The sequence below is a fragment of the Myzus persicae genome, unplaced genomic scaffold (genome assembly GCF_001856785.1).
Source record: "Myzus persicae strain clone G006 unplaced genomic scaffold, MPER_G0061.0, whole genome shotgun sequence".
NCBI lineage: Eukaryota > Metazoa > Arthropoda > Insecta > Hemiptera > Aphididae > Myzus > Myzus persicae.
The window spans coordinates 99112-171200 of NW_019101601.1; the positions used below are offsets into that span (position 1 = coordinate 99112).

The following is a 72089-nucleotide window of genomic DNA, read 5'->3' on the forward strand; positions in this document are numbered from 1 at the left end:
ATATATATATATATGAATCAGGATATCAGGTCATAGGTGGACATTTTTTTGAATTTGTAGAGAATAGTAGAATTTGTAGAATAATCCAATAATCATTCAAATAGTTTTAATTTTGGGGTCTATTGAAATTTCTAGGGGGCTAAGATGTCCCAGGAGTGGATGTCCACCTATGCATCAGGTATAAGTTCTAAAACTATAATATGACTGTTAGACGTTAGTAAATCAATACATATAATATAGAAGTTTAATAAAACAGCATAAAAAAAATAGACATTAAAACAACGATATTAAAAAATGTTCAACGTAAATAATGTAGAAAGACTAAACATATACCTAAGTATATAACTATAGTGTACTGTACGTGTTCGCATTCGCCTCTCCTATTCATTACAACGATACATTCATACGATGACATCAGCTCAGCTGGCAACATGCCACTTGTTATTTTTATTACTGTTTAACAACTATGAAGGAAGTGGCAGAAAGTATATAGCTTATAGATTTAAATGATTTAATATTACTTTGTTTTCGTTAAATTAAAACAATATTTACAGTTTACCCAACCAGTGACCATGAATTAATGAACTAATGTCTATATAGTATGTCCCTCAAGTCCCGTATCACCCTATAAGTATTTCAGAGAGAGTGTGAGACCACGACACAGCAATATATTTAAATTCTGCTTTTTAACAGTAATCCATGAACAAATTCCAACTTAATGATGTACATTTCTTTTCGATACGAGACTTTTAGGAGTTACGTCTACCTCTACCTGTAAGTATAATCTTACATGTATAAAAAATATTAATATAAATAAGAATTTACAATTTTAATACATAGGTACTAATTTCAAAAATTACACTGTAAAATATTATTTACAATGAGAATATGAGCTGAAAAAAAATTAACATTCTATGACCTACATGAAAAATTAAGTTACACTGCTACTTGGTTACACTTTATGTCTTTTGATTGAATTCCAAAAATGAAAGCTTAAACATTGGTTTTTGATGTTGTGTATAGTTTGTGCCTTATGGTAAAAAGGAGGGGAGTAAAACAGTTCGCAAACATATTTAAAAAAATGTATTTTTGATTCTCATATCGATTAGAAGATACTAACAAGACATAAAACACAAATGTTATTTTAATAGATTTCTACACTAGTCTCTATAAAATAGAGGCTTACAGAAATGATCAATCGTTTTTGTGAGAAATACATAAGAATAATATAATATACATTTAAAACAGTAAAATTAACTACCTATTAAACATTATGAACAATATAAATTGTTACTATGCTTACGAATGAAATGTATTAAACCTTTATATTCTGTATACTGTATATACTGCATAGGTAGGTACTTAAAGTTTAAATTAAAGAAAATTTGATACTTAAATTATATAAGTACTAAACGTTAGGTACATATTTTTTATCCTCTTAATTTCTATCGATACACTTTGTAAGTTGAGGTTTTTGTTTACTGTTGGCTTAAAATGTTAATAAAAGAAGGGTTACTTGCTAACTAAAATCGAATTAGTCACGGTGGTTTTTTAATCATCGTTAAGTAGGTAAGCATTAGCAATATGTCAATATAATATAATATTATAAACTACGGAAACACTAGAAAAAAATGCTTCATTCAGAATCAAGTTAACTTGAAGTTACTTCAAGTTAAAATATTATTTAGAATTCATTTAAAATTTAAAAAATAAATGGATAGGTAACAAAAGTCTATTGAGTAGGTTAGGTAAGTATTTTTCACTGAAAAAAGTAGAGATAAGTGAACTATACAATTTTACTTCAATATTTTAAATTAGAATAATAATATATATTCGTAAAAAATATTAACTCGTATAATAAAGTTGAATGCGGTTTTAGTAACAACTACTAATTGTGTTATCTTGTTTGCGTTTTTTAAAATAATATTTATGGTATAGGTACCATTATTATTATAGCCAATAGATTGTATAGTGAATAATACGGTTCTTGGGTTGTATATTACTACCACGGGTCACGCGTACTTCGAATAATCTGTTTGACCATCAAACATATTAAAGTGTAATTTTGAATAAAATATTACGAAATTATTATGTATTGTACTATATTATTATGACCGTGCACGGTCGTATTATTGTCATTACTCATTATGTGTAGAAGTTATTGTTTCACTCAAACATTGAGATCGGAATTCGGATGACTCTTGAAAACGACAACAACATAATAATATAATGTCGATGAAACAATAATATAAATATACAATATGCCATACACCATTACTGTGACATTATAAAGTAATGCCAACAATATATAATTATCAGTCGTAGGTATATATAATAAAATATTATACATTAAAAAAAAAAATACGGATTAACCATAATCATTGTTGTAATAATATAAAAACTGAAGAAAATATAAAATAATGTTGTTGCCATTTTCACTATAGTATAAGTCATATTCATATATACAGACTTTCAGAATATAATATTTCCTATCCGTACAAATGTACAAAAATAAAAAAAAAATTACAACGTCAGACTTCGTGTTCTATTGTATTACCTAATATACTAATAAATATTGTTCCGTCTTTCGGAGATAATAAGTTCAAAGTTGATCATTTAATTAATTAAGTGCGCGATGGCTTTACGCGTCGTCATGAATCATAATACCTAGGTATTATATTATTAACAAAATACGAGTATGATCGCACTCTAATATAGGCACACAGCTACACTAAAAGAAACAGTGCCTCATTATGCCCTCTCCATCCTCATACATAATTACTCGTGTTGTGGGTATTTTAATATAAGACATTATTATTATGTATGGGTAGGCACATATAGAAAAAAAATACGCTCATAATAAAAACACGAATTTGTCATCGTAGCAGTCACTATAACGAAGTACATATAGGAGATTTATAACCGGGAATTGAGAGGAACCCTGTATGGAATACTGTTTGATCGGGCATGGTGTTCGCCGTTAGCATCAGGAGTTTTTCCGCCGCCAGTGGATGCCAAATACCAAATGTACACGTCACGTCGACTTTTTCGTGATAGTAATGACATCGGTGTGTCATTCTTTCAGACGGTATGAACTCAAACATGTTAACGACCGTGCATCGCGGCAACAGCATTGCTAATCCTATTAATCAAAATCGAAAATAATATAATATAGGTACATAATAATAATATACAACACACATTTCATGTAGGTATAGATTAGTAGAGTAAGTGTAACAATACGCCACCGCGTACATGTCTGCAGCACTATAATGTAGGTACCTAATACCAGCCATCCGCTATCGGTAATTACCGTAACGGTTCGCAAGTGTTTATTACTATATCATATATGTATATTGTATACACAAAATATAAATATATTATACATATATATATATATAGGGTGTAACTGGAGTAGGTATTTGATGATTTTGTACTGAAATTACGTATAAATATACCTATCATATCTTCCGCATATACCCCGTATACAATATAATATGCACAGTGCCTGTGTCTTAATTAACTATTGTGTTTTCATAGTAAACCTGTTATTATTTTGCCCACGTGAGCCATCATAAGTTTAAATATATATTTTTTCGTAATACATACGTTACATCAGTCTATTCATTATCGCGGTAGTCGTTTACTGGTATCACCATTACCCACACCTCGGTATAGGGGGGGCTTTTATCCCAATACCCCCAGATCTAACATGACGTGTAGGTATAGCCGTATAGGTATACCATATGCCAAAGTCTCAATCCAAAGTATTGTATTGTATAGTATAGTATATGTATAACTATTTATAGCTCAACAAAAAAAATAAATTGCTGTGACCAAAAAATAATAATATGCCTAGCTACATATTTTTATAGTGTTATTATTATTTGGATGTGTTTTATGATTTGTTACAGATATTTGTAAGAATTTAAATGAACCAAATAATTTTATATTTTATGTATTATATGAATATTGGAAATACCTACCTACATTGAGAATATTCATATTGGAAAATATACTAAGGAACACATATTCTAAAAATAATTTAAATATATTATTAACTTGTCATATTTGGTTGGAAATTTGGTTCATTTCAGGAAATTAATTAATAATTATACTTCTTTAAATATATAAAAAAAAAATACTCTACAGAGAACGTATTTCCTATCGTTTTTGTTATTAATGATTAATCACAGTAAAATATAAAACAAATTGTACATAATAGGTACAAGTATTATTTCTGCATAATACTATACATAGTTTACATGCTTGAAATATAGTTTAACTATGTCATCTCCATACAAGTCATACCACATAAGTGAATTTGACCACATAATGTGTAAAATACAAATGCATTAGCTTATTATATTTTACCTAAAAATCCCGAAGATGGAGGATTGCGTCTTATATGAGCTGTAGTATGATCTTGTATGTAATCCCATAGACGCCACAGATATTGTGGATGAACGACATGAAAGTTTGATCTTGGATTAGATTTTCTAAATGATATGTAGTTGTCAATAAAGTTATGTTCAGGGTTCGTAATCCACTAAAAGTAAACAAATAAAAATTATAATCAATGAATAAATCGATTAAACTAACTAATCATAATATTATATTGTAGTTGATATGTGATTGATTACTTCGTTAATTGACGATGTGTAATTTGATGGATCCCACATCAACAGTTTGAGCCGTTTGTATAATGGAGAAGATACAAATTGGAATTGTGGTTTAGTGACAACTTGTGAGTTTAAAATACGTATTGTTGTCTTTGAGCCCACATCTTTTTCATATCCTTTAGTTGGAGCATTGTTGAACCGTAATACTAAGTCATGTTGGTCTAAAAACACGAAAAGTAAACTTTTATATACTTTATATACGTTACATTATACTGTGCATATTATATGATACTAGTTATTGACTAATTAAAAAACTATGTTGAAAGGTAAGAAAATTATAAATAATATAATAATATAATATATTATTAAAATATTTCTTATAATCTGTCTATTCTGTCATGTTATGATGCTTGAGTTAAATTTTAAAAATGTTTTCAAGAACTCCAATGATCGAGTTTAGATTTCAAATAAAAAAATTATTGAACAATAAGTAAAATTTAAATCGTCATATTATAAGTTATTTAACTGTAATATTGTTCTTAGGTATATTTCGATAAAAGTATTTCGGAGTACTGCAGCATACATATTAAGGTTTAATTATTTCGTAAGTTTATAATTGTTTTTCCATAGGTATCTTTTTGAATAATGTTTATTATATAATGGCATAATGCAATAAAAATACACAAATTATTTTATTATTTTATTTTATGATTTCATGCGGATACTTTCAACATAATAAGATATTAAATATAATGTATTATTATATTAATATTCTTATCTATATTGGTATTCATTACACAATACACTTGATTGTTATTCATTCATTCAGACGAGTGTGAATACAAATTATTAATGACATAACAAATTCGACAACCTATCTATTATACTCAATATCTATATGTATGGGCGTATGGCTCAATCAAAAATGTGTTGAATTTTTCACCTATGAAGTATCCGAGATTTGAATTGCGAAGAGTAGCAGCATTGGATATGATTGCACAAGTGCCGAATACTTCATTATCGTCAAATAGTGGTACATCCGGAATATTTTTTGTCAATAAATGATCAATGTCATTTTTTTCTAATGTTCTAAATTTCTCCACGCTGGAAGCCATATCACACGTCCAGTCGCTTTTTACGTTATTCGGTGCTTGCGGTCTATACGGAACATTGTAAGGGTTCTCGTTTTTGACGGACCCATAATTGCTATTCTCCTTCATTATCACTTGCCTAAGACGGGCAATGATTTTATTTTTGAAATTAGATAACCTGGAATTATATATACATATTATTATTACATTAAGTCAGTCATTTATATGGATATAAACGCATGCCATAAATTGTATTGTAGTGCAATAGACGTTTAATTACCTACCTACTTACGCACGCGATGTTTGAAAATATATCATATTTTTTATATTATCGTCTAGACTCAAGAGTATATTATTGTATTCGACTATTATATTAGATTTAACCTATTGTTTGTAGGTAGTCAGAGTTATTGTTTGACAATTAATGTAATGACGTATAAATAATGAGTTTAGCTGTTCTAATTACTTTAAAAATAACTGTTTACATTAGACGAAAATTTAAATAAAATATAATTATCTAAATAAGGAATACTCATATATTATCTTACAATCATATCTAATACCTATTGTCCCAATTATCTAATGGTTATCTTACATATGAAATTGTCTTATCTAGATTTACATCTATGGATTTTATTTAAGCCGCTATCAGTAAAATATTAATTTCTCATCAACAAGATTTTTTTATTTTGCTACCATAAGACAATAGGCATGTGCGTACCTGCCTATCTACCCATTTAATACTATCCAACTATATAGTTATAGTTGATAATTTTGAGATATAATTTCAAGACTTTTGAACTTTTTCGATATATGTGTAATATGTATAGTTTACCATACATAGGTTTACCTACCTATGGAAAAATTAGGTGCCAAATTAGTTAAAAACGGTAAAATCACGATTTTGTCCAATTCGAGTTTTGTTAGTTCTTTGAAATAATGATTCTGATAAGTTCGAAAATTTACACTTAAATACGATTAACTTTAGTATCTATATTCTGTACATGTACTGGCGATGATAGATTTTTTAAATTATTTTGGGCACTTTATTGACATTTTAGATTATAAGGTTTCGGTTCTAAAATAGATAATTTAGGATTTCATTATTTTAAGGCCTAGTAAGTCACTCTAAATACATTAAAATTTCAAATCCTCAAAAACGTGTACTTGTTGTAAAAGACCAATAGGTACCTACGTCTCACATATATTTCGTCTAGAAATACGAGAATTGAGTAAATAGCCTCATACTTAAAACCAAACCAATAAATATTTACCCACCAAATTTAGAAAAAACTAACTTGAATTTTACTTCGTTTAATAGTTTATTTGATAATATTCTAAGGTAACTATACTAATTCTGTCCAGTAATTTTTTCATATTTTTAATGGTAATAATTATTATTCTATGTCACAGTTGAATGTTCACAAAAAACTCGTAATACAATTTATATGAGAACTTAAACTATTTAAAATTTAAATAATTAAAAATTTAAAACAATCCTAGTTGGTAAAAGTTTTTAAATTTATTTTTATAAAACTGCATATTACGCTTCCCATCTATTACCGCATTCTGCAATATGTAAATACTGGAAGTCCATGCGAATAGATATATATAATTACATTCGTTTAGAATAGTTAATTTTGTTACGTTAATGCTGCGCCCATTTAATTAAAAACTATAATTTAAATTCACACATTTAAATGTTTATTTAATTGAAAACGTGTTAAAATGTATTACCATTTACCGCTTTCGTAGTTCGTTTAATATATTTCGATTAAATTTCAAATTATCACCTACACGAGCAATTTCATATTTCAGTAAATTCGATTTATTTTAATAATAAATATAGTATATAATAATGTGTACCTATAATACAGCTTTTGCTTTATTGTTTTCTCGTGCATCATAATAATCATTAATCACCATATGATATATTTTCTGTCATTCACGTGTATAATATAAACACTGAACTAACACATTAGATATCATGTATATATTATGTATTTGGGTAGTATACATAGCCGAGGCCATGCAAGCAAATTTAAATTTACACATGACGTCTTTTTAGTTTTTTTTATACAATGGGGATATTGTTTTTATATCTGTATATTTCACAAACAATTATTCCTTGACAGATCTGCGAAATAGATAGTTCTAACTTCTAAATACACGTCTATGTATACCATAATATTTCATACATAATTTATGTTACCTGCCTGATTCTTTCCGTCTTGTCTAGGAGCGCTTCACTAATTCGCATTAATGGATTTCCATTTCTCTGATGAGCAGTTGTGAAATCGCCTTCGTCATAATACTCGACGTAGGGCTGCTGTTGTGTGTAAGTCAATTCTTGAGTTTGTTGGTTTTTGACACTTATGTGACGCCAATATTGTAGCCAAAGTAGATAAATGTATCCGCACATGCCCAATAGTACGACGTTTAAAAAAAACCATACTGTCAGTGCAACCGAACGCATTTCGATCAAATATTAGGATTGCGTTTATCTGAAAATGTAATTGAAAAATTCATAATTAATATATTGATTAGTAGATAGAGACTGATTAAGTGAGAATATCTGAGGAGGGGGCCATACATTTAAATGTACACAACGTCTTAAAACAAATATTTCTCTTGTACATTTTTAAATATAATATGGGTAAGTATCAAATCCATTACTTGCACTTGTTGTTGAGTTATCATTTAGAAACAGTGAAATATACAAAAACGAATATACAATAAACAACCAAAAAAATAAGGGGAAAGTAGGTAACCGCTCTTCTGTGTAGTTGGAGTCGAGTGTACCTCGTCAATGAGTAGGTCACTGTAATGGATGTATTAAATATGAATTCAATAATAAATCATTGCATACGAAAAACGGCTACCGTGAGCGGAAACAGTCTGTCAGACGTTAGCCTACTATAACATAAATATACTGCTATTAATAATATTATAGTCATTTTTTTCACTATTTGAAATACAGTATAAATTATAAGCAGGGAATAGCATACAATGAATCTAAATATATTGAAAATGTCATTGTGGATATAAAGTTTTAAAATATAATAATATTTTAAACGTAAAACTGTAAAGGTTTCAAATCTCTACGAAAAGTATTTTTGAATTAGGTACTAAAAATATCTTAATATCTTTGTATAACCATATAATTATCTAATTTCGTTGAAAATTTGAACTTCAAATGTCTATATAATAAAGTGATAATTTTAAAAATGTTTTACAGTTTAAACTGCCCAATTATGAGAAACTCTGAATTACATTTTTAAACTTTAATAACTGATAAAGAGTTGAATACTTAATACATTTTAAAGTACAAAATAATCTTCATGTTTTCGTGATTTTCATTAAATTTGTCAAAATTTGAACTTCAAATAAGTAATAACTTAACAAATAATATACTTAAAAAAAAAATAGTGCTTATTCATATTTATTTTGAAAAATTATGGGAATTTTAAAATTTGATTTTTCAAATAAACCTACTGGTTACTAGATCTAATTTTGTATCAGAAATCATTCTCGAAGATTAATACATTTTTTCTACTAAAGTATATCGTATAAAAAAAGACAAACATCATTGTAAAGTCAATGTACATCACCCTCCACTCTGAACCTTTAAACTAATAAATATAATAAATCACCATATTTTTTAATTTGCCTTGTACTTACAATATTCATTAAAAATGCTGAGGATTCAAGTGCAATAAATTCTTGAATATAGATTTTATAATTTTTTCATACATTGATTTATGAATATTTATTTGTTTTACAAATAATGTGTTTTTTATTATTATTTTTTTTTTATGGCACGGGGGTGGGGTTAAAGACACTTTCTAGTAGACTCTGACCTCACACATTGAAGAAGGTTTCTGGTAGAAAATTAGATCAAGTGTGGATACTTTTAGTGGTCAAAATTAGAAATCTACCAATGCTTTTTAAAATAATATGTGTGTGTGTGTGTGTGTGTGTGTGTGTGGTGAGAGGGGGGAGAAATCACTAACATTTCTAAAATAAATATTATTATTAAAATAATTGTTTGGTATTCATGGTTACTAAAAAGCTAACTTAACCTTTTCCACACAGAATCATTTTTCATCGTACCTATACAATGATATATTATTGAATTTAAATATTCAAATTTAACACACCCATTAAAGTTACATACTTGATACACGCTTGACTGCACCTTTACAACATAGTGAATAGGTACCTACTTTCCCGTTTTTTAAAAATATTTATTTTAAAATTAGTTATACATATAATTAAATTATTAGTTTAAATATTTCCATAAAAACACTTAGAATTATTTATGTGTTCAATATGAAATCTGGAGGGGGTTAAGCTAGTAGACAGTAGCCACACTTCCGTTCGTCCCTGTTATTGTCACACTATTTTGTGTGCTCTTTAAAATAACAAATTGTGTTATAGCCTATAGATATCACATGTGGTATATTGTTTCATTTTGTCTTCATTCTCATTGTACCAATTATTGGTTAATGTCTCAATTAGTTAATATTACCATAGTAATAGTATAGGTAATTAAAATAATTAAATATATAATGAGTTATAGATTATAATATATAATTTAGCATAAATACACGTTTATTACGTGACGTCGTAATAATATAGTTGTGTACTTATACCTGTACTTACTACAATTTATTTTCTACAACTACTTATTTATAATAATATCTAATATAATATGTATATATGTTCTAAGTAATAATAATTTTTTGAGAAAAATGTTTTTTTAAGAAAATATTTATTAAATACTGAAATCGGTAAAAGTATACATCCTTGCCTTTAATTAGGATACAAAAAAATAAACCTTACAAACTAAAAAATTCATACAATACGCTTTAAATAGTTATTTAATTCATATAATGGCTAGCTATTCATTGATCTTGTATACGTATAATAGTTTATGCTATGTGTATAAAATACAATAATGTTTATCGCATACCTATTAATTATTATAATTATAGGTACAGTACTACAGTGGGTATGAGTTGCCTTGGTATTGCAATATCAATTACATTTTCGATTGATCATATTTTTGTAGAAATAGTTTACGAACATTTAGTTAACTCATAATAACAATAATTTAACGAAAATAAAACATGTACCTAAATAGAAAAAAATTGCAACATACCAATTATAAGCATGTAACAAAATATAAATGTAAAGGTACCTACAAAGAAAAATGTTCTTTTAATGAAATCATGCTGCTTGCTTGGCTGTAGTTAACTTATTATAAAAATCGTGGTTTTAGTGTAATATTAAATGACATATTATACTTATCTGGGCACCTAGCTACCTTTTTTTAATGACTATACGAGATAGAACACTAGAGTATATTATTAACTCAAGACCGGAAATGAATTATTTGAAATCTATAAATTATTGCTTTTCAATCGATGGACATTTTAAATTTAAGTTTATCAATATTTCTCAATGTATAATATATTATAAAATAAATAGATAGCGGGAATCGATACATGTTTTTTAAACGTATTTTATAGGGCACATTCAAAGTTTTGAGACGAACCACGATTTTACAAGACATAATTATACTTAAAGTCACACAAAATAAACCTAGCATTCCAATTAGTTTGTCTTATTAAATTTATCACAGGGCGCCACGCTTGTGCATAATAATTATATTATAATCTCCTGGATATTAATATTATCGGCAAGTATTAATAGTTTAATTACACCTACCTCCTGTACCATGCACATCAATGTAGGCACATATAAATCACACGCGAATTAATTGGCAATTAATCGCTAATGAATAACGTATACTGACGACGTGACTGTAATATTATCGAATTCACACATTTTTATTCGATGTCAAATAATAATTCCACTTCGGCATGTTTATGCGATACTTAACCACTGTACTCGGATGCTGTAGTCGTTCGTATGATAAGCCGAAAAACACTTTTCATCGTGGTAAGGTTGCAGCACAGCATCGTCGCATAGTGTACGCAGGATCAATAAACCGTACTTGCGCCATCCGAAACGCGCATCTGACATTACATGCAATAGTGGCCTGAAAGCACACACTCTGTGGTACATTATATCATATAGGGGAGAAGAAATAATAAATGAATTTATTAGTTATTCATGTCACAGTGACGACGCCATTATAAATAATATATGCATATACCTTATACCTATTATACTACCACCAGTAGAGTATACTGTCACCACGTATTTAATATATTTATATATTATACGCTTATTCTGCACTGTACAAAAATATGAAGTAAGTATACGGTACCTACACCTACGCCAAAATCGTTTAAAACTTACTGATGAAAAACAACAATCAACACAACTGCCATTTCAACCAAAACAATGATAACTTTTATTATTATATTTTTAGATGCGTTTGAAATTGTTTGATAGCAAAATAAATCGTTTTCAAAATAATAATAATATCAACCCACCAGCCTATTATTTTTCCTTTTATCATACTAACATGTTTTTTTGTATGGACACTAATCAAAATTTATGTTTTTGATTTTTCTAAATTAATACTTTTACATATTTGTATAGATATTGTAAAAATACTATGTTCAATTTTAACTACTATAGGACATAGATCTATAAATAATAATAATTTATATTTATTATATAAATAATAAATCATTGAACATTATTAATAGGTACGTAAAAAATAAGTCAATCTGCATCATTATAATATATGGACTTAACTACGTAGTTAAATCGTATGTGTAGATTCAAATTTTAAAAAACTATAATTTTTTCTTCATATTATATATATAGTTATATTTTAAGTAACATTTTGGAGTAAGAAAAGTTTGTTATTATACATTCAAAGTTATTATACATATATGGTTAAATTAGGCACACGAATTTGTCTAAGATGGTTCGTTAGTTAAAATTTAAACTAAGCATACAGAGCATATATTGAAACAGGAAATTAAAGTGAATTATTTTAGAACGCAATTAATAAGTGAATCTGTATTAATGGTTCAAATGTATATTTTAAATAGCTACATAGATACATTTAGTTTTTTTTACAAATTATTGACATTGTAAAGTTTTGAAGGTGATGAAAAAATTCATAAATACGCGAAGTCGAAGTTGATATGAACTTTGACAAGCTGATTGGAGAAAAAAAAGATGTCGCTCGAGAACAAAATACTAAGAATTATCTGGGGCTGTTGTGATGTGAGTATAAAATATAACAATACACTGTGGTGTTGGAATAAAAGAAAAACAAAAAGATCGTGGTGACGACAGGAGCACCAAGGACAACCAATTTTTTGAAAGCACAAAATAAATAGTCTATATAGTCAGATAGTTCTGATTTGTGATGAGGCTGGACAGATTCAGCGAACTTATTAATAGCATCAATCGAGTTGAAACCATCTGAGATATAAACCACAAGAACATCCAGTGGCGTATGTCAAAATTAAAATTGGTGGTGTTCAAAGAATTTAAGGTGATCTGCTTTTATAATATTGTTGTGCCCAACAATAAATCGTTCTATTTTTCTTCTATCGATACCCACCCATATTTAAGGTGAACATTACACGGAGTGAAGGAAAAGTTAGGGATATTATAATTTGGAAAGAGAAAGAACGCTGTACCGAGGAGTGGAATTATGGGGAAGACAAAGGTGGCAAAAACTTTTGAATAGTGGTTTCAGGAAGAAAGAAAAGAAATGTGATTGTATACATATATATTGGTCAACACACCCCATACTTAAACAATAGTGTAGTGTATACTATGGTAAAGTGATACATTTTGATATGTAAGTTTTAGTAGAAGACTATAGTGTAATAATTGCTTATTTGCTTGTACCTATTACCTATATGGCCACTGACAAGTGACAACATTTGTAAATTATATGATATTATAAAAATTACTATTAACCAAGTTAAAATAAAAAAAAGTTTAAAAAGCGGTGGTCTGGTGCTGGACTATACACGATGGCACACTAACTCTATCGAAATTGTATTTTTAATGACAAATCAATGTTACATTTTCATTTACCTACCTAATACAGTAATAAATATATTTTTATGAGTTATAATTCTGCACTAAAGTGGTGTAGGTACTTAATATTAATGTAATACCACACATTTTATGTGCGTGTTTTTTAATCGTATGTAAAAATAATTTTTTTACTTAGAATATACATATTTTATTATTACCAGTTATCAGGTACATAATATTTTACATGAATAGTGTATTTCTATACACCCGACTGCTGTTATAATCAGTATGACTCGCAACTGAATTAATTGCAACTACTCCTATAATTTTTTTTGAGTGAAAAACGGAAGTTGAAAGGACATTGGGACAGGCGGAACAAGTGTCTTTAAATTTAAATTAAGTTTTTGACTGAGCTCGTTTTATACTATACTGAAATAATGAAAATACCTAATTAATAATTAACCTAGTTCACTAAATTACCTCTATTCATGCCACAGTTATTACCAAACGCATTAATGCATCATAAATATCACCTGCACCATGATCTGAGTAGATGTAAACTTTATTCTTTTCTTAGTGATACTGCACTGAATATGATGTTTACGAGTAAGTTAGATTCGATTATCACATTATATACATTATATAATATATAATATAGGTATACTTAATGTGTACACTGGCGCCTGATTTTTCAAATTTCATTGGGTGCTTTCATGGGGTGCTTATGTATACCTAATATATTAATATTACATATTGTTGCATTCATTTTGACACGTTTCATTTCATTTCATTTTCATCATCGCAGCACCAAAAGAATCGGCGCCCGTGTATATATATGTTTATGTATTACAATAGGTATATTAGGAATAGATACGTTCCTCAACGTGATCCAAGTGATAAATAAATACAAGTAGCATAATTTAGTTTGGTCTGACACTTTATTATTATATATATAAAGAAAACACGATTAATATATTTATTTATTATTATAAAACAGTCTTAATCAACAAAATGTTCTGATGCTCAATGATGATGTAAATGATGAGCAATAAAATGCGTACGCATAATAATACGATTTAATAATATAATTTAAGTATAATATAATATAATGTATAGGTATAAGAAAATATTCATATATAGTGTTATTTATATTTTAAACCACGTTTAATAAGTTGCAAAGTCGATTGTATATTGTATGTTTCGTCATCAAATGTATAATGTGATAATACACATGGTATCGGTTTTTTAGTTAATATTGTTAATAATATTATATACGTAGGTAATTTTTGCATATTATGATTGTTTTGGTATTTTTTTTTCATTCACGTACGGAAAAGATCAATTATGGTCTAGTTTCATCGGTGGCCCATTTCGATTACGAATAGGTAATAGGTATGTATATAATTATATGTATATTATATAGATAAAGCAGCTATATATGCCTAGGGATAATGTGATTACTTTTTGTGATTAATATCTTTTCGCGAATTAGACCACCGAAATATAAATCTTTCATTTATAAAGTGTTTTATATTTTAAGTTATTATAACTATTAACTGTATTGTATGATATTTGTTATGGTGACGTGCTGATGACGTCGCTGTGATCTCAATTTAAGTATGTTTGCCGAAAAAAAAAAATGAAAAAGCGTAATTTATCAAGCGTTAGTTATGTATCACGAAGCTAATAATGCATGTTATTCTTCTTCCGCTTCGTTTTGATAGGTTATATAACGCACCGATGATTTTTCTCCGGTGACCAACGACTGAAAAAAATATAAAGTCACATGCAATTAGTAAATCGTCTTGTTCCTATTTTTTCAGACTGCAGCATGTTAAACGTAAATGTGGTTAATACTTAATATTAAAAAAATATTAGTGCTAAAAATGTGATTATTTTTCTCGAGTTTATATTTTTTGGTTAAAGTGTAAACATTAATGTTTAAAATGTATGATATTTAAAATAAATAGGTATAAAGTGTTAGTAGATTGGAAAACAACGTTATAGTATACTATTTAGCCATTTAAGACGAAAGTATTAATTTTGTCTAAATGTTAATTGCACTTAGTTGCCTAAAAATGTTAATGAAAATTCTAATTTAAATTGTTTTTATAATATTTATATTCACCGATTCACTTACAAACGTTATTAAATAAAAGGTTTTAATTATTTTTGATGATTTTAAGTATAGAATAACATAGTTTTGTTACTTGAAACTTAAAAGCATTCATACATCTTATTTATAAAAATATGTTGTATCAACAAAAATAAATAGTATGTAACCCAAAAAGCCATTTAAAGACAATTTTATATTGTTAGTTAAAAGAGTTTCAAAAGGTTTGCTATTATTGTTTTTAGTATTTTTTAGTGAAGATTTAAAAAAAAAAATGTCCACGAATTACAACTTACCCACGATTATTAGACAAATATTTTTTTTGTATTTATAATTACTGAATAAAACTAGTTTAACAAAAAATATTTTATTTTTACTCCTTTATAAAATGTATTACTTATGACGACTATAACAATTCATTCCATCATTCATTTTGAAACCATATCTATGGTAAATTCATAAATAAAAAAAAATTATATATCACATTAAAAAATCACAATTCAAATACAAATATTTATCCTTGTTTCGTGTAGAAATGTTATCAAAATATAAAACATTTTATAATCTTAATATTTTCTGAAGACTTTCAACAACTGTTATTAGGTAGGTACTTGACTATTTCATTATCCCTACTTTGATATACAGAGTTATGTAGTTAAAAAAGTAACCATTTAATAAGCCTGGGCAACTTAATGATAATTTTAAACTGAATTAAGCAAGTTGATTCAAAATATTTCAAATGTTTAAAGTTAATAGTCACCTAATTTTTTAAAACTCAGTTCAGTTAAAAGTTATATGGAAAACTACAAATAACTTACAAACATAAATTGATTAATTTTCTTTTCCAATTAATACATAAAAAGCCAGTAATATGGTCTAAAATAATAAATAGTAAATGTTTATGCAATATGCATTATCAATAATAATTGTTTTATGTTTATTTTATTATTTTATTACTAATAAATGTACGTAACTTGGATTCGATTAAAACCAACTCGTTATGTATTAAGTTTGTATCAATAATAATAAGTTAAGTTAAAAATTAAGTTAATGATAGTTAAATTTATAAAAGTTAAATTAAAATATTAAAATAAACTCGTTTGTAAATCCAGGCTTGCTGTTTATAATTTTATCCAATGTAGACACAAAAAAGTATCCATGTAAAATGATTATAAATTTACAACCAATATTATCGGGAAGTTTTACTCCTACTAAAAGTACATAAATATTTTTTTGTAAATAGTCAAACCTATTGCGATTAAAGCATTGGCCATAAATAGGTATAAATATGTGCATCATAAAACCATATTTGTATATTTTTTCTTTGACATCTAAAAATTGAATATTATTCGTTCATTTAACCATCTGAAATTTCAGAACACTTTACTTTTTTTTCTTCTTTAGTTGGTGGGCTGCGAAGGAAGTAGAGAAGTGGTGCATACAAGAAATTCAACATAGCCGTTCCAAATAACATCCATTCAAATCCAATTGTGTTCACCAATGTTCCGCTTAATGCCGGCCCTGGTGAAAACACATTTAATTCTCAATAATTTTCATGAACGAATTTTTCAAATTAAATATTATCAACTAGTTTAATAATAAACACATATAAAAACACGACGTCTTATTCAAGTGTATAATAGTTATAAAGTGGTGTTGTTTTTCTTTTTATCGACATAGGTATTTCAAATTTAAATGCATTTGAGACGGAGCTGTAGAAAAAGAGTATGTAGGTAGCTTAAACTTTTAAAATACAAAATACCTGTGTATGCTGTAGTAATGATCTGCAGTGCCGAATAAATGTAATTAAGAATACTGTATAAGAGCTCTGGTCAACACCAATGCTATTACAGTGGAAGGAAAGCATCGAGGTCATAGTTATCGAGAGACAACGCTGGAATTCAAAGGGTGTACTGTGTTTGAAAATTTCAAACATCAACTGAAGAGAGACGAACAATGACAATAAAGGGAAGAATTAAAACATAACAATGAACAATAAGGGCTCGCAACCGATTATGTCCGATTTAATCCCAGTGAATTACGGTATTCTATAGAGACGAAAATTCGTATAAAAAAAAACTGTAAAAACCCTTGTTTATAAGATGCCTGCAGAGATAAATATAATATATTATACCAAGCACTAGAAGCTATAGGTTTTACTTATTTGTTTTTATTAATTTGATTTCAAAAAATAATGAAATTGTTTTCTTTGGATAACAAACAGTTAAACAGTTATATCTACCTACAAGTTATTAAATAAGTTAACTGCATACTCGTAATATCAGCTGGTGTGGCATAATACATTTTAAAACCAGTCAATACAAATATAGAAAAATAATATATTTAACTGAAGAATAGCCAATAGGTAATTCATTAGTTGTTAATTTTATATAATATTTGTATTACAAATTGTAAGGTATAATGTATAAGTATAACTTATATAACATTTTATGACTACGATATTATGCTTATTTTACGAGGCCTGAAGAGTAGGTACATTCGTGATAAATTTGTTAATGCATGCTTATAGAAAAAAATTACAAATGTAATCTCGAATCAGGTAACCTGTTAGATGTCTATATCCGTATATTGATTATTGCTTTATTACAAGGAAATATATGAGAAATAATTATAGTCTGAATGTTTACTAAGGAAGTACCTACCTACCTACAATATTTATCAAGTAATAAAAACAGATAAATTATAAATATAAAATTGAATTCCATTAGGACATGTTGTGTGTCTGTCCTCTTAAAATTTAAACACGTATTTAATAATTACTATTAATGCAAACTATAATTGTGTTAAAGAAACACGTTTGATAGTTTTTAATTATTTTTCGGTATTAGGTTCCTATATTTAAGCTCAAAATAAAAATAATACTAAGAACTTATACATCTGATCTGTCACTCATGTATAGGCCTAAAAAGGTAAATTATATTTTAAAATTTTAATAATTCATTGTCATTTGTGTAGGTACCCAATGCGAGTTTTAAAAATACATATATTAGGATGAAGTGTAAAGAAGTGCCCTATAATTAAAATACGGGAGTGGATTGTAAATCTACATTGAAAATAACAGGATAATGTATACAAATATTATTCAGGCATGCATTCCTAAAAATATAAATCCCAATTAACTTGAAAATTAAATTATTTTGCAATACTTACCGATTGTATAACCCAGACAAAACGCCACGTCTCCAATAGCATAAACACTACCATATACAGCTGTATGACGTATATCAACCAAATAGCCAAGCTCGGGCATCATTGACGAATCCACCATACCAATAGCAAAACCCAGACCAGCGTTTGGTACAATCAAGTGATTTATGTCTCTCGCCGTTGGTATCTGTTTGGAATAATAATAATGGTACACAGTTTCAGAATAAAATATATAGGTATAGGTGCTATTTATTTTTTATAGACTAAAAAATCAAAATTGTATCTCACTATCATCAAGCAAATCCCAATTACGATTAATCCAATCATTGCAGCTAACCATCTGTAAATACAGTCGTTACAGACATCGTCATGGTCAATTTATTGCGATCAACTCGCATCATCACTATAAATACCTTCCCATACGATGTCCGAGAGGTCCGAACAAATTTGTTCCGATCAAGTAAGAAATACTCGCCGGTAAAAATGTTACTCCCTGTTTCCATCTTCCGGCACCCATAGTATCCATCATCCATATAGGTAAAGAAGGCTCAAGCATTGCAATTCCCGTATTCGCAAAAGTAATAGCGCCTTAGAAAATACAATTGTTTTTGTTAAAATTTTTTTTTTATATAAGCTAATTCTTTTTAATAATATTACCTGCAGCTATTATTATATAGGGGTCCATGACTAAAGATTTTAAGGAAGGAGGGTCGGCATCAGTTGTGACTACTCCTGGTTGTAAAAGCAGTAGTTGTAGCACTATAGAATAATTAATTAGACGTTTAAATATTTAATCAAATTTTTAAATAAATTATAATATATATAATGTCTAGACGAAATTAAAAAAAAAAATTAATGAAATAAATATTGTGCAAATATGGAATACAAACCAGTATTATATAAGACCAATAAAGACAGTATGTACCTATATTATAAACTATATTTATGTAGGAATATCGAGTTACTAATAATTATAAATCTGTTTAATATTTCTGTTATGTACTAAGTATACCACCAAATAAAAAAATCTAAGATGAATAGTAAAAAAAAAATATTTCTAAGCAAAATTTTTCTCAGTTTCATAAGACAACAAAGACTTAATTTTTTTTTCAACCAAAGTTAATATTATTTAATATTATCTATTGAAATGTTTTCTAAATTTTTATTTACAAATGTTAATTCAAGTATATTATTAATCTTTATTTTACATAGAATAAAATAAATTGCTTAGAAATATTGACTTATTTGTAGAAGAATAAAATTTAAATACACTATATTTTAAGATAAATACTAAATAATTATATTAATTTACTGTATAACTACAAAAAAAAAAATCAATTATGAAGTTTATTAAGTGCTATTACATAAAATCTATGTCTTAAATACCTACACAAACAGTGAAGTATTAAGCACATCTATTTAAATTTGTAATATAATCCATGACACAAATGATTAAACATTTTGTCTAATTGTTTGTTCAGATAAAAATGTAAGATAGGTTAAAATTATATACATGCAGTTATAAAATAATAATACACATAGTCTATAATATACGTCTACTATATAATATTATATTAAAGCCAATAATAATAAAAATAAATATCTATATTAAAGTTATAAAATTATATTATTACATTTTTACAACATAATTTATATAATATTAAGTACTAAGTTAGGGCCTCTATTAACTTACCTATTTCATTACAGTTTTGTTATTTTAATTTAGGATATTAAATATTACATTTTGTATCTCTACAATTTTCGACTAAATTTTGACTTTTGTCATATCGATTTACTATTTGAGACATTTTTTTCTAGTTTTTCTATACCATAATAATGATATAATATGATATATTTTGTGAAAATCGTATTAAAAATTTTTTTTTGCATGTATTCACTAAGTGGCACATTTTTAGATTTTGATTGCCTACAGTTGAAAATTTTAAAACAATCAAATTATTTCTACTACCAGTCCAATTTTTTTTTTTTATGATAAAAACCAAGATCTTTAAAATCCACGTGAAAACATAATAATTTGAATATTTGATGATAATATATTTATAATTATAACCCAGGAAAATATTATATTACTGGAAATATAGGGTCCTTGAAATACGCCCAATATGCCACCCATCAAAGAGCACTTCTATATTATAGTATTATAATTATAATATGCTAAGAGACGCTATACAAAAATTATTATCAGAATTCGGAATTAATTTTTTTTCAAATATCCCTTTGAAAACTGTAATTAATGTTTATTCAAAAGAAAGATAAACCAATTATGTTTTCAAAACGTACAGTATACAGGAATTAAATTTAAATAAATTGGTCCTCTTCACTGTTAATTAGATTTTCCAAAAATGAAAAATAAAATGCGGTTTAAGATCAATATTAGTTATTAATTATTTTACAGTTCCGCCTATACATATTTTTTAAATAATCACTTCAATCACAAATACATCTTTGTGTTAACAACTGTATAAAATGGGTAGTAGGTATATTATCAATTAACTTGATTTATTATTAATGAAATAATGTACAACCATGTTGGCAACAAATTCGTACATTATTTTTTCACTGATCTAACATGTAGATAAAATATATTGACCTAGATGTATAATCTATGGATAATTATACCTACTTTAACAGTGTTTGGTTGTGGTCCAGTATAATATCTACTACAAACAATAGACATAATATAAAGGTGTCCATTTTCATAAATAAGTGCATAAAGTACGTGACCAATTTGTTTTGTTTGAGATTTTCGGCTGGGAAAAATAAGAAGTGTTTATACATAAATATTATTTACTGTAAACAGTATATAACATGTATATTATTTCGATTTTTAATTTTCCATTTTCGCTCGTGTTATTAGTTTATTACTTATTATTATTACTTATTGAATTATGCGAGTTGTGAAAAAAATGTGTTGGAAGGAACTCCATGATACGAAAATATAGATGAAGCTGTTCGCTTTTACTAAATGCGATTAAAATGAAAATGGCAGAAATCAATTAACCGAAGTCTGCTTATGGCATAAACGAGGTAGGTGGTTGACTTGAGTGACGCCTGCAGTTATATTTTTAAATGCTAATTAAGGACAGCAAAAATGTTGTTACAGCTAGGATACCGCAGACACTGGATTTGTGGCACTCGTCTCGCTTGACTCACCTCGGTGAAAGTCACAATATTATTATTTTCCATTGTATATCACTATAGAAAATAGTGATAATATTATATTATTTTACTAAAATAACGATTCTGAATAGAGATCGATTTACCAGAAAATTGTGGTTACTACTTAGTAGCACCAAAAACATAAATCGAACAGAAATTAAAAACAATTGTTTATACCTCCTCGTTCACCTTGAAAATGTTTCACTAAAATATGAAAAACCAGTAACCAGCAAGTATACAAATACATTTATACATTCAGATATATTGAAATTTATAATTCAATGTATTAGCAGTGTCCCAGAAAAAACCTCTCGGGTAGTGGGGTCTCCATTTGAGATTCGTGTTTAGCACTATTAGCAAATGTTATGTTAAAAAAAGGTGCTTTGACATTTCACCTTTTATCGCAGTTCATTGTTTATCGAATTACTTCTTTAAAATACCACTTTTAGCCCGTAGGTATTCACTTTCTAATCGATTAATAAGATTGCGTACAATAAATTTAGGCCACATTTACTGTCTCAAAAAATGTCTGAAGACTGGAATACACCAACCGTAATTTTAAGAATATAATAGTTCCTCGCTCAGCTCAGTATCATACATAAAAGGGCGAGTTTAAAATTAAATTTTAAATTGTTATTATCTTGAATAATAGTATTGGGACACAAAAAGTTGTTACCTTATCCCTATTCAAACTGCAAAACAAAAATACAATTTAAATTACTTCCTTACAGATATATTTCTGACTGCATAAATATTAATAAGATAATAATGAATGCATATTAAAAAAAAAAACTAAATTTAAGTCATAAATATTTATCAGTTGAATAGGCCACATACTTTAATACAACAATGTATTACTACATGTATTGCTACTGTTCATAGGTATAATACTTGACCTCACCCACGTGTTTTAATAAGAGACATTAAGTATTAAATTATATTGTGGAATCATTATTTATTAAACTGTATCTCTAAATAAAATGATAAACTATAGTCTATACTATGAGTATACTTTAGTACCAATACTAGGTACACTGTCTCCAACGGTCTCATACAATGCTCAATCCAACTGTGATTTATATACGACCAAACGTATGCAAAGTGTGTTATTTGGTTTAATTACTTACTCGAATACCTTTATAGTTTAAGATCATAAACCGCAAATCATCACCCTTAGACATGATTTTAATTTTAATTTTTTTTTAAACTTAATATTCAATTTTTCGTACATCCGTCTCCTAGTGCCAAGGCCGAGAGTATTAAAAACGGAGCAGTTTTCCCCACAAACTCGTACATAATTCCGCCAAATGGTGGACCGATTAACACTCCCAAAGCTAATCCACCTAATGCAATACCCATTGCGTTTCCTCGTTCTTTATCGTCCGGATACCGTTCAGCTAACATTCCCATTCCTACAAAAAAGATGTTCATATAATATTATGTAAATGGACGTTTGTACAAATTAATAAAGGTGGGTAAAGACTGTCAAATAAAAATCATTCGCAAAAATTTTTTTTTGTTAGCACAATAATATTTATTTTGTCGTTGTGTGTGTAATATATAAATTGATATTAATTTACCAGAAACAGTCGAACAAGACGATCCGATCCCTTGTAATGCTCTAGCCAAAAACAGTACCCCATAACTCCGTCCGAAAGCAAATACTAAAAAAAGTAAGTACATAATATACCTATAATATATCATAAATATATACATATTAGAATAGGCGCAAATAAGATAGAAAAAATTTTAGGTACTTCATATTAACCTAACAAATATTAATTCATTTATTCTAATAGTATGGTATGGTAACGAATACCTATACAATCATCGTCCACCATGCTGAAGTTTAAAACGAAGATTATGTCAAAAATTACGTTGTAAAATCGATTAAATACTGGATTAGGCACACTCAATGTTCAAAAAGATATAAACATTTTGGTCAGTTTTATTTTTAGTCTTAAAATATTTTATAATATCTAACAGGAATGTAAATTTAACATTTTCATTATTAATTAATAATGAACTACGTGTAATAACTTTTAGAAAGTGTATCGAAAAAGATTTAAATAATTATTTTGAATTTAACGTGGGCGTATGAGGGGTAAGCTATACCTCTCTACCCACGAAGAATTTCTGTTTAAAAAAATTATAGGGCTCGAGTTGATTTAATTCGTTATTTGCGCCTATGGGTGTGTGTAAGGCACAATCTCAAACTCGACCTGACGCTAAATAGGGTATTTACTTATGGTCGATATGAACATGATGAAAAATCCTGTGAACATTGGTATGCTATAGCCGATTCGGTGGGTGAGAGGTCCGACAATGGGGTTAACCATTAGCTGCACGACAGCTTTGGACGCAAACATCATGCCGACAGCAACCGTTTCATGAACCAGATCGTCATGCCTTTCCTTTTTGAGAGTCGCTTCTCGTTGTTCCCAGGTCGGCACTGTCCCGTTCGCTAAGGTTTGGTTATAAGACAACAGTAATAATTATAAACACACGTGTTTTGGCTTTGTGTAGATTCGTCTGAACAATTATCGTAAGTATTGTTAAAAGAAAAAAACACGTCATGTATTACATAATATATTATATTATAGAATTGTACTTTTGTGTTTAATTTTTTGTTTTACATCAACACGATTTGGTTTATTCATAATAATATTTTATAGAGATTACAAATAATTGTTATGAGTCGATGAAATATGTTGTAAAAAAATATGTTACCTCTTCTATCGGTCCCCACCTGAGTATATAATATACTTAAATTTATGGTACGTATGACGTAAGTATAATAATAGTGTTGTTAAAAATAAATATACTAAAATGGTACCTATATTTTATAATTTTCGATTAAATAACTGATAGTATAAAACTTAAATTATAATTAAAAATTGTAAGCATAATTAAATACTAATAATCTATTGTAAATAAGAAACATTTCAAAGAACTTTGACAACGTGTTAGCCGATCAATTATTATTTAATAATCAAAGTTATCTAATGTATTTTTTTTAGAGTTCCGACTTTCCTTGAATTGACGTTAAATATTATTTAGAATGTGTGTTGGATATAGAAATTAGTTCAAAGAAAACCATGAATATTAATGATTCACCAAAACATAATTTATAATAACGTGATAGTCCAATTATAATTTTTCTTTTTGATCTGTTACTGAACTCACTCGAATTTATTTTTTCCTCATTATTTATGTCATACTATTATTTGTGCTCCCACCACAATAGAAAAAAATAAAGTATGCCACCTGTGGATTATAATATACCAATATAGATGGTTTAAATTCAATGACAAACTAAACATTATTTTTGAACTGTAGGTAACAATAAAAAATCTATTTACACATTATTATTTATTAAGATAAAATATTATAATATTATCATCGATACATCATCTGAATGAAGTAAAAATTGTTCGGTGGAACAAAATATTTTATATTGACCAATTGTTTGTTGATAAGTGATTTTGAACTATTGTCGTGAAATAGATCATTGAAATATAACTCTTTAGTCCTTAGAGTCTTAAAATTAAACTAATTACATATATACGTTATACGTACACTATTTTATACTAATATAGTTGTAGAAATAAAAGAAAAAACGAATCCGGTAACTTAGCATAAATTAATTTAGTAACGAATTTCCAACCCGATAATAATTATTTCCAGTTTTGGATAATGCTATTATGATTGATCATTAAGTATACAAGTGGTATTATATGTATGCAAACAATTCTCAAAGTGATCCGCTTACGTCAAATGTTAATTATATTGCTTCGGCACGCTAATGGTGTAAACATTATATAATATTGTATTTAAAGTTATCTTGCTAGTTGCTTCCATCAATTTAGAAGGTATAGTGAATCTTATTTAGAAACCCTACGGCCTACATCATCATATATTGACATAATGAACGTTATACCTACTTACATAAATTGTGTTATACTCTAACACTGTAATGTGCATAAGACATAACGATGATAACTATATAAGTGTATCACGTACCTATATATGTACCTAAATTGAACATAGTATTACGATTTTCATTCGTATACGAACGCGGCACGACGCTACATGTAGTGATTATCGCAACTTCGCAACAATGTATACATTTAATATGGTAATAAAACGAACATACTTGAATTACCTGTCATGGCTCCATGTGGCACTGGATATTCAATCGGAGGGACTGATGAAATGGTAGCAGTTAGTGGCTGATCGGGGTGCTGGATGTCGTAAAGGAACTCCGGTATAATCGGGACTAAAAAAATATCAGTTATTGAAAAATGTAGTTTTAGTAGGTAGGTACATATTGGCCACTAATCGTAAACCTAATTAGTTATATATTTTAGATTAGCAACATGTTCTCATTAGATATAAGTGAATACTTATGGTTTGATGACATTTTAATACAGTTTAATGGGCAATGAGTATACTTTATGGCAGTGACGGGGAAACTGGAAACATTGCAGCGAACTGTGGTTAGTCGATACGACGATGCTATTTTATTAATAATTAGTGAGTTAAAATATGAAATCTATTTTATAGTATACGGTTAAGATTAGACTGAGATTATGGCATTTAAAGTTAAGGACCGATTAAATATTCACGAATCAGAATATCAATCTAATTTAATATTGTACGGTGTGAAACCCGTAGATTTTGGCTGATTAAGTGTACCAGGTACACTGTACCTACCTCTCTTATAACATTAATAATTAATATGATGTTGATTATATCAATAAATATCATTATGGGTATAGGTTTTTTAATAAGGTAAAGTCAATAAAATATCTATAGCCACAATACGAGTATTAATACATTTTAATATGTCAGCATAATATTATTATTATCAGACACTTCACAAATATATGTTTAAATATTTAATATTTAGCATAAGGGCATACATATTATTATTATATTTACTTAAATCTGAGCTCCTATATGAGGCCTATCTCACTGAGACTACCTTTGTATTCTTGATGACGAATTGATGATGTTTGCGGACTGTTACTTTAGCATAAAAAATGTAATTCAAATATTGCACCAAAAACATTTATTCATGAATTATTATAGTCGTGCATGCAGATACATGTAAAACGGTTTTAGGGGTGAATACTTAAAGGTTTTTATTAAAAAAATAACTGGTCTGTCTATAAAAAAATGATGGCCGTCTCAGTGAAAATGGCTTTGCTACGTGCCTCATTATTATAGTCTTATAGTATTACTTCAGCTAGGCCATTACGAATTTTATCAATTCAATTACTTACCCACAGTAGTAAGAAGCATATTGTCCAGGAGTAAAGCTATAGCTACGATCACCACTACGAGTTGGCGAGATTCGCGACATCGTTTGAGCCATTCTTCAAACATTCCTCTCACCGAGACCATATAGCACCTAAATCTATTAATTGATTAATTTCAACTCATTGACACAGTTCCTATATAAATACATAATATATACTATATAGTATATACTATTATAATATATAGTAATAGTATAGCATAAAGGACACTGGCGTAGCCAGGGGGAGGGGCAAAAGGGCCATGTGCACCCCCCTCGGCCTTATTTTTTTTTTTAAATATTGATTTTATATCAGTACGTCTACTGCACTTCATAGACAAGTTTATATGAGTACCAATGATAATATGAATACATTATCGTGTGTAATTAATATAATATTATAGTGATAGAAATGTATTTATTTTCTTTATCAATATTTTTTATTGCCCCCCCCCCCTCTTTTATAAATCGTGGCTACGCCCTCGATAAAGGACATTTGAAAGTAATCTCACATTTCATTATAAAGACTTACTCCCACGCGATACAACATCTAAAAACATCAACCGTGTACTACTGAAATATTAACTTGTATAATCATAATATAATTGGCATACTACGTGTTTTATAACAAAATGAATAATATTATTAATTTTAATACAATATATTCCCATTGTATAATTTAAAATATTCTAGTAAATAAAATATTAAAATAACACAGACAGCAGACTAATATAATATATATACAGCTATACAACTGCTCAAAACCCTAACAATACATTTGAAACGACTGTACGACACTGAACACAATAGATTTAAGAACGAACGCTTTAGAATCAAAGATGAAAGGTACACTTTTAGACTCGGAACAAGCAATTAGAATAAAATATACTCGAACTAGCAGGTACTTACACAAAGAATATTGCAACAATAGTAGGTATTATTATAAATCACTCATGCATAATTTAGATTTAATTTAATTTAAAATATGTTGTCATTAGACGGCTGATCTTCATCATGCATAATATCAAGTCATAATGTCATATCAAATTATAACAGACTGCAGTCTGCTCATATGTTTATTGTAAATATTAAATTTACAGATTGCACAATATATAAAATAAAGTTAAAAAATGTTTTTTATATATTTATTTATTTTCTAATTCATGAACTTTAACATACTGCACATACTTTAACAACATATGATTTAGAAATAACCATTGATATTTTTAAACATGATCACCGAATCCAGTAAAATGCAATAAAATTGAAACATAAATTAAAATCTTGGTTAATAGAAAGAACATTATTAATAAATTATAATTTAATACTGTTCTCATTTTCTCAACAATACGTCACGTTTGTCAATACCTATTATTTAAAATTATTGTTTTAGAAATACTTATTAAAACTGTTGTCTGTAGTCTAAGTAATTATATTTACAACCTTATGAATATATTAAAGATATTTTATTCATCAAAATGTCTGTAAAATCCACTATGCATAGGTAAGTACTGTTATACTGCAATAATCAGAGCCCTCGGGCTTAAAAAATATTTAAATATTGTCTCTGCCGTTCGCTGTACTCTATATTATATATTATGATTCGTCACACTAAAATAATGAAATTCCTATGAATAAAGTACAGTTAAGATTAAAGATACGAAAGCAAGGTAAGACATATTTTGTTTTTATACAAGAAAATATAAAACAATATAAATATAAAAATCTTTTGTTTTACAAACCCTGATTAAAGATCTATTTAGACCCCAGAATATCAAAAACTTAGAGTGCCCCTTTCAATTTTCAAACTACAACCCTTCCCCCTTCAAAAAAATATTTAATAGGTATCACATTATTTTTTACATTTGTGTACAATGTTATATCGTTGCATCGCCATTAGAAAAAATAATAATTATGTAATATTATATTTCACACATTTGCAAATTATTTAAAAAAAGTTGCGCAACTACTTCAGCAATAAATTATATTTTAAGCTAAATATTTACAATGATGTAAAACTTTTGTTACCTCAAGTGTGAATATGTTAAAAACATCTTATATCTATATCATTAAATATTTAAATATTAATTATTGAATATAACTAGTTACACGATAATAATACCTTTTACATATAACTTCATTGTTCACAACTCTTATTTACACTAATTTACTAACTTTATCAAAATTTTTTCATTTTTGTTATTAACTAAACATTTTTGTGAATTTATCATTAAGTAATTTTACATGATATGAACATTTTTCATTTTAATTTTATTTTGAATGTGTGCATTAAAAAAATATTTTGTGTAATATGATGGGCTCAAGGATCGTACCCATACCTTATTAGTTATTACTTAATATAGAACATTTAGTTTTTTTAATGAAATGTGAGTTGTACTTGAATGCCAATAATATATTACTATAATATTAAACAAACCCAAACTGAAGTTGTCCGGTCTAATAATTAACGTTTTGAAATAATTCTGTTGTCTGCATACTATTAATGATAACTTTTATCCAAAAGCATTAAACTAAAACAATAATAATTACAACAAATTACTAATTAGTTTATATCATATCAAAATATTGAATGATTTTCTTCAATAATATTTCCAAAATATTAAAATTCTATGTCTCAAAATTAAATTTAAAATATCATACTTATAGTTAGGTAGTTAAACATTCGGAAATTATTTACAATTATAATTTTGCTTTTTTACGTATTTAGTACATGTGATGATGCTGAATGTTATGTCTGAACACTGAATACTCCTTAATACAAACTATATGTTAATTTATATATTTAAATGAAAATTAGAACATATATTAAAAAAATTAATTCAATATTGTTATTTAATTATACATTTAAGATACCTATATATCTGCACTGTCATATTCTCTGATGCTAACTAGTTGTGAACAGTTTTGAAAAGTCAATGATTAGCATAGGCAGGCAAATTTAATGAAATAGTTATAAAGCTTAGCTAATAACTACTTACATTATTTTAAGTAGTTGCAGTAATGAGTATCATTGTTCTTGTCACATAATATGATGAGAGTCGTCATAATTATCACACAGATGAATAAAAACAATGAAACATTATCTTCAAACGATTATGGAGTATTGTTAAAACTTAAAAGGAGTTGTGCTAATAATCATTATAGGACAATGCGATGAAAGGGATTTTCGTGATAAAAGTTAAGTGGTTTTAAGGTATATAAGAGTAATATGAAAATCATTATATTATTGGATATAGCTATATAAGTATATGCTAATAATAGTAAAATATAATTTATTTTGTACAGAATAAGATAAGCGAATTGATAAATAATTAAAGTTTTTAAATATAAAATTAAAGCTGTACAAAATATATTAAATATGTATAGGTAGTAAATATTAATGTATTCTCAAATAATATTTATGGTTAATACAAAATGCAAAGGTAATATCATACACTGTATAAGTAAAAGCCAGAATCCAAAAAAAAATAAGAGCAGTGAGTCCATTTTAAATAAATTATATTTTGTTTTTGAAAGATAAATAAACAGTTAAATAACTTCCATGTTAACGAATTGAGAGGTCCTTAAAAATAATAATTAACATTCGCTATACATAATATATTAATATTAATATTGCAAGGAAAAATAAAACAACACTTCGTTTCTATATCTCATTTAATACAATTATTGACTTCTGTATACAAGCGTAGTATAAACGTATAATTTTGTGTCACTTTCAAATTCCAAATTAAATATTATAGGTACCCACTTTTCAAATCAGAATTTTATTGATATTGAATAATAAAAACCTTAGTATCAAATACTACGGTTACTATAATTTTAAAAAATCATGAAAAAACTATATAAGGTATCATCATACAAAATCATAAAAACTATGTAAAATTAATATTTTACGATTCGTTTTTAAATAGCTAACCACCAATTGTGTGGAATTAAAAGAAAATACTATTATATTTAACTAAATATTTAGCAGCTATTCGAGCCAAAATAATTCTATTGAATATTAGTGTTAATATTATTGATTTATAACTTTTCTATCTTAACTGCGTGAAGTGTAAATGTAGATTTAAAAAAAAATCCAATTAAACTAGTATGCTAATTTAAAAGGTATTTGCAGAGAGTATAATAATTTATTGGTAAGTAAACGTACTCGCTATGCCACTGCTTAAATACATTTATACAAGTAGGATGTTTAATATATTTAAGGAAACTATACTCGATATCTTATAGTAAGCGAGGTACATGCTGCAAAGTAATCCAAAAAAAATAACTTGTCTTGTTTCGCTCTGTGCACGGTAGCAGTTGCCTTATTATTTATTACCTACAATATTAATACGGAAAAAAAACGAAATAAAAACCATCGCAATTGAAGAACGATTCTGAACAGAGCTCAGTTAAAACCGCACTTGCAACTGAGGTTCATTTTTCGATATTTTCACTACCTACTTTGAGAGTATAGTGTTGCCTAACACTGTTACAATCATACAATAACTATACCTATTTAAAGCTCCAAATATATAAAATTTCCCATTTGTAAAGGTGACATGAAAATTGAGAAGGTTTTTATTATATGAACCCTAAAAAGTGTTGGTAGGTACTCAAAAATAACTATTCATTTCGGTTGGTTTCGCTCCAAATCTAAAGCTGAATATAATTAATAATAATAAATATCAATAAAAATGTTTACGGTGGAGGTTTACACTATAATATTCCGAGTAACATATGATATTATATTTTTTGATATCCAATAACTAGACATTTTTAGAACTGAAGTTTTAGCGTACAAAAGTAATTGATTAATTCTTTGAAGTTATAATCTATCGTTTTTAATTACCTAACGTTCAACAGCCAAACAATGATACTATTGTTATCTTCAACAGCAAACAATTCAAAAGGTGTAAATTGCACATTAAAAAGCCAGATAAAAAGATTTTATAATTTTGTTTATATTAAACCGTTATTTTTCAATGTTTAGTACCAGCTATTATCAAATAATAATTCTATGACACCCACAGACGATGTTGTTGTCACTGCTCTTTCAAATTAATTTATTGCACCAGTAAATGTTTTCGATATCACTCACTGTATATATGTAATTATGTTAAGAACGACTATCAAGCTATTAAAAGCAAAGGTACATTAAACAAGAGTACTTAATTTGTTGTCACATAATTTCGAGTCAATGCAAAAATATATTAAAATAATACGTCCTCAATATTTTTCTTTTATAATTCGATCCAATAATAAATGTACTTTATATTATTTATTTTGACATATTTGTGATCGAAGACGTTATATATATATACAAATATTATATGCATTACAAAAATCTCGGAAGTCTTTAAAAACAATTATTATAAGTCCCTATAATTATATAGGTATAGATATAAACTTACTGAACGAAAACGGCTTAAACGCTATGGTAAGTTGAACTCCACTGGGAATAGTTTCTCAAATGCGATTATACAGTAGCTTTCAAATTGAATTGAAAATACACGCCCCCGTGCCCCGCCCTAATCAGTGCCCTACCCCAAACGGCTGCCCGTCAAGACGAAGAATGTACGAGTATATTATTTATGTTTCCTTCATTGAAATCGAAATCTTAAGTATCGTAAACTTATAATGTTGCATTGTTGTCGACTAAGCAAGCAGCATTCAAAACTACAGTTTATTGAAAGAAACGATATTTAAATATAGTTAAGTACTGTATTTACGGTGCAAAAAATATGAAATATTTTATGAAAATAAAAATCACGTTCAATATAGAAATATGATAACTATAATATGTATCTCAAAGTGAATTACCATTTAGCAGTTACGCACAATACGTCCAAAACATACAGAACATTTTAAACACATTTTAAACACATATTATCCTTATCCTATAATATAGGGCCTATATAAAAATAATATATAGGTACTCGCATTTATATTATGACAAAATTGTATCGTTAATGTTCGTCTACGTAAAGTATATACAGGGAAGTGTATTCAAAGCATGCGAAAATGACTTAATTAATTATCAAAACACTGTATCATTATTAAAACACCGACCGGCGCAATGTAGACATAATTATCATACTATGGGTAATAGCATGGTGACATGTCGCCGTAGGAACCGACTTACCCGGTTGTCTTACCGATATTTTGTGCATCTGTTCATATACTTGAACTGGGTTTATTCAAAGTTAGTTGTATAATATAGACTAGTTTAGGAGTATAAATTTATTATTTTAGTCATACAAGAATAATGCCAAAAGAATAGAATATTATAGTAGAACTGCGTTAAAATTAAAATTAAAACCGGAAAAGTAACTTTGCTGAATAGTAGGTTTCGAGTGTACCTACCTCATCATTGAGTAGGTCACTGTAATAGATGTGTTAAATTTGAATTAAATTATAAATCATTGCGTACGGAAAACGAATATGATTGGAGTCTGTGTGTAGATCCCCATTTCTAAGGATATTTTACAATTTATTGATATGAATACATAAACTTAGTAGTACGAATGTCAAGTGAGTACCTACCAACGATATGTTGAACTATTAGTTCAAAAAAAAAAAACAAAAAAAAAAAAAAAAAAACATTGTTCATAGGTATATATACTATCCGACTAAAGATATATCATATTATTATTAATTATTAATTAAGTATTTTAAAGTATTTTTATATTGTATGATGATAATAACCAATTAACTTATAAGTCAATACCATATACAGTAGAAAGATGTGAATATAAAATTTTGTAGTAAAAAAGCTGTAAATGCAAATAATAAATATCTAGGAAATTATATCGAGTATATTTAAAAAGTAGCAATAATTTACTACTCAATGCCCTTTGGGCACCAGTGGTGAAGATTTTCAAGTCCCTAGCTAAGATTCATATTTTTCGAATTACAACATAATGGGTAGCTAAAATTGTTCCATAAAGTATCGTTATTTTTCGTGTAAATATCCAATTTTTCATTAAAATCAGTACTTAAAAATTGTTCTAATGGTATTTTTCGTATGCCGTAAGATGAACTTATGATTTATAAGGAACCTAAGATATTAAAATAAAAATTTTATGAATTTTATGAATTAAAAAATTTTTTAAAAATTGTGTTTATGTATTTTCGATTTTTTTAAATTAATTAAGGTAAGTATAATTTTCATTTGATAATACAAAAATTGAAAATGGAACCAAATAATTAAAAATTTTAAATGTCAATAAACAGCACAAACATAACTAAATATTTTGTACATTTTAACGTTTAGAAAATATTTAATATTAACTATAATTATTTGATCAAAATTTCAAATCTATACAATTATACATTTTTGCAATAAAAAAAAAAATTTTAAATAAGTATTCTGTGTTATTATTTTTTTCCTAATGATTTTGAAAACTTTTGTGAATTTTGTACTTTTGATTTCTATCAAACATACTACACCCGATTTATTACCAAAAACTACTTTCAACGTTAAATTTTTTTTACAATTTTTGGTATTTTATGCTGCAAATAGTAGATAATGGCACCAAAAAATACACTTCATTGAAAAATCGATTCAAATTGCTCTGCTCAAAATCTAAAAACACCCAAATAAATTATTTGAGCTTGGTCTTAAAATAGTAAATACTCTAAAATATTGCATCGCAAAAGGAAATAAAAGTTTTTTTTTTTTTTGTTATCCCAAATGACGGTTCCAACAATGTTATATGCCTAAAAGAGAAACGAACGACTGACGGTGACAAATCGTGATGCAAAACCAACAGTTTTTATTCCACGTTACGTCAAACACCAGTTTATTTATAACTTGGCATATTATAATAAAACAATATTTTATTATAAAGAGGTATAATATTGTATTGTACAATTTTGCACTATGCCCCCCAATCATAAGAATATCATACATAATATAGCCGAAAAAAATTAAGAGAATAAACAATAAACAACAATATTATTTACACATATTTGTAAATGAGTTAAAAATATCAACTAGTAAATCATTATAATTTATTATAGCTCTTAATCAGAAGTATGTATATTTTATGAAACGTGTTATATTATAAACAGAAAATAAAATATGTATTTGTGAAAGCGCGTGGAAATGGAAAAATATTATTATTATCACAGAAATGAGACGCAACAAGTATACCTACCTAGTGTATGTTAAACATATATAATATTCAACAAGACAAAAATACGTATTATGAAAATAAGTGTCGTCTACAAGGAGACGCCGGAGAGGAGAGCGCAACAGGGTCGTAGTAATAACAATTCAAAATAACAAATAAAAATATAATAATAATAACAACAATAATGATGACACTTGATGGTGATCATAAAACAGAATTTGCTTAAGTTTTATAATGTATATTATTGTTGTGTATATATATATATATATATATATTATACTCACTGTGTAACGGCGGCGGCAGGTGGTGGTGGGTGGCGGTTGCGGCGGCGGCGACGTGCGTCTTTGACGGAGTCGCCCGACGGTGTGCAGTGCGTGTATACTGCCGCAGCTACACAGGGATGTATTATGCCCTCGTAAAAAAAAAAAAAAAGGCGGAGGATATGGTTACGGGTGTGAGCGGACTCGCATATATATATATATATATATAGATGCACACACAATATTATGATATATTAGGTCCCCTCGCGCGCGTGTGCGTGGGTGTACAATAACGTGCGTGTGTTGTGCGCACGAGAGCCGTTGAACGCACAGTGACGAGACTTTGCGGGGGTGGTTGCTACCAGTAGTCGACAGCCGGATGCAGAGCCCGGGGACCGTGCGCGTACGTCTGACTTCGTGCTTAAACGCAGCCGAGCCGGACGATCGTCGAGGGCACGGTATATAGCTAGCACCGTGTACGACTGTACGCTGTATATAGCGACTTAACGCCGCGCGCGCCGAACACTTTGCCTACCGCCCCTTCGCCCAACCCCCCACCCCCGACGACCGTGGCGCTCGGCCGAAAGCGGCGGCCGCCCATCAACAGTCGGCATATAACAGTCATATACAGTCCGTATAGTCGTCGCCGCCGCCGCCGCCGCCGCCGCCGATCCCATCCCTCATCCTGCAGTCCTATCCCTCATCCTGTCCCACATATATATATATATATATAATGCATGATGTAAGTACCTTGCCCGACTCTCGGAGCACATCACTTTTCTTCCTTTCAACCCACCCACAGCGTCTCCGTCGTCCACCTTGTCCCACTCTTGTGCCCCGCTATCGTCGGCTCAGCGGCGGCGGCGCCCTTTACAGCCATTATAATATATTATTCTCCCCCAACGCCACCAGTTATCCACGGCGGCATAGTCCATTTTCATCAAGTCCCACTCTCTGTACATATAACTTGTTGAATAGACAATTAATTAAAAACTTCCGTTCAAAAGTCCGTCGGCCGGTCATTTAATATATATATATATATAGTGTATATATGTGTGTAGAGTTAGCGAATTCGGTACATATATGTTCGAACGTTCAAAATAAACATCACAGTCCACGCAGTGGCGCGGTAGAGTCTCCCTTCGCCGCCCACGCACCACTTGTAGTCCGACCGCACCTTATATTTTATCCCTCCGCGACTAGCACTTCACTTCACTTCTATTCGACCGTTTCATAAGCCACTTTATACCCCCAACCCATACCCGCCCCTTCAACGGTCGCCGTCGTCGGTTATTTTCTGGGCAGTGCATGCCGGAGGTGGTGTGACGCGTTTGGACCGTTGGTCGCAGTTGTGTAGGTATAGAGAGGGCTGAATCGAAAGCACTTTGTATTCTATACCCCCTGTTCCCCCCACCCCGTAGAGTGCATATACAAGTATACTACTGCGAAAAGAAAAAAAAGCAATTGGCGCACCATGACAGCTAATTTTACGACTTCCTTTCAATTTTTATTTTCCCTTTTTTCCGATTTTTTTTTTATAGCAAATTTCGTGAGTGTTTTATTTTATTTTATTTTTTTTTTTACTTTGTTGGATCGTCAATGAGAAAAAAAATTACTCCACTAAATAAATCCTTCTGCAAATGTCGAAGAGAGAAATACATATATACCTACTGCAGAGTATAATCAGCCGTCGTTCGACCAATTGATTTATTGCGAATAGCGCGAGAGACGAATTCGTGTTTCACACATTCGATATTTCATTCGAGCCGAGAATCCAACGCGCAGACGTCCTCCAAACTATAATGTATTATATTATACATACGACGACGAACGGCAACGTAAGTTCATTCACACACTCGCACGTGCGCGTGCGCCAACACTCGAAATGTGTTTTATTATATTTTACATTATGTGCCCAACTGTGAACTGTATGTATTGTCAATTTGTCAATATACATCGACACGCGATAAAATCGCGTAGGTAGTACGCTCGACGATTTGTTCTCTTCAATTTTTGGCTCGGAGATTTTCATTAAAATGTATAAAAGTAGAAATATAATGGGATTAGGAGTTTAGAAAGTTTTATGAATTCACGAACAATTGCGTGCAGTCTGTCAAATATAAATGTCTGTGACTATTCGAAAATGTCACGACTAGAAATGTAGTAAATGGTACCACGTTGTTTTATAAATTGTTGACTGTAAGTATTTTAAGGATCACGCACGAATTGTATGTGTATGTATCTACTAGCAGACCGTCGTCAACGCCGCTGCCACCTGCGGGTTGTAATTATTACCGTAAACTACAGAAAAAATGCCCACGACCAGGTCGGCAAGTGTTTTTTTCAAAAATATTTGAGATTGAATAATTGTAAAAAAAATTAATCACGTTTGTATAATTTTACTAAAAAAAAGAAAGACTGTGTTATTTATAAATATTCTAATTTTTAACAGAAATAAAAACATTTTTAGAATTTATTATGATTGTTGAAAACGAATAAAGTATTTGGTACGTGAAATGCAAGACATATTATAATTCCGTTTGAGCGATGATACTTAATCCCAGTAAAAAATGAATTCAGAACGATCTACAACTAATTAGCATAAAATTAAAAACATTTTCATTAAGCAAAAAAACAATTAAAGGCTGACTGATTATTTTTTTTTAAATTAGCGAAAAATTAATTTAACACTATATCACACTAGTTTATGCAAATGACAACTTTTTAATTAAAAAAATAATAATTTAAATAGCTATACCATTGATGTATATTTAAATACCACAGACAAAAGCATATTATGATAATTAATATAAATATAACTTAATATTAGAGCAATGAATATTTAATTATAAATTACCTTCTCAATGTTTTCATTATATTCTGAAATGAATGGACCGATTGAACCATGTATATTTGCAATTCGTGCTTTGAAAAATAATTGTCATTCAAATCCCAAACATTAACTGCTATTGAAATAACACACAAATCCTTTATAGGTACTAATTAATTATTTTCATTGCTTTAATAACTTTATAAGTTATATATTTTATGCTAAGATATATGAAATAATATTTTAAGCGTTTCAAGTTTATATGTTGATAAAAATATTTTATATTTAAACAAAAATTAAGGGCTTAAATATTGTATTGTAATCAAAAATAATATTATTAGTAGATACTATAATATCTATTACTATACATAATATCTACAAATATTTAGATTAATTTTAAGCTACTAAACATTTACGAAGTGTTGAAACATAGAAAAAGGAGAAGTATATTAAAGCGGTAAATTAAATTGGCTCAAAGTCGTACCTGTAATTTTATTCTAATACAATCAGTCTATATATTATAGCGACCCATTTAGCTGAATCAATTTGATTTCGGTTACTAAGGGGATTGTTGTTAGCCCATTTGTAAGCGCATCCATTTGAATTACAATATATTAGCGGTACCTAGATCGGTATACATTAACATATAACCATATAACAATTTCACTTATTTGCCAAATTCGGGGACATTGCACGTATAATATATACCTACAATTCAGCCATATATAGGTATAGTTTAATGAATAATAATACATTTAAGAAAGAGCAAAATGAATTATAGTGACTAGTGAGTATATAAGTAAAGAGGTATTAATTCACAATTTCCTTATTATCTCTTCTCTCACCAAGTGCTAATTTATTTGTCCTAACTTAATTTCAATAAACAAAAGGTGTAGGTATAACTCAGAAAGGATAATTAATTTAATATGTTTGTATAAATTAGGTAATGTTCGATGTAGTCAAAATGAACTTCTAATAATATTATAAGAAAATAAGCTATAGCTACAAATTACAATAATATTATGCAATGAAGGTTAAATAAAATATTTAAATAAACTGTTGTAATAAAATATGTCATAATTTACTATAATATAGCTATAAAATACTTATAGTTATAAGTTATAGTGTTTATATTTATAAATACAATTACTATAGAGCATATTATCCAGAAAAATAATTCTACCTAACCTTAAATACGAACCTCTATTTATTTTGAACTTCTCTAAAGAATATTGTGAATGTTTCATGGTTTTCTTTACTTTTGATATTATGTAGGTACCTATCAATATACAATTAACCAACATTAATCCACATTTCAGATAATAAACACATTTGACGTTCAGTTAAATTGTTATACTTCAATAGTTAGTTCGTTAAAAAATATTTATGACAGGAAAACTGAATAATATACACCTATAGGTAGGGACAATTGAACAAATAAAATCTCAAAATACACCTAAAACAAACGAAAATAAAAAATATCAGTTGTCAATTATTGAATTATTATTATTATTATTACAATACTGCAAGAACGCATTAACAGTAATTGTTTGTCGCACCCCATTCTTCTTTTACCGAATGCACACAAATCACGACTTGACTACGAAATAACAAATTAAAGCTTTAGCATATACAGAGTGATTCACCAAGCATGCGCTCATCCTTTTTTCGTTAAGTTTATTGAAGATATAACAATGTTTAGATAAATCGAAATTCAAACTAGTAATTTCTACTTTTTGAGTTATTTAACTCACTTAGCACACAGGTTAATAGCAATTCTTGATAATAATGTAGCATAATATTTACATACACATTATAATATGTTAAATTTCATATATTATTTATTAATTCAAATACTCAGAAAATGTTTTTATAAATTAGATAATAAATTATTATAATAATTGTCAAATCATCCTAGACCCCTTATTTTTAAACTTACTGTCATTTATCATAAACTAACTATTATCTTCAAGTATCTTCAAGTATAGTATACTTTAAGACTAAAGCTTAATAATTAAAATCTACTCTTTAAAATTTGAATACTAAATGTATATAATATATTAGACATTAACATTTTTAAAACACTCATCTTCCTTACAATTTATAGTCAAAAAAGGTAGTTGTCATTTAAAAAATAAGTTTGTATCATCGCAGAGTACACAGCAAACGTTAAACACAATCTACGAGTAAGTGCCTACCTAATAATATATGGCTTGTGCCTTGTGAGTATAAAGATATCTAATAGGTACAATATGAACATTTCAAAAGTTAGAATTTAAATAAATGTATTATTACAATGGATGAGTTTACTCATTAATTACTCTAAATACAATATATTGTACGCAACACATTACATGGTACCTAATACTATTACCAATATAATATACCTAATATTATATATTATTACACAATACGCGAGTTATCGAATATTTGTTTTTAATTTCTCCCTCGGCTGAATAATATTACCATATGATCATTTGTTATAATATGATGTAAATATATAATAGGCAATAGCCAATAGGTACTGTAACCGTCGAGCCATTGAAATAAATATAGCATATAGGTACCATATAGAATATTGTATTATAGATAACATAGGTCTAAGGTATACCTTATCTATATAGAGTATTGAATTTTGTATAATATGATACTTTTCGTGTTATAGTTTTGTTTTTTATTTATTTATCAAACATATTTATTACTATCAGCTAAGCATAAATAAACATTAAGTAACATAGATGAAACACACAAAAAGAAGACCACCGAGCAATAGAACCTAAGAATTTAAAGTTTAAACTTTTTTTAAATATTTTATTTTTTAAGGTCTTTAGCTCAATTTCTTTTTAAACAACGGTCAATGTCACAATGTGAGGGAAGACATATATTTTTAATAAAGAGGTTATTAATTTAGAATAAAATGTTTGGTAGTGGCTTTTGGCAAGTCCGCTTACTGCTTGTAATTTTAAGTCGCCATGGAGCTCTGCATGTTTGTCATCTACCACTGGGTGATAAGTCTTGAAGTGATTGACTGGGAGACTTGCAATAGGAGTATGTTCACGGGTTTAGCAGGGCCTCAAATTTAAAAGCCATTCGACTAATGATTGATTTGTATATAAGTAATTTGTTTTTATGTCTCATTGTTGGATTTTAGTATAAGCCAAAGTAGTTGGAGCCGAGAGTTTAGTTGTTTGCAACGTTTTTGTTAGTGTGGTTTGAGTGTTTGACCATGTTAACCTTTTATCCAAAGTGATAGGTACCTAAAGATATTTAGTTGACTGACATGCGATCATTACAAAGTTAAATACATTTACACACATATATTGGTATGGGTAGTGAGTACCAGAGTATATTTACTATATGTATTTATCCAGAGTTTTTTCGCTCATTATTTTATTACAACGCGTATTCCAAAGAAAAAGTCAATTTGGGTGTCAATTATTAAACTACCCATAACCCATATAAAGTCCATCTTCGTTATACATCACGTTGTGCCGTCATAGCAATTGGATATGGCTCCATTAATTATTGTTTTCAAACACTTAGGATATTTTTCACGAAAATAAATAGACCATTTGAGCACACAATCTTAAAAAGGTCATGTGACGTTAGGGCAAAATAAAAATTGGGGGCATGAAAGTATTTAGATTAATCACAATGTTTAATTTTATTGTAATATTTCAATTGAATAGTTTAAAGAGTTTCAATATTTCTAATAGAACTCTAAATACAACCAATTGTCTTAGTGCCCAGCTGCGCGCCAGGCTGTTCAGGTACACTTATTTTGTATATTATATATTATAAAGATAGACATAATATTATTGTGTTGCACAATGGCTAAACAAGTCTTGATCACAACCAGACTCCAGACTAAAAACACTATACCTATTACCTACTAAAACTATGGCCACCCCTCTCCTAGGAATGACGCACTGTCAAAGAAAGATGCACAAAGTAAACTATATTTGAATATTTCATTCGTTCAGGGCAAGAATAGACAGTTTCGTATCTGAAATGTCCGTTATTTACTATTTAGAATTAATTGTATTTTCATATCTGCTATTAAATGACAATCCTATGTTTGGAAAATATGAGTGAAACCTTGGTAAAATAATTGTGCAGTAATCTGTACCTACGCATAATTTTAATAGGTAATTAATAATGTAAATTGTAACACACTAATATGAAGTATTAATAATAATATTATTATAGTGCATTATCATCGGTTCGTTTGGAATATAACCCAGGGACATAAAACATAAATTTAGATTTTAGGTGTAATTAATGTAAGTTGCCCAATATTATAGGGTAGTGTATTAACGAGGGCGAGTGCCCCAAGAAACCCTCCTCTCACGAAATCTTTTTTATTTTTGCAGAACGTACTGTTCATCAATTATAAATACATTAATCTGTGGTTTACAATAATTCGGATACGTTGTTATGTTAAATGTATACCATAGTTTTTAACATAATTGTTTACAGGCATAAGAAAAAAGTACATATTATGTGTAATGAACATTTTATGAACTAATGGGTCACAAAGTAATAGATGAGATATTGCGATAAATAAGTTTTCTAGCAACGCCAAAAATAGAAAGAAAATAACTACCCCTCCCCCCAAAAATTTTTTTACTGGCAACAGCATTTTGTTATGGTACGTCAGTAACTATTTAATTTGGTCCAAGGCACATTAAAAAGTTCCAATAAAATCATCAAAGTTGCTGAAGTACACCAGAAGGGGTGAACCAAAGGCACGAACCACAATTAAAGGGTGAAACAGGCAGGGACGTGCCAGATATTAAATTAATCAACACTCGACATTTTGATTTTTTCAATCACATTTTTCTATTGATAGGATATACATAGTGTAAATTTAGTGCAGACATTTTGATAATTTCTAAAGAGACGATTGGTAGTATGCTTTAAATTTTTGGGCATATAATTGTTATTTGCACAATAATGTATACTGTATAGATGCGTCTTTTTTTTTTATATTACGATAATAATAGATTTGTAGTCCTTGGGACTTAGATCCTAAGATCCTTCTCCTTGAGAATAAACAGATACACCACTGGAGTACTAATGTTACTTTAATCAGAATCGGTATTTTGACCAACATGAACATTGCCAGACCAATATAATGTTATTGACCAATTACTGATGTTTTATAAAAATATTTTTTTTATGCGCTCAAATGGTCATTATATTTTTCACGTAGCAATTATTTTAAATCTAGCACAAACGTGAATGACCTTTTCAAATATGTAAGTGCAAATCGTTTATCAAATTTCAGGTAAAATGACCAAATTGTGCTCAATCCATTGTCACTTGTCAGTTGTCAGTGTTGTCACCTTTCAATATGACGTCGTTGGTCATCAATATAATATTAAATAAACCTACACTCTACTTGTTAATATGGTCGGGCGTTATTTCATAAAACGAAAGAGGTAAATGTGTATGAGTACCTATATGACACTTAACACACACACACGCACACGTTGCACGTGTGTATATATTATATGTATATTGTATATGCGTTTATTATAATACGTCAAAAACAGAATATCGCGAGAACCTTGTAGCTCGCGTATAATATAATACAGGTTATTTTAAATATATATATATAACATGTACTCCTCTCCGGGAGGCTGTCCGTCCCTCATCTGCAGGGTGGGCTTACCGTATATATATATATACATGCATATGGTTCCTGTCCCGGTATTTCACCCGTCGACTATCCTCACTACCTAACCTTACACACACTACACGCCCGAAATCCTCGCGTCGTTTGTCTGCTTAAAAAACAATACGCCGCCAGCCCGGAGGGAGCCATTTTTGTCGTCCAAAGTCACGTATACAGTATACTCGCGGGGTGAACAATATAATATGTCCTCGCAAGTACACACACACACACACACACACACACACACACACACACCCACACACCCACGCGTACCCACATATACAGATATATATATATATATATAAATTATGTTTTCGCAATTAATCACTCGCTGTGCTGCGGACTGCGGAGGTCCCGTGGCGGCGGCGATTGTCGTCGGAAAAGTTCGGCCGACGCCCATCAATCAACAGAAAAAAAAAACCTGACTGCGAAACTCGGTGGTGCGCGACCCGGCAGTAAAGCAAGCCCGCATATCATCTATATTACAAGCCATAGTATTATTGGTTTGCATGTGACGTTTTAATAATAATAATATGTGATATCTGCACCACGACTCTCCTGCAAAAACCATATTATTAGTGTTACGGTAAACTAGTGTCAAGTATCATTAGCAGACACACTACATTTCTTTAATTAATTATCCATGATGGCTGTAATTACCGGTAAAATTATGTCTAGTAAAAATCGAATTAACGCTACAGACAAGTGGTAACGAAAAAATTGATGATAGATTGATTTGCTGACTGCAGCTAATATTATCACGGATTCTGTGTTAATATCATACATTTTCGGTGACAAAAAAAAAGTGGATTTGAAATCAGACGGACAAAATAAAATTATTCTTAAAAAAATGTGTGATGTATCAGTTATTAAATACATAATATAATATAACCGTAGTGAGGTACGTAGTCTAACATTATATAGAATTCATAATACTATAATTAGTCTATATTTATAGTAAATGCCAATATACCTACCTCGGTACTTATTATTTTAAGTTCTAATGTTAAAAATATTTATAAAATCATTTTGAATTTGTAATATTTATTCATGACATGTGCAGATGGTCTTTGAGGAAATCACAAATTTTGAAACATCTGAACTCAAATTAAACAGATAATGCAGTAGGTATATTATATTAATATTATAAATCATGCTGTGATTTTACTCAATACCCTATAATAGAGTCTATACTGTATAGTTGTGAAGTCGTATAGATAATTGTCAACTTTACATGCACGTATACGAGTATAGTATATCATAAACATCGTTAATTTCCTTATTGGCTGTCTGCAAGGTCTGTCCCTGGTATTTAAATTGAATTAAGTTAAAGCTAAATGTACATATCATTAAGACTTTGGATAGTATGCATCATATAATATAATATCTCTTCTCAATACCTATGGGTAATTGCAAGTGTCTAGAACTAAATAATTGAATTGATAAATTTAAAAACATTTTATGATCAGTGACACATTTTTTTAAGTCAACGTTGGTACGGACAATAAAAATCGAATAATTTTATCAGAATTGCGAATGAGCGATACCGGGAAAGAAATAAAATATAACGAACGGGTGGAAAAGATCATTATTTTTTTTTTTTTGAGTTTTGAAGACAATGATTGTTCCCTATTATTATATAATATATATTGAACACAAATAATACCAGTAATACATATATATATATAATATATACACAGTGGTACTCTGTTGGACACGCATATAGGTTAGTAACCATGGTTAGGTATACATATATACTCTGTGGTAATAATCGGACAAGCATTTTTGTAATAGGTAACCATGGTTATACGTGGTGTGTATTTCGTATTAACGACTTCAGAGAAATGATGATAAAAACATGTCAAAATATAATAAAATCAATTATTTTAAGCCATTGTTCTGATGGATTTCGATGTCGTAAGTTATATATATATAAGGAATAAACACAGACACTCAGAAAACTGATGTCCGTAATCGATGTTAATTAAAATTATTGTTTTAAGTATAATATTATGTGAATTATTGTGAATATAAAATTATACAACCATGAATAAAATATGTTGATGGTTCTACAACTTGATGACGCATGACATGGTTAAAAAAATTGTTCCAGACGTCATTACATAAACAGATACATTTTAATTTTTAAAAATGACCTCTTTAAGATTCCATTATATTAACCCTCTTATCTAAACATATGTCCAAAAATAATTACAAAATTAATTTTTATATAATACCTCAAAAACGCATTTCGCCTAAACCCATTTTGCTTTATTAATAAGAAATTTCAAATGCCTGTATAATACAAAAAATTAAATTAGTAAAAATAATCTTAAGATCTACATTATTTAAGCACGATTATTACGAAAATCTCATTACAATCAGTCCAAAAGTAATTTATCGGTATACATATATAATTATATAAACATTATACAGCTTTTGATAACCTAAAATGCTCAAGACAACAATAATATTTATTATTAATAATAAACTATAAAATAAAATCATTTATTTCAAAAGGTGAAAAAATTAAATTTACTCTTCAGACAAATTAGCAGTATAAAAAACTGCAATTTACACGGATAACAATAGTCCTCAAAACCCGCATATTCAATCAGATCGAAGAAACGAAAGCAATTAGATTGAACAACGTAATGCTTTCATAATAATACAAATTTGTGATCAAGAATAAAATCAATTATATTCATATTGTATATATAAATGAATAAATAAATTAAATTAAGTGAAAAAAAATCTGTATTAGACTACCTACCTATATAGACTAATGTTTGTATTTCTACCTTCTTGAATTTATTTAAGAATTAATAAACAGCCAATAATTATACACCAACGTTTTCGGTTAGGTTAGGTTTTGTTAAGCATTTTCCGTGTATTATGTAATTTGGTACATGTTATACTATAATTTATTCACTGCAATGTACTATTTAGGCATAGGCATTAACCGCAGAAACGCATGTGAACACTTTACGATTAACTTTGAAAAATACATAGCCATACACGACACTGTAACAACTATTGGAATAGTTTTAAACTTAAAGCTTCTATATATTTTTAACTTTTATAGTAACTAAGCTAGTTTAGTGTCAAAAGTTTACTCTTAGTACATTAATTATTGACCATAAGCTTTTAGTTGTATTAATTTCACTCTTGGGTATACTTTTGTTTGCCCCAAGTTGTATGCACAGAAGTATACTACGTTAAATACCTTACCAATTTTTAATAAAATGGTATGTTACAAATCTATATTACAATTTACAAGATAGAACAAACATATCAGTTTTAATGAAAAATGAAAAAAAATTAATTTAATAGGAAAATTAATAAATAAACTTAAATAACCTTTTACATAATTTATTAATTTATTTTTCTTTCAAGTACCTTCCTCTGAAATAATCTTAAGTGGATAATCTTAAGCAGAAAACCACTCGTTCGAATTTTGATTTCGATACATCGAAATTCTCAAAAAAATAATAAAAAAAAAAATTAAAAAAAAAAAGCAGGGTTCTCATTTGAAAAACAAAGGTTCGTTTTGCCACAGGACACTCCTTAAGTGGCACAAAAAATCTCAAGAATATGAAAATATGGTCTTTGAGTTTATTTGAGCCATTTAAGGATTCCAAAAATCAGATTTTGAAAAACGTCATTATTAAAGAAAAAGGGAGGTGAGCATACTTGGAGTATGCCTGTATCACTCTGTATAGGTAACCTATTTCTTACCTATGTACCTAATTTATACGTTTACCTGACTTTATTCGCAACTGAATTATAAATTGAAATAATTTGAAAATACCTATAATAGTAATCTTATAACTATGTATGATACTATGATAGTATAATACTTACAAAATAATAAACTAGTAGGTACTTATATATTTACTGTTCACTACTTATAGTGAAATTGAGATGTTTTGGTCTAATTATGTTATTAACCGTACTACATATTATTACATTCTGATAATGTAGGTAAGTGATTTTTTTTATCATGAACTGTGCAATACTATAAGAAATACGAAACATTTTAAATTATTTTTTGTTACTTTTAATTGCATGTTTTCTATCTCCCGTATAATCGATATACTACGTATACAATTTTCATCAAAGACCTAATCTACAATAATTCGATAATGTTTTTTCTAGCAAAAGAAAGCATAAACTAATTTTCAATAACTTCGAGGATTTCAAAATATTCCAGTTAATCGTAGATACAATTTCTTGTACTAGTGGGCCACGCACAATATTTGGCAATAATGTGGGGTTAGGCCAAATGGGGCAAATAAAAATACTGAGAAAGTGAGAACAGATAGGAATTTCCAACGACTACTTTTTAACAACTATTTGTATCTTACATGGCTGAATCTATCTAGAAATATTGTCCTTCGTCTTAGTTTTAATCTCGCATGTTTGTATATAAAATTATTTCTATTATTATTATTGCAATTGTTTTAAAAAATTTTTTTTACAACTTATTTATGTTGGCGGATCGATTAATGGGAGCGGGTCCGGATACATTACACATATCAGCCATGAAACTATGTTTCTATACGGCAGAGTATGATGCTTACCCGTGAAGGATGTTATTTGACATTGTTTAATATATTCATACATTATATTTAAATAGGTATCTATTTAATTAATTGAAGTCAACTTCAATAATATTTCTTTTTTAAACATTAAAATAGAAAAGTAAGTCAGACTTCATAATTTGATAATAAAATCAAAATCTAATCTTGGATGTCAAAAGTCAACCTGCAATATGTCGTCAAAAACGTAATTTGGAACGCTTGGGGGTGATGTACTTGATTGAAAATGATAACAAAATAATACAAAGTTAAATATTAAGATGTAAAATAAATGTTGCTTTAATGTAGCGTGTCATATAAATTTTTATAAAATGTTTGTGGGTATCTATACCAATAAAGATTTTCTATATATCTTTCTCGGAATAGTTGGGAAGGGATGAGTTTTGTATGAAATGTATGTTTTTGAAATTATATATTCCTAAGTCGAGCTAAGTAGGATATTATATACAGTATAATTTGTATAGTTAAAATGTTATATAGTATATGATATTATATAGTAATTATATACATTTTCATACACGTGTATCAAACGACGAGCACGTAAATAAATATCCGAATACAATGAATCAGTGGTGGTAAATTATTTTTTCATGGAAGAGGGTATTGAATGTGGAAGTTTGTGTCTGAATTTTTAACTTACCCTATTTGATCATTAAAAATATTCATATAATTAAGTTAATATGAATATTGAAAAAATGTCATGGGGGTCTGTACTCTATATCTATATCTTCTCCCATGTTTCACCGCCTCTGAAATGAATTTTTTTAATTATTCGTATGGTTTAACGACAAATCAACATTACAGCAAATTTAATTTAGCTTAAAGGTAGTGATGATGAGTTGAGAAATGTTAGAGAAATAATTATCTTATTGATTTTTTAAGTTGTTTAATGGTTGTATATTACTGATTCGCTCAGATTAAAATAATCTATCTTTCTATGTTTTTCCGTTTTGCTTTAGTTTAAATATATAATACAAACACAGTTAAGTAGAAATATTAATTTGATAATTCTAGACATATTTTTACAAAAAAACTTAAAACAGATTTAACAAATGCTCAAAGCCTGACATAAATCCAATATCATTAAGCGATTAGTATAATTCGTCTTTATGTGATAACATATGTCCAGAATTAAGAAATCAAATCATGATTGAAAATCATAAAAGTTATCATTGTAATAAAATTGTGTTTATAAGTATAAGTTTTGATTTTAAGATTTATTTTTCAAAACATATTAATTTGGTAAAAATTTCTATATGCCATATTTCTACTAATTTTAATATTACCTTATATTACAATCTGTGTAACCAATCGCAACCATTTAAATAAACAAAAAAATATTCTATTTTTGTGGGCCAAAACTAAATTCGTGTATGAGCTACCCTATATACTACATAGCAACCTACTGTATTGGGATTAGGTCCGAGTCTTGAGGAATCTAATTAACATACATTTTTTTTTAAACGGTTCAGTAGTTTCTGAATATGTGTAGAACAAACAAACATTTATTTTCATATTCATAGATATACTATCTACTAAATAGGTAGTAATTATTTCAATTATTACTATTAATAAATTCACTGTTCATAATATAAATACAATTTATAGCCAACAAATATATCATTATTGTACTAATACATACAACTATTGTATAAATCGAAATTTTTAAATTATAAATTATTAATAATATTATATTATATTATATTATTATTAGTTACTGCTTACTCAAATAAGCTAAAACCCCATTATACTTAAGTAAAAAAAAAAATTGAAATGAAATAAATATAAAATTCAGAAAGTGTAATTGAATCACTGATATCCCGTAAGTCTGAAACATTGCCAGACAAAAATAATATAGGTAAATATTTAAATATTTTAATATTTAAATAATTAAATAGCTAAAACCCTAAGATTTGTAAATATGAGGTGTACTGGGTAAATACGATCTACAATTACTAGGCTATGCAAAAACGCTCGTCGTAAGTATTGTGTGAGATAAGGAATTTTATCTTAGTTTATGGTACAAATTTTAATTTTCTGAATTTCGTCTTAGTTAGTAGTAGTGTGGATCGATTTTGCTTCTAATATGGTCATTATTTTTTGGAAAAATGCATATATTTGATTTTTAAATCAACTTTTGCAAATAATTGTTAGTTATAAAAAATAACAATTTGATTTAAATACAATATTTTATCAAATAATTATATAATGCAATAAGCTTTAATTAATATAATATGTATAATAAGAAATGAGGATCAACGTAAAATGTATTACATAATATGTAAGTTATTATAGATAAATTTAACCATATTAATAATTTTTTCATTGAATTGGTCAGGTAAAATTACACACAGTTAAACATATATCATACATAAATAATTAAAATCTAGATCGTAGATGGTGTTATGATGATCTTACGACTATTATGTAAAATATGATAAGATATTTTTATCAAAAACGTTCTCCGGTGACTTTCGACGTTTTAAATTATGAGGGCAGTATATTATATTATATTATATAAGATCGGAATTCTCGTATTTCTATAGACTCGATAACACCTTCTCGGAGAAGGACGTAAGGTTCCATAATATTCTATTATATATAACACGTACGTATATACACTTAGGTTTAAGTATATATATATGTGTAGGGTAGTTTTGATAATCACCAAGAAAACCCACTGAAAATATGGGTTAGGGGTAGGTGTCGTTTCTTTCCGACAGAAACATATATATATATATATATATATTATATATACATAGGTATTATATACATTACGCCGGGAAGTGCGCGTATACACGTTTAATGACTTTGAACTACACATACATATAATATATATATACATATACGGTTTATTAGATTCTCGACATTTCAATGGACGCGCCGCGGTTCGGGTCGGCTATGCCACAGCGATGTTATGAAATATTCATCTTTCGCGTCGCATTCCACCCCAGTTTCATTTGGAGGAGTAGATTACGGGCATTCCAGAAATTATACGTGACTTCCGCCGTTTATAAAGGCGCGCGTGCGTTGAAGCGTCTCGTCACCGCCCATCCTCCACACACCCGCGTGCAACCCCTGCACCCACACACCCGCCAAGAGTCGTTTAATATACGCGCGACGACGGCGATAAAACCACGACGTGGTTCGTACAAATTATTTTATATAAAATTATTCGCAGTGCATTCTTTGGGGTTTTCGGGAGTAAAAAAAAAAAATCTAATAAATTTATTATAGCCCGCAGAAGCGAATATTCGTGGGTCGGTAATTAAAACTGTTCCCGACGACGCCATTGTAATATATATATATATTATATACACGCATAATAAAAAATATAAAAATATTTTATACCTATTATTGGTGAACTGGTAAACCTACGGCCAGAATAAAAGCCTTCCATGATAACTGTTCGGCCAAAATCGAATTACTACTCATGTACCTAAAATTCATAAGTATAATAGGTATAACAACCTATATAATATTGTATAGATTTTAGATGTGTATACTGCAGTTATAATACATTATATAAACAATATTATACTATACATAGCTATAATGGCAGCCATATGACGTAATTTCCTCATATATAGGTACAGTTGCATTTCGAAGGTTTTAGAGAATGACACGTCATACAATTGGCATAATATTATATGCTAATTCCACTGCTGGTAAGTAAATTCTACTACAGGATTATTATTTGAACAGTTGACACTTATGATTTAGAAAAGTATGAATGTTTTAAGGAAATACTTTTTTTACGTAATTTAGTCATTGCATAACAACATTTTTTTAAAAAACATTCTGTTTTTATCATTTAATTCTTCATGATTTTTACTTTTTTTGACTGACTTTGCATACATTTCATTTTATATTCCAAAGCAGAATGAGTTTCAGTATTCAAACATAGATTTATTTATAAATTAACGATTAATCAATTATTAATTATATTTTATTTAATATTTTATAAATATTCATAAGCCATTTAGTTTCTAATATAAAATTAATAAAGCCAATTAGTTTCGGAATCTATATGCATATGTATATACTATATATATATACAAATAGGCAATAATAAACTTCAGTGGGCGAGGGTATAGAATTCTGGTTACTGTGTAAGTGTATATACGCGAAAGTCTAATAAAAAATGTCCAAACGCTGGAAAACCATTCAAAGTGGGTACATAGAAAAGCACTTTAATACGTTCAAAAAACTTTACACAAGTGAGGACGCATGCAATCCTGCAGTCGGTGAATATTTTCAATTAAATGTATAATATATAGTTGGCAAATACGAAAGTAGGTATCTAGCTACTTTCGTATTTGCCTATTTATATTATATTTTACCAAAAAAATTAAAATCTTGATTTAAAAAGGTCTTGGTGTACACCAAGTACATTTATTGTAATTGTGTTTAGACGAGTGTAAGTATTGTATACTTATCGAATATGAAATACTGTCAATAAAGTATGTAGTTCTATTACGTACCACTACTTACCTATTTGTAATTTGTGTACGATGTGTCTAGACACGTCTTCTCATTTTTCAAGTGTAAAATGTGTCATTATATTGTGTATTTTAAGTGAAATCGATCACCTCGTGTCCTCGAATATATTATATGGGTATTCGGTAACTTGTATAATTTATATCTATATATATAATATTTATAAATGACAAATACCACTCACTCACTCACTCACTCACTGATCGCTGCGTCTCAAAAACTACAAAATGTCCGAACCACTTGAAATTTGGACTAGTGGTTCCTCTAATGATCTGTATATGTGCTATAAGTAAAGATTTTCCATTATTCGCATTTTAAATAGGTGATTAAACAGGAATCTTGAGACTCAAGATGGAAATTGGAAATTTATTTTTTTATAAATTGTCATTGGTTGCATAAATGTCATTAGTTGTAGTCTACAAATTAAAATTGTAAATTGTAACAGTAGAAGTATTACTAATTTGTATTTTTATAAATATAAATGGTTGCCGTTGGTTACTCTGACAGATGATTTAAAATCATACATCAAATTTCTCGTGCTATTATGGCTTCGAATAAACAAATTATATCTTAAAACAATAAACAATTAATTTGAGTGTTTATTTATAAAAAGATTCTTCTATTATATGTTTGTTGCCTATAGACTCAAAAACCACTGTACTGATTTTGACAACAATTTCAAAGATTGTTCTTATAGTTATAATGAAATTTTAGAGAATTTGAACCACCTAGTGTTAAATTTGAACAAACCGATTTTCATTACAAAAAATTTAACAATATCAATTGATAATGAAAAATGATTACTCTATAACCGAACTAGGCAATTATATATTAATACATGGCAATTAATACATTTGTCTAACTCAGTGTTTCCCAACCGGTGGTCAGCGGTACCATAGATTTTTTTCTTCAATTTCTATTACAAATTATTTATTTAAAAAATTTGAAAAACATTACAAGTTACGACTTATTGAAGAACATCCTAGAAATTCTTGTAAATGAGCAAAAAAAAAAACCTAACCTATAAAATATAGTTGAAGTGGTCCGTGGTGGTAAAAAGGTTGGGAAACACTGGTCTAACTGATAGTATGACATTATGTGTAATTTCTCTTTATATCTTTGAATCATAGGAGGATATTATTAGTAATAAAAAATAAAATATGCAAAATATTAAAATAATGTGTAAAATATGTAATTCCAATACATACAAGCAATTGCATATAAATCCGGACCCTAATTATGTAATTATTATCTATAATATGTAACATAGACACCTATAGCTGAGTAACTGATGTATCTATATTTCACATAAATTAAACAGTTAAAAAATCATCTCTAAAGTATCAAATTAAATTTTATATAAACCATTCATAGTCTACAATATTGAAAAAAAAACATTTTTTTTTGTCTAATTTGTATCATAACTATAACTAAGCCATAATAAAAAAGATATGGCATTTCCGATATCCCATTTGTGGCAACTTTTCTGCGTAAACATTTCAAAATAAAAACTTGGTGCAATAAATATTTAAGGCACAACATACGTTATAACTTATTATAAAGTTATTTTCGTAATTCCATAGACTTTCAAGTTCTGTGTAGTATTGAGTAGATAAATTGAAAAAATGTGAATTAGTATTGATAGTGATTTTTAAAAATCCGTATTATCGAATGTAGACTATGATTTGACTAAGTATCTATTATACAACCACAATATAATTACCTACCTATCTACCTGCCTACCTAAGGTTTTCTTTTTGTAATGATAATAAGGAAATATTAATTAATATTTATAGTTATTATTTTTATTAAATTTATCACACGAGATGAAGCAAAAGTGTAGGTTACCAGCTACACCCATTGTATTCGATCGAGAACTTTGTGAAATGCAATTATTTTTTCGTTCGGTTTTGGGGTGACAAAATGTATGCCCTTTCACAATCTGACATTCTAGCACGTACGTGCGTAACAATATATCTGTCAGCCATTTATATATAATAATAAGAACAATACTGCAATAAAGTCACGATTAAAATATATAGATGGTGGAAAAAACGTCAATAACATTTATAGTCCGTCGACGTACATCGCGAGCAACTCACAAAGCGTGATAATAAATAGGTGAAAAATAAATAAAAAATTATTATTACCATAATTATTAATGTATTATAAAACCACAGACAAAATACAGACACCTGAAACTTGCAAGTGTTAAGCACTCGTACGTCAGTCGTCCGGCTTCGATCGCCCTGTCGCAGGAAAGCGATGTGTCATATCTAGATACCGGAACTGCATGCATTTTCATATTCATATAGGTATTAACTATTAAGTGTGTGCATGCACAACTACGATTGTTCAAAATGTGGGTGTTCCAAATCAAGCTGATTTCATAGAACAACATTATATTTTACATATTGATGCATATTTGATGGGTTGGGTATATTTTTGTTACTAAAGCATATCATTTGTGTATTTTAATATTTAATTATAATTGTATAGATAAAAAAATAACTATCTAACCTTGGTACCTTTTAAAATAAAGACCAGGATTATTAGGTAGGTATGTTGGTTAATTAATTTTAAAAAATCATAAAAAAATTTCTATTATTAAAAATTTTTTTTATGATTTTTTAAAATTAATTAACCTATATGAATATGAAAATGCATACAGTTCCGGTATCTAGATATGATTAATCGTATTGATCGTATTGATTTTGCAATGGTGTGTGTTTTTTATTTGTCTCTCATCACCTTTTGGGATAGTAAAAGTACTTCGATTTTCTTCAACAGCATCTTTTGTGGTAGGAAAGTGAATAGTAGTACTGAATATTTATAACAGCATTTTCTAAGCACCATACAATTTTCAAAATATTTCGATTCTTGTTGAACTATTTATAGGCTAATAAAATGTAATACATGATGGGTTCGTCGTAAGTTTTTATTAGTGAAAATTAAGAAAAAAGTTGAGCTTAAATCCACAATCATTTTTTATGAATTTGAATTTAGAATATTGATAAATATCGTAAAATATCGTAAAAAGACTTAGGAATTCATAACAATTTTTCTTTATATATCTAATATTTTGAAATGTAATGCAAGATTCTTTATAATTTTGTTTAAATTTATCAAAAAAAAATGTCTTCTGGAAAGTCTAATAAAATTTTTATGGGCGTTTGAAGTTTAAAGTTTTACTACATTGGATATTCACGCGATTTCTCATGTAACGATTTTTTTATTTTGTTGTAATTATTCAAGAACGAAAAACTGCAGACACTTTAAATGTACACAATATGTTTATTCTATCAATTCATATACTTTATGAAATGTTCAAAATATTTTGATTCGTTTTGATCTGTTTACAGACTTTTTCAATTTTTAATGTTTTTAGTTTTTTTTATCTATAAATGTCAATCAAATTTTATTTGTTGGGTCAAAAAACTAAAAAATGTAGTACAAGACTTCTGATAAATATTTACAATATCAATTGAAAAATATTAAAAATACTAAAAAATATTTAAACATAGTTTTTTTATAGTTATTATTTTATGTTCAAATTTGGACGAAATTACATATTATTAAATAACCAAGAATATTGATTTAAGTTGTTTCGTTGTAATTTTAAAATATTATTTGTGGGTACCTATTTGAAACATGTATAGTATATTATATTTTATACACACGATGACTTTTTAAATGTAATATTTTGGCAAAAACGAATTTAACCTATTGTAGTACTAATCCTTAATAGTAAAATAAATTACTTTAAACACAATAACATCATCAAATAAATTACTAAATGATATTACAAGCCGACAGACCGTCATAGCTCAGAATCGTTTTTCGCATACAATGATCTTGTATCATTGAATTTAAATTTAGTACCATCCATTACAGTGACATACTTGTAGCTTACTGTACAGCAGAGCGACATCCACTTACCCACTTTTTTTTTTGTTTAATTTAGTTTTGTGTTCAACACTGTATTTATAACAACCATTCTACTCAAAGAAAAGAAACTAAATAAAAATAAACATGGTTACTACTACAGTTTATTATGGATCTTTAATTGAACCCTCAGAACTAAATACAATAAAAATATAAAACTCATACGTACGTACGTACAATATATATATATGTACATAATATATCATTTTTTGATTGAAATTCTAACCAATTTTTAATGAAGACAAATGTGATTTACTTTAAATTGTTATTTATTATTTTATTACTAAGATCATTTGATTATGCAGTATAAAGATCTTATATCTTATAAAGATATTACGTATTAATAATACTCTGTAACTTAGATTAAAAAAAAGAAATTATAAATTTATCTTTGGTGTTGGTCCAAATTTTTAATGCATATATCTTTACTGCATGTTTTTAATTTTCTTTGTGCATATAAGAGCATATTTAGCCATTTTTATCATGCATATTTTAATCATATTTCGAAACTTTTTAGTGCATATAATTCAAATCTCTAGTCATATCATTGCAAATAAAATTCTGAAATAATGTTATAATCGTTGCTTTCAAAAATCGAAAATCAAAAATTCTTAGAGCTTATACTACTATACCTACCTGTAACGAGACTAGATTTCACAAATTATAAGACTTGACATTTTAAAATTCCCTCAAAAAAGTACAAGAAAAATGAAAAAACATAATTTATAAAACGATAGTTGCAAAACGTTAAAGTATTGGAGCTATGAACATAATTACACTTTAATCAGAATCAAAAATAATACTTTTAAGTTATAATATTCTTATATTATGAACATTTCAGGTTATATTGCTTATGAAAAGTAGACATCTGTTGATAATTTCCACAGGGTATGGTAAATATCTATTTTATTATTATTTATAATACGTATAACATGTTTTGAGATTCTCATTTACTCCTTGCAACTGTGTACATCTCAATTTAGTATAGCAACTATCTGACTACATTGTATATTACCTATAAAAGCATTTAAAAAAATAAAGTAAAAGATTTCAAACGAATCGTTTTAACACTTTTATGCAATTTTATAGAGACAAATACGATTTGACAACCAGCATATTATGGATTTTATTTACATTGTTGGATTTCAGATAGGACTATAACGATTAACGACAAGTATGTATAAAAACGAATAACAGTATTCCATCGATAACAAACATGTATAATATTATATGTTATTATATTATAGCAACGCCGTAGCGGGTGCATTATATTTTACTATTATTTTGTAATATACTAGCAGACCTGCAGACCCCGTGCACTTCGGTCACCCGTTTAAATACCAACTCTATATGATTCAAACTTTGTTCAATTGGTTATTTAATATTTGGTGTAATCGTGTTCATATTTAATTGAATACTTATAATCAGTAGATAGGAACTAAAACCATAGACAATCAGAATAGTTTTGTTACCTGAAAAATACTTTATATTTTTTTTTTATATTTTCAATCATTTATAATTGCCTTGAGATCATTATTATTATTTAAAATCAAAATTAATGTCTTAATGATAATAAATCCGAAACAAATAATTGATCAAATTTACCAATACTATTAGCCTACCTATAGGTACTAATATTATACCTAACATTCCTACGATGGTACGATGTTATTAATTAATATATCTTAGTATCTTACGTAAATTATAACATTCCTGTTTAGAAATTGTTAAGTGTAATGTATTATACTTGAATTCTAGTGATTCTTGATCTGGACTGACGATTGACTGTAAACGATGATATTATACAAAGTAGTTAAGTGCCTACAACTGACCAGAATAAATAATAATAAAATATTATACGTCAAAATAATTTAGACTACCAAAAGACTTTATAATATTATAATAGGTGATCTATGATTTCGATGAAATTTACTATGTTAGGTGCAATAAAGTCCGTTCCCTACTGATAAGTGATAATTTATTTTGATGAACAATCCTTTGACTAATTACTAAAAAGCATGTTACATAAGTATGTTGGTAACTAAATTTCTATTTGCTAATAATATTATAGAAACGTTTTAGAATTTATTATAAGTATTAGGTAAAGTACTATCATAGTATCGTCCAGTAAGAGTATTACCAACAAACGCATTTCTTCTTGTAAAATACACCTTGGTTTAATCAACGAATAATAGAATGTATAATTATTCAATAATAATATTCACAATTTTAAATATTTCCATATTTGAGATGTCATTTATTAGTACAATACAATCTTCCGAGTCAACGTCAAATGCCATGGCTGTAAATAATAAACATTAATAATTTGAAGTTTAAACAAACAACTATAATAAACAAAATTAATTAAAATATAGGTAAGATTATATATTATAAATTATAATAATGATGAGTGACGATTGTCGAAAAGTGTTTTCGACACGCAGTGCCGCATAATGCCGTGCTAACTGTTGTTGTGAATTATCGAATACATAACAACTGTCGAACTAGCCGTCGAAAAAGTTTGAGAACAGTATTCTCTGTAGAAATCGAAAACAAAGATATTTACGATCGGCTTTTGATCGAAAAGTGGTTTTCGATAAGTTTGAGAATAGATATTCCCCAGGGGAATCTACAACAAAGAAATCCATAGGCAAATGTTCGGGTGGACACTAGATTTCACTACATTTCGGGTGGACACTAGATACGGGTACTACACTGGATATACGTTACGGTCTCCCGTGTACCAGGGTCGCACGCGCTAGTCGCTACTGTTTTTCGATTTCGTGGCGGCGGCGGGCCCGGTGCGATAGATTGCGACCGCGGTGGCGGCGGCAGTTCCAGCCACTCGTTCGGCGGCCTCGGGCCTTCCCGATCGCAGCATAAGTTCCTGTTACAATGGTTCGAATTCGACCTCCGTTATGATTTCTACAACGTCTCTGAAACGTTTCTACAACGTATCTACAACGTCTCTGCAATGTTCCTACAACGTTCCCACAACGTAGCTACAACGTCGAACAAAACAACCGAGTGAAAATACAAACCGTCAGGCGTTCGGCAGCTTTTATTTCAAAATAATTAACAATTTTTCAAATGAGATTGATGGAATTGACACTTTGGATTAAGATTCATTAAACATATTTTGTATCTGCAGATTATTCAAAAAGTGAACATTAAAACCATTACGACAAATATTACGGATTGTGGTGACGTGTTTAGACATAACCAGCGGAAAAATTGATTTTTACCCACCTACAAAGTTATTAAGTAATTGATACCTATTCAGTTTTGTAGTTGTGTGGGATAAAATGACAACGGCAGTCAGCGCCTATACTACTACGTAGATACCTACCTATATTTTATAATATATTTATCTTGCTATAGTATAGCAATTCATTTTATTATTAGTAATACGCCTTAGTTGAATTCAATTTTTCCAAAATCTTTGCATTTAATAAATTAAATAAATTATTAATATTTAGTTAACAACATACTTCATTAGTTAGTGATTGCTATTAGTTATTAACTCATGAATTATGATTCTATACGTCTATACCTTCTTAGTCCTTACCAAATGAGAATGGTGTTAATAGGTTCGTGGTCAGGCCATATAGTGCCATACCCTAAAATTAATCTCAATATTTTGAAAATGTCATTGTTTTTATTATTGTAATTATAAAATATTTTATAATACAACAATATACGAAAAAGCTTCATGTTCCCTAAGGAATAAAATTTATAATTATAATAAAATAATTATTTTCGTTATTATTTGTTTAATTACCTCATTAGTATATGTTATCTAAATTTGAACATAAAATGTAATTTAAAAAAATACATTTTTTTTTTTTTATTATTATTTTAGATTTTTTTTTTGTATGAACTACTTATGACGAACCCTGACAACCCTATATTAAATTGTCAAGCTTTAGCTATATATAAGAATAGAATATTTTATAAATGTTAACTACAAAATATTTTCAAAATGTTCGTAATTTTTACGAATTTTGTCAACATTTGAACTTAAAATACTTTTAAAAAAATCTTGATTATGTATCTATATCAATTTCAAATTGCTTTAATAAAATGTATAAACTTTTTTATCTAGTAAACATTTTGGGATCGACATATAAAGAAAAAGAACAATGAAAAAATGTCTATAAATAGGTAGCATAAAAAGAGTCAATATTTTTTTAAATTAAACTATATAAAAAAAATTGTTAAACTTCAGAGAAAATGTAAAGTATTATATTATAGTAATTTTTTCCCCCCAAAATAATTATGAAGAATAGTTCTGGGAAGTTTTTACGTTTGACCTTACGTCGTTACCACCTAGATTAACTTTTATACTAGAAAATTTTATGTTGAATGTTGTTGATAAAAATCTCCAGGCACAAAAAAAACACAAATCATTGTAAAATCAATAGGTACCTATATTCAACACTCCACTCTGAATCTAAAAAATAATAATTCTTGATATCATATGTATTCATTTAATAAAATAATGCAGCCTCTATGAGACTGTTATTTAGAACATTTATGTATATCCGGTTGATGAATGATATGTGTTTATACATTTACATATTTATTATTTTGCGTGTAGATGCGTAGCAATATCCCATAACGATAACTTATACGCTTATAACATAATATCGCCTGTAAAATCCACATACAACTAAATTAAAATAACCTAACAACGTGCAGTGCCCATGATCATTGATCATTGATGACGATAGTAAGTTTAAATAGTTTAATACTTCAACGGACTTTTCAGACGTTCACCGTGCACACGCCTGGAAAGTTGCAACCGAAAGTTAGCTGTTTATCATTTAATTTGTAAACTTGTTTTCTGAAAGCCTATAACTGTTTATGAGCTTATAACAATGGTACATAGGCACTACACAGCTAGGGAACGACCTTTTTCTTAACCCAACGGCCAACACCTATTGTATAAGTATAATGTATAATATGTGCAATTATTTAATTATTAAGACATAGGCACCAGAATGAGATAAGAAAAAAAATCGTAAATTCGTAACATTACATGAGTTAATGAATAAAAGCAATTTATAATTTCAAAAATACAGTAAACTAGCATAGTATTGTAAAATTGTATGCGCTTTACACTTAAATAACTAATAATGCTAATCTACTAGGTAATAAAAAACACATTACCTACTTGTTTTAATTTCATCATTTTCGTGTAATATTTTCTATTTATTTTATAATACTGTTCAATATTTCTACAATGAATTGCTTTTATTATAGGCCCATGATCTTTGTAAAAAAAATTATAGCTATGATTAAAAAGTTAATGAAATTAATTAACAAAATGAATGCGCCTATGCACTGAATGAGGCAAGTGCGATCAATCACCTATAATTTTAAAATCTATCCAACCTTAGGTAGGTACCTAATTATAAGGTACCTACTACCTATAGGTAAGGTTATCAATTGGTTATGTTTTCAAGTTCATTATTTCTGTTCCATTTCAAACAAGTTTTTCATTTTGTTCTTTGATTTTAACAGTTCTTCAATAACTAAATAAAAAATAGGAGTCGATTTGAATTTTCCGTTAAAATACGTCTAGCAATTTATTTATCAACACACCCCTCCTAATCCTAAGTTTTGTTTACCAATTACATTTCAGCTTAGTAATAGCATTTTAGCTTTATCATATTCGAACTATAAATTAAAATATATAAAATTATTTAACTATGTAACAAGTCAGTGAATATGTATTTATATTTTATATTCACCTTATTTTTCTAAATTTTTCCCAATTACATTTCATACATTCAGTTACTTAAAACAGTTATTTTTTATTATTGTTATTATTCCTATTTTGATAACAATAATACTGACATGTTTCAGTAGAAATTCAAATTATGATTATTATCAATATTCAATGATAATATCTTAACTTGTGGTTCAGCCACATACCTATGTGAACTGTCAACACTAGTCCACAGATATTTCATAATACAATAGTTTATTGCACATAGGTACTACTATACTAAACTAGGCAAAGAACAAGGGTGATATAATGTAAACAAGCTATAATTTAAAATATCAAGGTATTATGATAATCTAATACACCATAGAAAATATAGACAAATATTTTAAATATTCAAAAATGGAAAATTTATTAGGTAGGTGTATTAAAACCATATTATTATTACAACAATTTAATTCCACTTCACTTTTTATTAAAAATAAAAATTGTTTGTACTTTCCTCCCATCCAAGTAAAACACATAGTTGGGGTGCGCTAAAACTAAATAAAAATAGCAGAGGATCCACCCTGCCCACCAACAAAATCAAATTTGAGCACTGGATACAGAATACAGATAGGTACTTACTTTGAAAAGTATTTAAATTATGTAGGTATTTGAAAACTCAGTAAGGTTAAAAAAAAAAAACAGGTAAAAAAAAAGTATTTTGAAATACTTTCAAATTTTTATGAATAGGTACAGTTTTACATTATAAATTAACTGAACCAATTTTCACATTTTGTAGAACATTGTACAGGTTAGGTTCATTTTATTTTTCAACTATAAAATATGTACTCATCTGTTTTTTTAATCATAGTATTTTATTTTTTGTTTCAGTGTATCTAATTCACAATGAAAATTATATTATGATATATTATTCTTATTTTTTTTTATATTTTGTGTTTAAATTTAAATACTTTGAGAATTTAGCTATTTAAAATACTTTGACCATCATAAAAATACTTTTTGGAATGATATTTAAAACATGTATTTGAATACTTCATAAAATATTTGAATAATGAATACTATTATTCAAACACTTCACAAGATTAATAAGGTACATACTACATATAAACACCAACCTAAAATATATTATGTTTATTAGATGGAGCAACTGCCTAGAACCACATTTTATTGCCAACATTTAACTACAAACATTTTTTTTTTAATAGTAGAATAATAAATTACTATTAAAATAACAAAAGTACGATATTTTACACTTTTTTAACTAATAGACAAATTTTTTATTTGTGATAATCGCTTAACTAACTAATTGATTTAAATACACATAACTTTTATATAAGGCAACAGCAAGTGCAAGTGCAAACTTGCCCTGTTGAAAAATTTGTACTATTCTGTCTGGCAATTTGAACAAGAAACACAAAAACATGAAAATGTCTGGTCTTTATTTTTCATACAATTCTAAAGAACAATAAAGTGAAAATAATTATGATTAAGTAGTTACCTACATATATATTTTGAATACATAGCTCAGATCTATAAATTAAGTAAGTAGTTTTGGATAGTTCTATACAATATTCTATATGTACATAAACAACATAGGTAAATAATCAATATAAATATTTTTAGCAGCAATAATCCAATCTGGTAAACATATTATTTACAGTTAATAATTAACAATCTTCAACTACAATGAGGAAAGTTAAAACTTAGTTAAGGGATTTGAGAAATATTAATGCTTAAAAATTAAACCATACCCTAAGACACACAAGTTGGTTCAAGACAACATATCAGACATAATTTATAAGGGAGCCTTGATTATAGAATATTTATATGTACTATACCCGATGAAACCAGAACACCTTCACGCTACTCACACAGACATAACTTGGACACTTTTATAATTTTTTCTTAAATTAAATAGAAATAAACTATCATAAGTTGTTTGTTGTAAGGATCCAGAATTAATTGTTAAGATAACAACTATAATCAAAAGCAAGATCACAAAGTAAGAATTCTGTATCCAACAAATGGCATAGTGAAATGTCATATTTAACATATCTTGTTAGACTGTCACACTGCAAAAATAATGCTGAAATAGTTTTGATTGGCAAGTTTAATATATTGTTAAAAATGTTAATCCACATGTGTATCGACAAAATACATGCCTGAATATAATATAAAGAAATTAAAATATTTTGTAGTTTGTATATAATTTATATGAAATTGTTATCAGTCAATATTAATAGTTACATTTAACCAGATAGAGGATACTTAACATTTTGAACACAACAGCAAAAAAGTCTCAATGATTTGGGTTAATTTGTATTCTAATGCCAACAGCGTATATAAACAATATTATAAAAAATAATTAATTTTGAGCTGTAAAAATGTCAATGTGATTGAAAAACATCCTTAAAAATGTATGCCAATAAATTTTCCAAAAATGTATGGTTTTATTAAATTGGTTTACTTTGTGTGAAGGAGTAAAAAATGTCATTTTTAATAAATTAACATGATACAAATATTTTTATTTTTAAAATGAACATAACAGCTTATATAAAGCACATAAATAAACAAACTTAATTTAAACTATCCTAATTCAAGAGCATTTCCGTGTTCAATACGACGCAGCAATATTTATGATACTTCATTCCGTTTTAATATAACTGGTTTAAAATTAGGTTCAAAATTTAGAACTCTGCAAGCTTCTAATAACCTAAAAATTATTATACTTGTATTATGTATGACTACATTAATAAATACATATATTTTTTGATAGCAAATTAAACATTATTATCATTTTACCGTTCAATATAAATAGTAGGTTTAGCTGTATATTTTGAGAAAATGGGAAGAAGTTTATATCGTACATCACACAGAAGATGTTGGGCACCACCTCTGTTGAACATATTGGCTAACAAAATATCATTGAAAAGAAACTGTAACAATACAATGCATTCATTAAGTTGATATAAATAACTCACTAATGATACACTAACCGTTGACATCTTAGTAGCAAATATTGGCCAACATTTATTAAACAAAGAAGTAGGTAGACTTTTGTTTAATGTATTCAAATTTTCTGTTAAGGTTTCATACATCACCCAACCACTGTCGGTAATACTGTACTTGTTTTCATCAATTAAGGTTTCCATTATATGCCATCTATAAACATATTTTATATAAATTACATTTATAAGACTATAAAATGTATTAGTCATTCCAGCCTTTAATCATTATTCATTATATTGTAAAGTATTTTGTTTTTGTTAGTATAGGGATAACAATATAAGATATTTATAACTAGTAATGGTAACTAATTCAAGTTTAAAATGTAAATAATATTACATGTTAATAAAAAATAATTGTTTTTATATTTACCTATCTCGTTTATATTGTTTAGAAATGTATTTAATTTTAGTCATAATATTTTCTGTTAGACAGTTGAGTAAATGATCTATTCCCAAATTATATAATCTTATAGAATCATCAAATACTGTGTCTGCAGTTTCTAATACTTCTGTAAACTCACTTTCACTCCTACTTCTCACTTCATTTTCTAATTCACATTTATAGTTCAATAGAGATAAGAAGTGCTATAACAAAAACCAAACAAATTAAATACAACATTTTTAGTATGAATTGTTAATTAATGAAAAGGCAAAAATTTATAAAAATATATATATAATAACTTATTATGATATAATCTTTGACGTCGTTGTAAATTGACGAAAAAATCCAAAAATACCCAAATATTTACGAAATATTCAGTTATTTACAAAATATGTGAATACATGTATTTTTACCCAAATATGTAAAAATATGTAAAATAAAATTGGGCTTATTTAAATAAGAATGATCAGAATCATGCACATTTTTTATCAGATTAAAAATATCTCATTCCAATAAAAATATGTATTTACAATAAAATCCATTCCCTTAATAATGAGATATTTGTTTTTAATATTTATAAATTCAAAAAATAAATAAATAATTAAAACAATTAATACTTAATGAAATTTAATATTTTTAGATTCATATTTTACAATTAATAATTATTAGTAATTTTATGTTCACAAACCATATTTGTTCCCCAATTATAAAGAGTATATGATATATAATGCAGCGTACATAACATTTCTGACAAGTATTCATTGGATTCCATTTCACCATCAATTATATTCTGTCTGAATTCTTCCAATAGGTCAGTCTGCAGTTTTAAAAACTGAAGTCTTTAAACAAAAATGATTTATTTATTAGAATAGAACTAGAATTAAAAAAATCTAAGTTATTGAATCTAGCTAACAATCTATACGATAGGGTATATCAAACTCAAAATATTACTGGGCCAAATATACTGAATAGTTAACTACGCAGGAATACAAAAATAATTCATCAAAAAAAAAAAAAAACCTTTAATACACATTTTTAATTGTGTTCATTTAAGTTCTTGCAATACTCTAAAATACAATATTTATTCAATTAGTTTATCAGAAGATAAGGTAGAAAAGTAACATAATGTATATTTCTCACTACCAAAGTTGTGACAAGAAAGGAAAATTATAAAAAAAATTTCAAGGTATAATAAATCATTACAGCTGCTATCCGCAGGTTATAAAAAAATGAGCAGGGGCAGCAGGCGGCTTGTGTGTTTCACATACCTGCTGTAGGGTCTAAAAACCACAGGTCACAAACAAAGTATTACTCACATGACAATAATTTAAAAGTATGTATACTTATATAACAAGTTGTTAATGTGTGTTTTTAATGACTTATTTCTCAAGTTATTATATTTTTTTAAACTTTTAATTTAAAATTCGCTGATTGAAAATGGCAGGATGAGAACAGAAAAGAAAAATCCTATTTAATGAAAAGTGGTCATTGGATTATTAAGGTAATATATTAAGGTAACAAAATAATATGTTTAATTTGCAAAGAAAGTATTAGTACTTAAAGAGTACAATATTCAAAGGCATTATGAAACAAAACATTTGGCAACTATTTCAAAATTGACTGGGTAAGCACAATTACAAAAATTGCAGTTACCTACTTTAAAATATTCATTTACTTTAGCAAATTTTTCTTTAAAATGTGAAATAATATTAACAAAGCTCCTAGAAAGGATAGTTTTTTTATTTCATATATATCAACAAAAACAGGAAAAGAATTTACTTATGGCAGTTTAGTATAAAAATGTATAACTAAAGCAATTGAAGAAATATTACATAAGAAAATGATTTTTTAGGTAACAATGTTAATTGTATAATTGACGATATTAGTAATAACTAGAATTTTTAGATTAATAATAACCAATAAGTATCAAGCAGTGGCGGCTCGTGCTATGGGGCACACGGGCTAGTGCCCTATCTACAAAATTGAAAGACAGCAGAAAAATGTATTTTAAATTTAAATTGAAAAGGTGTTTATTCCATCATAATATTGTTGGTATATTAATTAGAAATATTAACAAAAAATGTTATCAAATACTTGTGTACAATACGTAATACGTACATACTATAATATTACACGGGCATTGGGCGGCGGGCACAAATTTCTTGTGCCCGATCAATGTTATTAGATTTCCCTCACTTTTTGACACTTATTAATAAGGCGTTGAAGGGCACAATCGGGCTGTGCCCAGATTCTATTTTTATTACGATTTAAGAGATTTTTTCGGTCTTACTGTCTATTAATTAACTGTATAATTATATTTATTATTTATTTTTAAACCATAATTTTCTTTTTATAATTATTTGTTGTGCAAGACGTATATTAAAAAGTTTTTATATACAAAAAATGAATTTTATAAGAGCTTTTAATTTTTTATCCACCTTGAAAAAATAAAATTGGAGAGAAGACCTTTGCTCATGGGGTGTAGGCCATATATAACATATTATAATATGTAGTTTCAATATCTTAAAATGTTTAATCGTGACTAAAACAAAATTATAAATATTCTTACTTATGTCTTGGTTGACGAAGTACACTATATCGATCGCTCATGGTGTTTAACAATGTTAGAAAACTATCTGCACATACTGTCATACAATATTGACTATCATAAACTAAGATCTTAAACTGTTCTTTATTCTGTATAATTTCATCCATTTTTATATGAGCATCTTAAAAATATCAACATGTTATACTTTTTATAATTAACGTTCAAACATTGTTCATACATTTACGTTCCATATTAATCCATTTGAAAAATATATGTGCTTGAGTTAAGACTTCTGTAACACTTGGATAATCGTTTGGATAACTATATACTTTTCTTAGTTCATGTTCAAATGCTAATGTTTCATCCACAATATGTGAAAATACTACATCTTCCAGTTGAAAATGTGATAAATCTGAATCAAGTTTAACTACAACAAACTGCAATAGCCCTATAATAAAGTCATGCTGTAAAAACAGATATAAAAATATAAATTTATAATATAATTATAAAATATAAAATTCAAAATCAACTATGATTATTTTTCTAATGTTGCAATAAACTTATTTTTATTATTACTATAAATATTATCTACCTGAGAATCGGCTGCTCTTTTCCCATTTTCTGTATAGACAGGACCCAACCAATCCACAACAAATGTTCTATAATCTCTAATCCAGCTCAATACTCTAGATAAAAACCATTCAGGCTTATCAGGTTTATTGGTCTGTTTTTTGCCGGTAAAATGGTAAAAAAATCTTTTTCGAAAAGGTACTATTAACATATTGATTGGTAGGGTTACATGAGAATAATGTTCCAATAATTGCGACGTCTGCAGTTCCTCATTAAATTCACTATAATCGTTTTTACTAATAATGTGAACTAAGGATAATTAAATATTATACCAAATGATTATATATATTTATATTGTTTATACAAAAGGATACGGAAGTTGAACTTTTATCAACATGTTGGCTAAATGTTGAAACTGTTGTTTAAAGTTATTTAATTTTGTATTATCTGTTATTTCACTCATTGTAAATGGCCAGTTCATTTGTTTTAAAGTAATTTCCATATCGCTAGAAAACAATAATAAAAGGAATGTAATTATAACAATTTTTTTTATAGAAAGCTTTTAATTATTTCCTATTATACCTAAATAATACTTACTCCGAATAAAATTTTTCAAGTATGCAATGCCAATAGTTGATTACTTTGGTGATATAGGAAACCAAATGTCTAGATGGAGCATCGCTCATAGCAAGACTAAGTTCACATAAAATCATGTATGACTTAACAGCTTCAACATCACGCTTACTCATCAAATCAGTTCTCATTTTATTACTAAAAATCATTATACATTACTCTACATTGTGTTCCTTGAGCCAACAAATAAACGCATACCTCCTGGAAGTGACACATTGAAGGCACGTAAAGTACGTCATCCGATTACATTTATATTTTAAGTCTTCGATCAACTTCTGAAATACGGTCCTAATACTCTCAGTCTCCTTCTTGAACCCGGCATACTTTGACTTGAGTTGCTCAACTTCTTTTCTCAGTGAAACAATCAAAAGCCGCTCCTCTCGCACCTTACTCAAAGTTTTGACCATGTTTGAGTTAGGCCCAACCACTTTCAAGTTGATCTATACAATTAATATTTATAGGTAGTTTTTACAAATTCCACATAAATAACCGAATCCAGCTTACCTTCTCGGCAATATCATGTTTTCTTTTTAAGAGAACTTGTTTGTACGCCTCGCACCGAGTTATTAGATCGTCGAAACTGTCGCCCAATTCTTCGTTTATTGCTACCAGTTCCGGTGGATTATTGGCCATTTTGTACGACAGCTAGGAACGATAAATGTTTTGTTACAGAATCAAGCAGAAGAGCAATTAAAAGCCATTTTGTTCATAATACGTCGGCGATATTTCCGAAGGATTCGTAGTAACTACACTGCGTAGTGTGTTGTCTACACGTAATAATTTGTAAGACAGTTCAAATGTTTCGAACACAAAATCACTGATACGTTATCACACTTACTACACGTTGACGTTACAACTGCTGGCCCGACAAGTCGTTCTGTCCTACAAATTATTTGTTGACGCTATTTGTACGAAATTAATTTGTTCCACAGGCCACGGCTGGTGATGATATTATAAAATAAAAAAATTATATTATACAATTATTATCAGTAATTGTTTTTACTTGTTAGTTCTTACAATGATTTAATATATCTAGTATATTATCTTAAATCATGGTTTTTTTTTGTTTTTACAATATCACTAGGTGTTTGGTTCTCGCACTATTGTGCATTTTTCTAATATTTGTTTTTTGTCACGAAGTTTTAGACTATTTTGTCATGATTTTCGTAATAAGGGGATACAATAGATACATTGTTTCCATCTTACCAAATACTACACATTTTATGTGATCCAAACATTTCAAACATAAAAGTATATTTTGATCTTTCAAACTCATGACAGCAAACTGTATCATTAAACATGCTCATAACTTTCTTTAAAATTTCAATATAGAAAAAAACCTACAAGATACACTAGATAATATTATTACTTTTATATTTGATTAGACCTAGATAAATTCAGTATAATATCAAACATAATGGAACTAAATAGATTATTATCCAGAAAGCAGAATATACAATACTGTGCGTTTGTAGGGTGAACACTGCAAATGTAGCTTCCTCTTAACATTATTAAGAACTAAGAAGGTTAGCGACTAAAATGTAGTGCTATTTAATGCTAATGAAACAATGTGAACTATAAAGCAGCCAATGGCTGTCAAGTAAGAACTAAGAAGTACCTATCTCGGCAGAGGGTATTACTCTGTATGGGAGCATTTGATGAAAAATTAGAAGTAAGATTAATGTGTTGGGATATTGTTGTTGATTTTTATTTGAACTGCATAGGTATTATTTATAAATAAAATATAACACAAATTTGTATACCTGTGTAAGATGGCCTTTGAAAATTAAAA

The 72089-nt window shown here is 28.0% G+C and overlaps 3 protein-coding genes across 12 annotated transcripts; all 3 read right to left on the minus strand.

Moving 5' to 3' along the window:
- Positions 1 to 1664: 1664 nt before the first annotated feature.
- On the minus strand, positions 1665 to 11734 carry LOC111029821 (beta-galactoside alpha-2,6-sialyltransferase 2). Its single transcript, XM_022309016.1, has 6 exons — positions 11447 to 11734; positions 7930 to 8217; positions 5566 to 5891; positions 4644 to 4843; positions 4375 to 4549; positions 1665 to 3142 (listed from the first exon to the last, which is right to left on the minus strand). The coding sequence occupies exons 2-6, from the start codon at positions 8187 to 8189 to the stop codon at positions 2892 to 2894; spliced, it is 1212 nt and encodes a 403-aa protein (XP_022164708.1). The 5' UTR covers positions 8190 to 8217; positions 11447 to 11734; the 3' UTR covers positions 1665 to 2891.
- A 3244-nt stretch (positions 11735 to 14978) lies between these two features.
- LOC111029815 (synaptic vesicular amine transporter) lies at positions 14979 to 36340 on the minus strand. 10 transcript variants are annotated; one of them, XM_022309002.1, is made up of 13 exons: positions 35888 to 36340; positions 29900 to 29993; positions 27449 to 27576; positions 26317 to 26439; positions 24406 to 24624; positions 23741 to 23824; positions 23390 to 23572; positions 19638 to 19739; positions 19394 to 19568; positions 19269 to 19320; positions 18984 to 19167; positions 17200 to 17333; positions 15396 to 15464 (listed from the first exon to the last, which is right to left on the minus strand). In XM_022309002.1, the coding sequence occupies exons 3-13, from the start codon at positions 27567 to 27569 to the stop codon at positions 15396 to 15398; spliced, it is 1446 nt and encodes a 481-aa protein (XP_022164694.1). In that variant the 5' UTR covers positions 27570 to 27576; positions 29900 to 29993; positions 35888 to 36340. The 10 variants fall into 10 exon arrangements, with proteins under 10 accessions (XP_022164692.1, XP_022164694.1, XP_022164695.1 ...); XM_022309003.1 differs by having other exon boundaries at positions 27449 to 27582; XM_022309010.1 differs by having other exon boundaries at positions 26326 to 26439; positions 35888 to 36339.
- Positions 36341 to 65660: 29320 nt separating this feature from the next.
- LOC111029822 (RAD50-interacting protein 1) lies at positions 65661 to 70930 on the minus strand. The gene is made up of 12 exons (XM_022309017.1): positions 70802 to 70930; positions 70496 to 70737; positions 70262 to 70435; positions 70039 to 70170; positions 69687 to 69960; positions 69333 to 69558; positions 69116 to 69275; positions 67235 to 67385; positions 66535 to 66749; positions 66153 to 66318; positions 65959 to 66092; positions 65661 to 65869 (listed from the first exon to the last, which is right to left on the minus strand). Exons 1-12 carry the CDS (start codon positions 70928 to 70930, stop codon positions 65791 to 65793), a joined length of 2082 nt encoding a protein of 693 aa, XP_022164709.1. The 3' UTR covers positions 65661 to 65790.
- Positions 70931 to 72089: the final 1159 nt, after the last annotated feature.

Coding starts and splice junctions, on each gene's coding strand:
- LOC111029821 (XM_022309016.1), bottom strand. CDS start 8,189: ATGCGTTCGGTTGCACTGACAGTATGGTTTTTTTTAAACGTCGTACTA. Junction 4,844..5,565: donor AAATCTCGGATACTTCATAG/GTGAAAAATTCA, acceptor TCGTGTTTTTAG/ACCAACATGACTTAGTATTA. Junction 4,550..4,643: donor ACACATCGTCAATTAACGAA/GTAATCAATCAC, acceptor GTTTACTTTTAG/TGGATTACGAACCCTGAACA.
- LOC111029815 (XM_022309000.1), bottom strand. CDS start 27,569: ATGGTCTCGGTGAGAGGAATGTTTGAAGAATGGCTCAAACGATGTCGC. Junction 24,625..26,316: donor AGCCATGACAGGTAATTCAA/GTATGTTCGTTT, acceptor ACCAAACCTTAG/CGAACGGGACAGTGCCGACC. Junction 19,569..19,637: donor CTATATAATAATAGCTGCAG/GTAATATTATTA, acceptor GTATTTTCTAAG/GCGCTATTACTTTTGCGAAT.
- LOC111029822 (XM_022309017.1), bottom strand. CDS start 70,930: ATGGCCAATAATCCACCGGAACTGGTAGCAATAAACGAAGAATTGGGC. Junction 70,436..70,495: donor CAATGTGTCACTTCCAGGAG/GTATGCGTTTAT, acceptor AATGATTTTTAG/TAATAAAATGAGAACTGATT. Junction 70,171..70,261: donor CTTGAAAAATTTTATTCGGA/GTAAGTATTATT, acceptor ATTGTTTTCTAG/CGATATGGAAATTACTTTAA.